This window comes from Zingiber officinale, chromosome 2A (assembly GCF_018446385.1).
Source record: "Zingiber officinale cultivar Zhangliang chromosome 2A, Zo_v1.1, whole genome shotgun sequence".
NCBI lineage: Eukaryota > Viridiplantae > Streptophyta > Magnoliopsida > Zingiberales > Zingiberaceae > Zingiber > Zingiber officinale.
This window is the reverse complement of record NC_055988.1, coordinates 59467258-59539346: the sequence shown is the minus strand read 5'-3', so window position 1 is coordinate 59539346 and position 72089 is coordinate 59467258. Positions and strand designations below refer to the sequence as shown.

General features: G+C 39.7%; 2 long non-coding RNA genes across 2 annotated transcripts; both read right to left on the bottom strand.

The window, feature by feature from the left end:
- Nucleotides 1-31926: 31926 nt before the first annotated feature.
- On the bottom strand, nt 31927-32326 carry LOC122039653. Its single transcript, XR_006128303.1, has 3 exons — nt 32313-32326; nt 32140-32238; nt 31927-31984 (listed from the first exon to the last, which is right to left on the bottom strand). It is a non-coding gene; the product is annotated as an uncharacterized LOC122039653 (long non-coding RNA).
- A 7029-nt stretch (nt 32327-39355) lies between these two features.
- LOC122039652 lies at nt 39356-39812 on the bottom strand. The gene is made up of 3 exons (XR_006128302.1): nt 39742-39812; nt 39569-39667; nt 39356-39413 (listed from the first exon to the last, which is right to left on the bottom strand). It is a non-coding gene; the product is annotated as an uncharacterized LOC122039652 (long non-coding RNA).
- Nucleotides 39813-72089: the final 32277 nt, after the last annotated feature.

Below are 72089 nucleotides of genomic sequence, written 5' to 3'. Positions count from 1 at the left end.
ATCCTTGCCGTCTTCAAGTAAGGAAGTATTTAATTTTTATTATGCTTTTCTTTATTCTTTACAGTAAAGAGAAATCCTTAGAAATATTAGATTATATGTACAGAATAGGGGGATGTTTAGAAGTGCTTATAAAGTTAAGAATTCTGCTTAAGTTTCTTTTACATAACAAGATGTGTTTTGGGATGGTGGTATGATCTGGGGACCTAAGCCCGGTGAGCGCGCCAGAATCAAACAAGATGTGTTCTGGGATGGTGGTATGATCCGGGGACCTAACCCCCGTGAGCGCGCCAGAATCAAACAAGATATGTTCTGGGATGGTGTTATGATCCGGGGACCTAAGCCCGATGAGCGCGCCAGAATAAAGGGGAACTCCGGTCCTAAGTTCGGACCCTTACCAACCTAGCCCTAGAGTAGTTGTCTGATCAACAACTTATGTTACGGTACTACTAACTGCAACTAGGCCACCACAGTAGTATGTATATAAGTATGTATGCAAGTATGTTCAAGTCATGTTATGTTTATATTTGCGTTTAGGTTTAGGCCTACGTTATGTTCATGTTATGTTTTTGCCTATGCATATGGACATGCTTGCGATCGAGTCTATTATTATGTTTAGTTCATCTACCATGATTACATTTATGCTGTCAAGCTTATGTCACTGCTTATGCTTATGTTCATTGTATGTAGGTTAGGAGGTTCTAAGATACCTTTGATAGGGTTTTCCTTAGTACATTAGATTATGGACGCTAACTAATGCATGTACAAGGTAGAGAACGTACTATAGAATTATTTTAAGTTCGAGGACGAACTTTTTATATGGTATGGGAGATTGTAACGACCCAATTTTCCTCATTAAGAGTTCTAAACGTTCTTAACAATATTTAAAAATACATTAGAAATATTGTAGAGATTTTTAGAAATTTTTAGAGTATTTTTATGCAATTTTTGGAGATCGTTTGGTATTTTTACTAAACGAAAGAAGTTTCGGCAAAAATAATGTCCAAGCCGAGATTCGAACCGGAGACCTCCGATTAAACAAAGCCTTAAGTAAATCCGGCTAACCAAGTGTGCTGAGGATATTTTGTGAACATAGAGGAACCAAATTAGTATTAAGCAATTTTTAGGAATAGAAATACTCAAGATAAAAGGGTTGCGGAAAAATGATTCGGCCGAGTTTCGAACCCGCGATCTCCGGCCGCCCCGAGACATAAGCGGAACTGATGACCAAGTGTTCAGGAGAATGTTTCATTATAAGAAGGGAAATAAAATTATTTTAAGCAATAACCGAACCTAAAAATAACCCTAGGTTATAAAAAGAGGTTAAGTTAGGAGAGGAATTTAATTTTCTCTCGATCCCTCTCCTCCACCCACGCGTACGCGGCACCTTTGCTCGGGTGGAAATGAAGCCGAGACCAAGAGGGCTAGGGCTGCACTCCGACGACCGACGAGAGGCTCCTTCCGACGGGTTTCCACAAATCCACGACAACCTTGTCAAGGAGGACGCGCGGACACGAGGAGAATGCCGAAATCGTGAGCTCTTTCGAAACCTAGAAGTTGTTTCCGGCTGTGGGTCAAGGAAACAAAGGTAAGTAGCTCCTCACCTGCGGTAAGAGTAGCTGTGGAGATTTTTTTTCTTCTTGTTAGTTTTCTTTTTTTTCTTTTCTATCCGAAGTGTGTTGTAAGGAACAAGCTTGAAATTTTCTGCCGTGGATTGAGGTTTCGGGTTTCTTGTTAGCTTCATGTTTCTTTCGGAGCTTTGTTGAAAACCCTAGAGTAGTTTCGGGATTTGATTGCTCCTGTTGTTTCCCGTTCGTGCCTATGGCTCGAGTAATTCGGTGTAGATTTTGTTTGTTATGGTTTGCTGCCGTAAACCCTAAGGAAGGAGGGAAGGATTAGTTCAGTCCAAGCATGTGGGATTGTTAGATTCGGAAGTTAACAGATTGTTTAGTTTGTGGTTGCTCATTTCGGAGTTTTGTGTTCTTGAATTTGAAGCATGCTGTAAAGTGCGAAGCTTTTGATTTTGTGTTGCTGCCGTGGGTTTGTTAAAGAAGAGGAGAAGGGATTTGAATGGATTTAGCATGTTGTTTAGACTTTTCCTTACTGTTTAGATTTTTCCTATGCTGTTTAGATTTTTCCCTTGCTGTTTAGTTTTCATTTGCTGTTAGTTAAGCATGATCAGTTTACCATTTTGCTAATATTCGAGCATGAGCAGTTTTCTTTTAAAGCACTCAGTCCTAGTTTCGGTTTGATGCTAGGCAATGAACATGGAACGGTTTAGATTTTTCTTTGAGCATGTAGTTTCATGTTGTGGTCATTGCGATGAATAGAAATGCTTATATACATGTAGTATCTCAGTTTTGGTTGTTCTCTTCTTTGCTGCCATGTGTAGGAATAGGCTTCTAAATAAGCATGCAGTAGAGCTGTTTTATGTTGTTAGCATTTTAGTTGTTTAGTTTTCGATATAGATCCTTCCTTATTAGTTTTTTATGACGGCAGATTTTAAATTTATGTAGCTTCAATGAGTAGGAACAGCTATATAAGTCCACATTGCAGTTTCGATTTTCTGTTGCATTTTAACCAGGCTGAACAGCTTTTGTTCTACCATGCTTATAGATTTCAGAATTGTTTTCCTTTGTTTTAAATCTGTTGTAGCATGTTTGAAGAAGTTAGATTTGCTTTCTTTTGATTTGTTTCTGATGTAGCATGCTTATAGAAGTCAGATTTTCTTTCCTTTGATTTAATTCTGTTGTAGCATGCCTATATTCTTTTTAAGAGTTTAAGAAAAATATAAGAAAGATAAAGAAAAGAAAGAAAAAGGCCAAGGCCTTAAGTAGATCCCAAAGTCAAGAATTTAGTGATTTTGGCACACAAGGTGCTTATTAAAATGCCGAGGCATTTTATATTAAAAGTATTAAAAGATAACAAGTATTTTACTTTTATCAGTGGCACTGTACTGGACTCATTGTCCTTGGGTTGGGCTCCCATAGTCGTCCCTAGGTTTAGATAACCTAGTATGCAGGACTCTCAGTTATCCTTGGGCTGGAATCCCATAGTCGTCCCTAGGTTTAGATAACCTAGTAAACCCTACTAGATTCGGGACCAGCTATCTCGGGTCTAGTTAGGGATGCGCGCATAGCAAGTACAGTTGCCGGGCCCAAGAAGAAAGTTGATTATTATTTTGAAGTATTATAAGTATAAGTTTTTGAACAAACAAAATAAGTTTCACATAAGTATAAAAGTATAAAAGAATAAATTTAGAACAAATGAATTAAGTTTCACTTTGTTTTAAAATCAGTAAATTTAGTTTCCTTTTATGCTAGCATGTTATTTAGATTAGCTTACTGTTCTTTGCTATCAGAAGAGCATGAGTAGCTCTACATGTTTAGCATTTCAGTATATTTGTTTCTTTTACTAGTAGATGAGGATGAGTAGTTTTTCCTTTTGAGCATTCAGTTTTAGTTTTCAGTATATTCCCATGCATATCAAGATTTTGTGAGTTTGATAGCGCTTACTAAACATTTTGCTTATAGTTTGCATTTCCTCTTACTGCAGATAAAGGAAGACGACAAGGAGGTGCGGAAGGTGTGTGATGCAGGACTATGGAAGCCCTGGGACTTAGTTAAGAATTTGTTTAGATTAATTCTTTATTTAGGATGATAAGAAAATTTAGAGGTAAGAAGTTGTAATTCATTATTAAGTTTCCGCATTTTAGTATTTGGGATGGTATATTTTATTTTGATGTTATTAGGACATAGTAGATGAATTGTAATCTGGTGTGGTGATTTCTGGTATAGTTTTCTTTTGCTTTTGACACTTATATAACTGTGTGAGACTTTGTTATCTGTTCCAGCCGCCTGTGGCTATGTATATAGTGTTTGTATATCAGTTTAAGGTCACCGGTACAGGGGAGACTCTGCCGAAATTTTTCGGTAGGGTTTCCATGTGCTTTGTAATCATACCGGTTAAGTAGAGTTAGTAGCTAAGTAACGGTCACTCTTAAAGAGTAGTAGTAGTAAGAAGAGTGGTCGTTACAGTTGGTATCAGAGCAGTTCTCATTCTACAGCATCACACATCAGCACCATCCTTGCCGTCTTCAAGTAAGAAAGTATTTAATTTTTAGTATGCTTATCTTTATTCTTTACAGTAAAGAGAAATCCTTAGAAATATTAGATTATATGTATATAATAGGGGGATGTTTAGAAGTGCTTATAAAGTTAAGAATTCTGCTTAAGTTTCTTTTACATAACAAGATGTGTTCTGGGATGGTGGTATGATCCGGGGACCTAAGCCCGGTGAACGCGCCAAAATCAAACAAGATGTGTTCTGGGATGGTGGTATGATTCGGGGACCTAAGCCCGGTGAGCGCGCCAGAATCAAACAAGATATGTTCTGGGATGGTGGTATGATCCGGAGACCTAAGCCCGATGAGTGTGCCAGAATAAAGGGGAACTCCGGTCCTAAGTTCGGACCCCTACCAACCTAGCGCTAGAGTAGTTGTCTGATCAACAACTTATGTTACGGTACTACTAAGTGCAACTAGGCCACCACAGTAGTATGTATATAAGTATGCTTGCAAGTATGTTCAAGTCATGTTATGTTTATATTTGCGTTTAGGTTTAGGCCTACGTTCTGTTCATGTTATGTTTTTGCCTATGCATATGGACATGCTTGCGATCGAGTCTATTATTATGTTTAGTTCATCTACCATGCTTACATTTATGCTGTCATGCGTATGTCACTGCTTATGCTTATGTTCATTGTATGTAGGTTAGGAGGTCCTAAGATACCTTTGATAGGGTTTTCCTTAGTACATTAGATTATGGACGCTAACTAATGCATGTACAAGGTAGAGAACGTACTATAGAATTATTTTAAGTTCGAGAACGAACTTTTTATAAGGTATCGGGGATTGTAACGACCCAATTTTCCTCATTAGGAGTTCTAAAAGTTCTTAAAAATATTTAGAAATACTTTAGAAATATTGTAGTGATTTTTAGAAATTTTTAGAGTATTTTTATGCAATTTTTGGAGATCGTTTGATATTTTTACTAAACGAAAGAAGTTTCGGCAAAAATAATGTCCAAGCCGAGATTCGAATCGGAGACCTCCGGTTAAGCAAAGCCTTAAGTAAATCCGGCTAACCAAGTGTGCTGTGGATATTTTGTGAACATATAGGAACCAAATTAGAATTAAGTAGTTTTTAGGAATAGAAATACTCAAGATAAAAGGGTTGCGGAAAAATGATTCGGCCGAGTTTCGAACCCGCGATCTCCGGTCGCCCCGAGACATAAGCAGAACGGATGACCAAGTGTTCAGGAGAATGTTTCATGATATGAAGGGAAATAAAATTATTTTAAGCAATAACCAAACCTAAAAATAACCCTAGGTTATATAAAGAGGTTAAGTTAGGAGAGGAATTTAATTTTCTCTCGATCCCTCTCCTCCACCCTCGCGTACGTGGTGCCTTTGCTCGGGTGGAAACGAAGCCGAGACGAAGAGGGCTAGGGCTGCACTCCGACGACCGACGAGAGGCTCCTTCCGACGGGCTTCCACAAATCCGCGACAACCTTGTCCAGGAGGACGCGCGGACACGAGGAGAACTCCGAAATCGTGAGCTCCTCCGAACCCTAGAAGTTGTTTCCGGCTGTGGGTCAAGGAAACAAAGGTAAGTAGCTCCTCACCTGCGGTAAGAGTAGCTGTGGAGATTTTTTTTCTTCTTGTTAGTTTTCTTTTTTTTTCTTTTCTATCCGAAGTGTGTTGTAAGGAACAAGCTTGAAATTTTCTGCCGTGGATTGAGGTCTCGGGTTTCTTGTTAGCTTCCTGTTTCTTTCGGAGCTTTGTTGAAAACCCTAGAGTAGTTTCGGGATTTGATTGCTCCTGTTGTTTCCCGTTCGTGCCTATGGCTCGAGTAATTTGGGGTAGATTTTGTTTGTTATGGTTTGCTGCCGTAAACCCTAAGGAAGGAGGGAAGGATTAGTTCAGTCCAAGCATGCGGGATTGTTAGATTCGGAAGTTAACAGATTGTTTAGTTTGTGGTTGCTCATTTCAGATTTTTGTGTTCATGAATTTGAAGCATGCTGTAAAGTGCGAAGCTTTTGATTTTGTGTTGCTGCCGTGGGTTTGTTAAAGAAGAGGAGAAGGGATTTGAATGGATTTAGCATGTTGTTTAGACTTTTCCTTACTTTTTAGATTTTTCCTATGTTGTTTAGATTTTTCCCTTGCTGTTTAGTTTTCATTTGCTGTTAGTTAAGCATGATCAGTTTACCATTTTGCTAATATTCGAGCATGAGCAGTTTTCTTTTAAAGCACTCAGTCCTAGTTTCGGTTTGATGCCAGGCAATGAACATGGAACGGTTTAGATTTTTCTTTGAGCATGTAGTTTCATGCTGTGGTCATTGCGATGAATAGAAATACTTATATACATGTAGTATCTCAGTTTTGGTTGTTCTCTTCTTTGCTGCCATGTGTAGGAATAGGCTTCTAAATAAGCATGCAGTAGAGCTGTTTTATGTTGTTAGCATTTCAGTTGTTTAGTTTTCGATATAGACCCTTCCTTATTAGTTTTTTATGAAGGCAGATTTCAAATTTATGTAGCATCAATGAGTAGGAACAGCTATATAAGTCCACATTGCAGTTTCGATTTTCCGTTGCATTTTAACCAGGCTGAACAGCTTTTGTTCTAGCATGCTTAAAGATTTCAGAATTGTTTTCCTTTGTTCTAAATCTGTTGTAGCATGTTTGAAGAAGTTAGATTTGCTTTCTTTTGATTTGTTTCTGATGTAGCATGCTTATAGAAGTCAGATTTTCTTTCCTTTGATTTAATTCTATTGTAGCATGTCTATATTCTTTTTAAGAGTTTAAGAAAAATATAAGAAAGATAAATGAAAGAAAGAAAAAGACCAAGGCTTTAAGTAGATCCCAAAGTCAAGACTTTAGGGATTTTGGCACACAAAGTGCTTATTAAAATGCCGAGGCATTATATATTAGAAGTATTAAAAGATAACAAGTATTTTACTTTTATCAGTGGCACTGTACTGGACTCAGTTGTCCTTGGGTTGGGCTCCCATAGTCGTCCCTAGGTTTAGATAACCTAGTATGCAGGACTCTCAGTTGTCCTTGGATTGGACTCCCATAGTCGTCCCTAGGTTTAGATAACCTAGTAAACCCTATTAGATTCGGGACCAGCTATCTCGGGTCTAGTTAGGGATGCGCGCATAGCAAGTACAATTGCCGGGTCCAAGAAGAAAGTTGATTATTATTTTGAAGTATTATAAGTATAAGTTTTTGAACAAACAAAATAAGTTTCACATAAGTATAAAAGTATAAAAGAATAAGTTTAGAACAAATGAATTAAGTTTCACTTTGTTTTAAAATCAGTAAATTTAGTTTCCTTTTATGCTAGCATGTTATTTAGATTAGCTTACTGTTCTTTGCTATCAGAAGAGCATGAGTAGCTTTACATGTTTAGCATTTCAGTATGTTTGTTTCTTTTACTAGTAGATGAGCATGAGTAGTTGTCCTTTTGAGCATTCAATTTTAGTTTTCAGTATATTCCCATGCATATCGAGATTTTGTGAGTTAGATAGCGCTTACTAAGCATTTTGCTTATAGTTTGTATTTCCTCTTACTGCAGATAAAGGAAGACGATAAGGAGGTGCGGAAGGTGTGTGATGCCAGGACTATGGAAGCCCTAGGACTTAGTTAAGAATTTGTTTAGATTAATTCTTTATTTAGGATGATAAGAAAATTTGGAGGTAAGAAGTTGTAATTCATTATTAAGTTTCCGCATTTTAGTATTTGGGATGGTATATTTTATTTTGATGTTATTAGGACATAGTAGATGAATTGTAATCTTGTGTAGTGATTTCTGGTATAGTTTTCTTTTGCTTTTGACACTTATATAACTGCGTGAGAGTTTGTTATCTGTTCTAGCCGCCTGTGGCTGTGTATATAGTGTTTGTATATCAGTTTAAGGTCACCGGTACAGGGGAGACTCTGTCGAAATTTTTCGGTAGGGTTTCCATGTGATTTTTAATCATACCGGTTAAGTAGAGTTAGTAGCTAAGTAACGGTCACTCTTAGAGAGTAGTAGTAGTAAGAAGAGTGGTCGTTACACATATAATACTTAAACATAATCTCAACATGAGGGGGGGCCCGGCTATGTACCACATAACATAAATGCTCGCAATCCCTAGGACGGGGTAGTTAATCCCGAACCTACTAGGGATACTAGGTCCGTACTACGTCCGTCGACCTTGGGGCGAACCAAGGAGCCCATCCCTTGGACACTAAGGTCCTGGTACAAGCCACATAAAAAGTAAAATAGCATGTCTTATTTACTTATCATATCATGAAGAGTGCTCTTAGTCCCAACAAAAAGGGAAGCAACTCTTAGGCCTTTACTTGTCATAATATAAAGAGTGCTCTTAGTCCCAACTACTAGGGAAGCAACTCTTAGGCCTTTGCTTGTCATATCATAAAGCATGCATACTTGAGCATATAGCTCATCATAAGAGTCATTATCATGCATAATTCATAAGCATACAAAAAGAAGCATATGACATATCATAGGGAAACATAATCATGCATGGAAATCATTAACTAGCATCTCCTAATTCATATCATAGCATGTGAGACACATAGTAAATCATATTTGGGTCTCTAACCCTAATTCCATGAAGTGGCTGAAACCTACAAGGTATTGAATCTAGGTTATAAGTAACATAAAAGCATATGAACCCTAAACCAAATTCATAACATTAATCATAAAGAACATCATGAGCATGTTTGGTTTAAGTTCCAAACTTCCTAGGTCCTTGGTCTTGTTATGGCCGAAAGTTACCAAGCCTAACCCTAGGTTACAAGCAACATAAAAGCATGTGAACCCTAAACCAATTTCTTATCATAAACCATAAAGAACATCATGAGTATGTTTAGTTTAAATTCCAAGCTTCTTAGGTCCTTGGTCTTGTTATGGCCGAAAGTTACCAAGCCTAACCCTAGGTTACAAGCAACATAAAAGCATGTGAACCCTAAACCAATTTCATATCATAAACCATAAAGAACATCATGAGCATGTTTAGTTTAAGTTCCAAGCTTCCTAAGTCCTTGGTCTTGTTATGGCCGAAAGTTACCAAGCCTAACCCTAGGTTACAAGCAACATAAAGCATGTGAACCCTAAACCAATCTCATATCCTAAACCATAAAGAACATCTTGAGCATGTTTAGTTTAGGTTCTAAGCTTCCTAGGTCTTTTAACTTGGTTGTGGCCGAAACTTGAGGAGCATGAAACTAAGTTCTAAACAACATACAAGCATAAGAATATCAAGCTAACTTCATATCATATCATAAGAAAAATCATGAGCATTTTAGATTAAGTTTTTAAGCTCTCCTAGGTCTTTAATCCCATCATGGCCGAAACCCTAAAGTGGAATACATCTAGGTTCCAAGCAACATACAAGCATGAAACACTAAGAAATCTTCATACCATTTCATAAGGAAAGTCATGAGCATGATAGCTTAAATTTTAAACACTTCTAGGCCTTCATTCCTATCATGGCCGAAACCCTAATTCCCTAAGGTGGCATGCATTTAGGTTCCAATCAGCATACAAGTGTGAAAACACTAAGTACTCTTCATACCATATCATAAAGCAAGTTATGAGCATGGTAGACTAAATTTTTAACCTCTCCTAGGCATTTATTTCCATCATGGCCGAAAGATTTATGAACATGAATTTAAGTTCTAAACAACATACAAGCATAAGAACACCAAACTAATCTCCTATCATAGGGTACATATCATAAGAACATAGTGAGCATGTTTAGTTTAGGTCTTAAGCTTTCCTAGGACTTTTATTCTTACCTTGGCCGAAAGTTTAATAACATGAATCTAAGTTTTAAGTGAGCATACAAGCATAAGAGCATTAACTAACCTCCTATCCTAGGGTACATATCATAAGAACATAGTGAGCATGCTTAGTTAGGTCTTAAACTTCTCTAAGTCTTTCCTTCATGTCTTGGCCGAAAGTTTCAAGAAGTAACCCTAGGTTTTTAAGCAATCTAACCTCATGGAAGAACACATGAACTACTTGTACCATAGGTGAGGGGATACTTACCATTTCTTGCTTAGTTTTTTCTTAAAAGAAAGTACTCTTGTGAAGAGGAAGAAGAAGCTTCTCTTCCTAGTTCTCCCTTTTTCTTCTCTTGCTTGTAAGGAGTAGATCTTGAGGACTCCTTCTTGTGAATTAGTTTTCTTAGGAAGAAAACCTTAGCTTGGATTTCGGAAATGAGAGAGGGGAGAGCTTTAGGTCTCGGTGAAGGAGGAAGAAGGAGAAAGAAGGAGGAGGAAGAAGAAGGAGGAAGAAGTAGCCAAAATTTTCTTTCCCTTCTCTTCTCTCATTCCTATTTATTCTCAATGAGGATGAAAATGTCCCAATTCATCCCATTGACTCCTCTATTCTCTCACCCTCTTCATTCCCACGAAAATAGCAAGAAGGAAGGAGAAAAAGACAACTTGTCTTTGTCTTTTGCTTGCTTCTTCTCTTAACCAAGAGGAAGAGGAGGAAAGCTACTTGATTTTCTCTTGTTCCCTTGCTTAATCATACTCTTACTTTTAACTACAATTTCCATTCTTTGCTATTCATATATCATTCATGACTCTAGTGGTTATCATGCACCAATTTAGCTTTATCTATTATGAGAGGTTCATGGTTCAAGTCTTAACTTCTCTTTCTTTTTATTTCTTTTTGGTTCTATTTCTATTTCCCTTTTATTCTAAAAGAGCATACCCCTATGTATAGCTTAAATATTTCGTGGGTGTTATAGTACCCCATACCTCATAGAAAGTTCGTCCTCGAACTTAGAATAGCGACATCAGGTGGCACAAGTCTTCTTGCTGAGTGCATCAACCACTTTGTTCGCTTTTCCTAGATGATAAAAGATCTCACAGTCATAGTCCTTGACTAGCTCGAGCCATCTGCATTGTCTCATATTCAGGTCTTTCTGTGTGAAGAAATATTTCAGACTCTGGTGGTCGGTATAAATCTTACATTGGGCTCCATATAAATAATGTCTCCATGTTTTGAGAGCAAAGACCACGGCTGCTAGTTCTAGGTCATGAGTGGGGTAATTCCTTTCATGCTCTTTGAGTTGTCTAGAGGCGTAGGCAATGACCTTGCTGTTTTGCATGAGTACAGCTCCAAGTCCTAATATGGAAGCATCGCTGTACATATCGAAGCCTCTGTCACTTTCCGGAAGAGTAAGGATCGGAGCACTGGTCAGTCTCCATTTCAATTCTGTGAAACTCTTCTCGCAGTCATCCGTCCATTCAAACTTTTTGTTCTTCTTGGTGAGAACGGTCATAGGGGCTGCAATTTTGGAGAAGTCCTCTACAAACTTCCTATAGTAGCCTGCTAGCCCGAGAAAACTTCTGATTTCACTGGCATTCTTTGGCCTGCTCCAGTTACTTACAACTTCGATCTTATTCGGATCTACCATTACTCCGTCCTTGGAGATATTATGACCCAAGTGTTAGTTAGAGCCCTAGAGCCAATCATTTGATGATTGTATGGACTCATGTATATCATATTCTTGTATATATATTAAGGCATTTGGTTTTTGGTTATTATGCTTATTTGTATTAGTGCTAGATAAAATAAGTATAGTAACGTCCTTGAGTAGAAGGTTCTTACCTATATCAATCGATTGGTTGAATCGATAGTGAGATGATATAGGGAACACTACTCTAAATCATTCCTAGTCGAGTATTAACATTCAGGGATGATGTTAATACAATAAGACTAGCATGTAGGTCAGCTCGATGACTTGATCTCACAAGTCATGGATATAGAGATATCAAGCTGACACATGGGTATGCATTAGAGAATGTATACTGAATGACCCGCCATGAGAAAGTATCATGGATCGTTATATGAGTGTCATATACTTTCTCATGTGGCTATTAGTATGACTATTAGTCCTTTGACCTGAAGTCACCATGGATCCCTACATAAGGAGTTATGTACTTTGGTTTCGTCAAACGTCACCCGTAACAGGGTGGACTATAAAGGCGATTACTGAGTATGTAACAAATTATGCAGAGGGATGTGAGTGATGTAGATGGGATCTATCCCTCCCATATGACGGGAGCGATATCAATATTCTTGATAGAGTTAGACCACGAAGTGCATGGCCATGCCCAAATGAGTCAACATTAGATGTTGAGCTCATTTGATTGAGTGAGTTTAATTGGAGTTCAAGATTTAGATTGATTAGAGGATGACACGGTCTATGCCTCACATTGATCAATCTAGATGTCTAGGATAGAAGGACATTGTCATATATTGTGAGGAGTCACAATTAGTAGTCACAAGGTGATGTTGGATCTCGACATTTCTTGTAACTTGGGTAGCAATGATGTATTGCTAGATGCCACTCATTGCTTATGTTTCTAAAGGAGTTCAGAAACATTGCCAACGTTACAAGAACATATTGGGTCACACACAAAGAACAAGTGGATGGAGATTAGGTTCATATGATGAACCAATTGGATTAGGTTCATATGATGCACCAATGATTGGATTCAAATTAGACTTATTGAGTTAGACTCGATTAGATTCAATTGTTGAATGAGTCTAATTTAAATTTGATTCATTGAGTCAATTTATATTAATGAATTGAGATTCATTAAATTGAAATTGACTTGAATCAAAGGTTGGATTTAACTCAACAAGGAAGACAATTGGTCAAGTTTGACTTGACCAAGTAGAAGTTGAAACATCAAGTTTGACTTGATGTATTGCCACATCAGAAGGATGACTCATCCTTGCCACATCACCTCCACCTCATGAGACATGCCACCTCATGGAGGTTACAACACCTCCCATTCCATTTAATGTGGCCGGCCACATTAAATGAGGGAGTTATGTGTGTGGTCGGCCACACTAATGGGGGAAATGGTTTCATTTAGTGGGTATTGATGTGTGGTAATTGTATCTTCTTCTTCCTTGCTTCTTCCCTCTCTTGGCTGGTGGTTGCCGTGACTTTTCATGGTGGAAGAAGGTGGGTGAGTGAGTTAATCCAAGAAGTCCAAGAAGAAAGGTAATATTTTAGAGGAGTGTATTGTATTCTCTTCTTTGCTTTCCTTTCTTCTTCCATTCCCATCCGAGAGCCCTAGAGAGAGTGCTAGCACACTTGGGGTCTTTCTTCTCCATCCTTGAGTGCTAGAGAGCACTCCTTGTTCATGTGGATATCACTAGAGAAGTATCTACCTTGATACTTTGGAGATCCGACACGTACCTTGGACGAGCGGGATTTTGCGAGGGCACGCTTCAAAGGTAAAACTCTCAACACATAGATCTAGGAGTAGATCTAAAGTTTTGAAACTCGTACTCGTATTTTCATTCATTTTTTTCTTTTTTTGCACGGATCTACGGCTTTGGGTGATTCGGAGTTTCCGCGACGCGAAAAGTGATTTTCGCGGCCCGAAAAACCCAACAGTGGTATCAGAGCCACGTGCAAGGCTTGTACGAGTTTAAATTTTTTGGTTTTATGAAAACTAAAGTTTCTGTAATTTTATGTAAAATTATGATTTTTGAGTTTTTATGAGTATTTTTCTCGAGTAATCGAAGCACAAGTGTTTAGTCGCTTGTAGGCTTCGGCTACCGGAAAGATTTTTCCAAAACGGCTTCGTTTCGCCCTAAAATTTTTTGGGACAGCGGGCTTGGGTGCCATTAGATCGCTTAGGAGCAACTCGCGATGGTTAGATCGCGGGTAGGGGTACTGCCCCTAACCCCGCAAGGGGATTTGCTCCGCGATTGCACCCGAAATCGCTAAAAACGAACCCGCCGGGAAGTTTTTTTTTCGAAACGGCAATGTCTCGGCCCAAATCATTTTGGGACAGCGGGTTTAGGCACTGTTGGATCGCAAAGGAACCCTCGCGATGGTTTGATCGCGGGTAGGGGCGCTGCCCCTGGCCCCGCAAGGGGATCCGTTCCGCGATTGCGCCCGAAACCGCTAAACGGGACCGCCGGGAAATTTTAATCGTAAAAATTGCTAAAAATTAATTTTAAAATTATAGAAAATTATGAAAATATATAATTTTGAATTATATATTAATTTTGTGATAGTCATGGCCCAAAAACCCAATATGATTGGATTGTGTTGTAATTCATAATACGGCCTGCGTGCCGTTATGTGTTTGCGCGTGTTGTATGTTTTTATTTTTCCGCGACCTGCGCGTCGTGCCTTTCTCATATATTCTGGTTGTAAATTAGATTTAGACTCGAATGTAACTCGAGTTTCAAATTGTAATGTACAAATTGGAGCGGTGGAGGGTCCACACGAGACGGAGTTTCGAGGCGGGCACGAGCAACACAAGGTGGTCAAAGGGAGGAGTTTGGAGAAGCTGTTGACCCTAGGTTGACCATTCGATCTACTCATTGGCTTGAGAAGATCGTAGTAGGGCCATGAATAAATCACAAATAGATTAATTAGTTAATTGCTTATGTATATGATGCATGTTTAATAAGTAATTAATTAATTAGTGCCTTACGATTAGATTAGATCTAAGTCGTGCACATGATGCACCCTTGCGATTAGATTAGATCTAAGTCGTGCACAAGATGCATTCTTTTTTATTAGATTAGATCTCGATCGAACCAACTCTAAATGCCTAACCGTGCCGTGATACCTATCACTACCTCGATCACATGTATTGTTGAATCTGCCAAAGCAGAGCAATACATATTATCTTGGTAGGGTACGGAGGGACAATCTTGGTCCCGCCTATCAACGCATGGGTGAATACAAACTCAATTAGATTGAGTATTCCTAGTTACTCAGTTGGATCGAGTCAACTATAGGCATTATTCCAACGGTTGGAAAAGATAGGTCAAAATCACATTTATATTAACTCTCGGGCGTATTAGCCAAAGCTAACTCGAGTTTTAATATAAATGCGGATAATGATTCTATAAACAAGAGTTGCATAGAGATGTAATTGGTAATCGTTACCTACCGATCATGCTAAGCCTTGGGCGTATTAGCCAAAGCTAACTCAAGGGTTAGTATGATATGGATCTTGTCCCACAAGAATTATAGAATTCAGTGGGAGCATCATTTAATTAAAGGCCTAATTAAATGATTTTAAAAAGAATATGATATTTATTTCTGCAAATTTTCTGTTGTAGATAACCATGACGTCGAATACGAACTCTTTCTCCTTGCTCGTCCTTAAGAAGGACAAGCTCAACGAGCAAATTTCTGGACTGCACAGAACCCGAGAATAGTTCTCATTCAGAACGAATCGACGCTCGAGCAGCCCCATTCCGGAGGCTCCTCCCGCCACGCCACGCAGACCGAGATGCTTACAAGAAGCATCAAGATGACGCATTAGATGTGGCCTGTCTTATGCTCGCAACCATGAACTCTGAGCTTCAGAAGCAACATGAGTTGATGAGCACTTACGATATGGTTGAACATCTTTGTCACCTATATCAAGGACAAGCAAGGCACTGGAAGAGGAACTCCAAAGAATACCTGGAAGATCTTAAGAAGAAGAGAAATAAGTTTTCTACTTCAGGTATACATGTTATAGAAGTCAACCTCTCTATTTCTTCATCGTGGGTATTAGATACCGGATGTGCTTTGCACATTTGTACTAATGTACAAGCGCTGAGAAATAGCAGGGCATTGACGAAGGGTGAGATAGACCTACGAGTAGGCAATGGAGCACGAGTTGCTGCTATTGCTGCAGGAACTTATCATCTATCTCTGCCCTCTGGGCTTATACTAGAGTTAGACGATTATTGTTATGTGCCTGCATTGACTAAGAACATTATATCAGTTTCTTGTTTGGACAAGAAAGGATTCTCGTTTATAATAAAGAACAAATGTTGTTCTGTCTATTTAAACGATATGTTCTATTGTAGTGCACCTCTGATGAACGGACTCTATATTCTAGACCTTGAGAGCCCTATCTATAACATAAATACCAAGAGGTTCAAGTCAAATGACATGAACCACACCTATCTCTGGCACTGTCGCTTAGGTCATATAAATGACAAGCGCTTATCCCAACTCCATAAGGATGGTTTGCTGGACTCATTTGATTTTGAATCATATGAGATATGCGAGTCATGCCTACGAGGCAAGATGACCAAGACTCCCTTTAGTGGGCACAGCGAGAGAGCGACTGATTTTTTAGGACTCATACATAGTGACGTATGTGGCCCTTTCAATGTCGCTGCTAGAGGCGGTTATAGGTACTTCATCACATTTACTGATGATTTCAGTAGATACGGTTATGTGTACTTGATGACACATAAGTCCGAATCCTTTGAAAAGTTCAAAGAATTCAAGAATGAAGTACAGAACCAGCTTGGCAAGAGTATTAAAATACTTCGATCAGATCGAGGTGGTGAATACTTAAGCCATGAGTTTCGTGACTATTTAGCTGAGTGTGGGATTCTATCCCAACTCACTCCTCCTGGAACACCACAGTGGAATGGTGTATCCGAAAGGAGGAATCGTACCTTATTAGATATGGTACGATCTATGATAAGTCACACTGATCTTCCGACATACCTTTAGGGCTATGCTCTAGACACGACAGTTTTCATTCTCAACCGAGTTCCATCCAAGGCCGTTATAAAGACACCATATAGGATATGGACTGGGAGAGATGCCAGGTGTCTTTCATGAGGATTTGGGGCTGTGAGGCTTATGTACGACGTCAAGTCTCAGACAAATTAGGACCCAAATCCGACAAGTGCTATTTCATCGGATATCCCAAGGAAACTAAGGGATATTACTTCTACATTCCCAATCAGCACAAGGTAGTTGTGGCAAAGACTGGGGTCTTTCTAGAAAGGGACTTTATTTCTAGAAAGATTAGTGGGAGCATGTTCGATCTTGAAGAAGTTCAAGATGCGAATAATAGCACTGAAGCCTCGATGGAAGTTGAACTGGAACCACAAAGTGTTGTGGATGATGTTGTTCCACAAAGAGTTGAGGAACAACAACCAGTTCAAGTAGACATACCTCTTCCCAGGTTTGATAGGGTACGTCGTCAGCCTGAGAGATACTCATTTCTCTTGTCTGACCATGATGATGTTGTGCTCATAGAGGATGAGCCTACCACCTATCAGGAAGCTGTGATGAGACCAGATTCCGAGAAATGGCTAGAGGCCATGAGATCCGAGATGGAATCCATGTACACCAACCAAGTATGGACTTTGGTTGATCCACCTGAAGGGGTAAAACCCATTGGGTGTAAGTGGGTCTTTAAGAGAAAGACTGACATGGATGGACTTATCTATAAGGGTCGCTTGGTAGCTAAAGGTTTCAAGCAGATTCATGGTATTGACTATGATGAAACCTTTTCTCTAGTAGCGATGTTTAAGTCCATTCGGACCATGCTTGCTATTGCAGCCTACCATGACTATGAGATATGGCAGATGGATGTCAAAACCACGTTTCTGAATGGAAACCTACTCGAAGATGTGTACATGACACAACCTGAGGGTTTTGTAGATCCACAGCATACTAGCAGAGTATGCAAGCTGCATAGGTCCATTTATGGACTAAAGCAAGCTTCTCGGAGCTGGAATCTTCGATTCGATGATGCGATCAAACAGTTTGGTTTCATCAAGAACGAAGATGAACCTTGTGTCTACAAGAAGGTTGTAGGGGATATAGTTGTCTTCCTCATATTGTATGTGGATGACATACTACTCATTGGGAAGGAAATCCCTATGCTTCAGTCTGTCAAGACCTTGCTAGGGAGTTGCTTCTCAATGAAGGACTTAGGTGAGGCATCTCGTATTCTCGGAATACAGATCTATAGAGATAGATCTGAGAGATTGCTTGGCCTAAGTCAGAGTACATACATTAACAAGGTACTCCTACGGTTTGCCATGCAGAACTCCAAGAAGGGATTTCTGCCGATGTCACATGGCGTGAGTCTTTCAAAGACTCAAGGTCCTTCTTCTAGAGAGGAGAGAGACCGCATGGATCAGATCCCTTATGCCTCTGCCATAGGATCGATCATGTACGCCATGCTATGTACTTGACCTGATGTCTCGTATGCTTTGAGCATAACGAGCAGATACCAGTCAGATCCAGGTGAAAGTCACTGGATAGCGGTCAAGAATATTCTTAAGTACTTAAGAAGGACTAAAGAATATTTCTTGATATATGGAGGCAATGATGAGCTAGCTGTAAAGGGTTACAGTAACGCTAACATCCAGACCGACCAGGACGATTATCGATCGCAGTCAGGGTTCGTATTTTGCATTAATGGTGGTGCTATCAGCTGGAAGAATTCGAAGCAGGATACAGTAAGTATATTGCTGCATCAGAGGTAGCAAAGGAGGCAGTTTGGATCCGCAAGTCCATCACTGAACTTGGGGTGGTTCCTATCATTGCTGACCCAGTTGAGCTTTATTGTGACAACAATGGAGCTATAGCACAGGCGAAGGAACCTCGCTCACACCAGCGGACCAAGCACATACTACGGCGCTTCCATCTCATTCGAGAGATTATCGATAGAGGAGATGTGAAGATTTATAGAGTACCTACAGAGGCTAACATCGCAGATCCCTTGACCAAGGCTTTGGCACAGAGGAAGCATGATGGTCACACTAGGTCATTAGGCCTTAGAGCCTATACTTATTGGCACTAGTGCTAGTGGGAGATTGTTAGTTAGAGCCCTAGAGCCAATCATTTGATGATTGTATGGACTCATGTATATCATATTCTTGTATATATATTAAGGCATTTGGTTTTTGGTTATTATGCTTATTTGTATTAGTGCCAGATAAAATAAGTATAGTAACGTCCTTGAGTAGAAGGTTCTTACCTATATCAATCGATTGGTTGAATCGATAGTGAGATGATATAGGGAACACTACTCTAAATCATTCCTAGTCGAGTATTAACATTCAGGGATGATGTTAATACAATAAGACTAGCATGTAGGTCAGCTGATGACTTGATCTCACAAGTCATGGATATAGAGATATCAAGCTGACACATGGGTATGCATTAGAGAATGTATACTGAATGACCCGCCATGAGAAAGTATCATGGATCGTTATATGAGTGTCATATACTTTCTCATGTGGCTATTAGTATGACTATTAGTCCATTGACCTGAAGTCACCATGGATCCCTACATAAGGAGTTATGTACTTTGGTTTGGTCAAACGTCACCCGTAACAGGGTGGATTATAAAGGAGATTACTGGGTATGTAACAAATTATGCAGAGGGATGTGAGTGATGTAGATGGGATCTATCCCTGCCATATGACGGGAGCGACATCAATATTCTTGATAGAGTTAGACCACGAAGTGCATGGCCATGCCCAAATGAGTCAACATTAGATGTTGAGCTCATTTGATCGAGTGAGTCTAATTGAAGTTCAAGATTTAGATTGATTAGAGGATGACATGGTCTATGTCTCACATTGATCAATCTAGATGTCTAGGATAGAAGGACATTGTCATATATTGTGAGGAGTCACAATTAGTAGTCACAAGGTGATGTTGGATCTCGACATTTCTTGTAACTTGGGTAGCAATGATGTATTGCTAGATGCCGCTCATTGCTTATGTTTCTAAAGGAGTTAAGAAACATTGCCAACGTTACAAGAACCTATTGGGTCACACACAAAGAACAAGTGGATGGAGATTAGGTTCATATGATGAACCAATTGGATTAGGTTCATATGATTCACCAACGATTGGATTCAAATTAGACTTATTGAGTTAGACTCGATTAGATTCAATTGTTGAATGAGTCTAATTTAAATTTGATTCATTGAGTCAATTTATATTAATGAATTGAGATTCATTAAATTGAAATTGACTTGAATCAAAGGTTGGATTTAACTCAACAAGGAAGACAATTGGTCAAGTTTGACTTGACCAAGTAGAAGTTGAAACATCAAGTTTGACTTGATGTATTGCCACATCATAAGGATGACTCATCCTTGCCACATCATCTCCACCTCATGAGACATGCCACCTCATGGAGGTTACAACACCTCCCATTCCATTTAATGTGGCCGGCCACATTAAATGAGGGAGTTATGTGTGTGGCCGGCCACACTAAAGGGGGAAATGGTTTCATTTAGTGGGTATTGATGTGTGGTAATTGTATCTTCTTCTTCCTTGCTTCTTCCCTCTCTTGGCTGGTGGTTGCCGTGACTTTTCATGGTGGAAGAAGGTGGGTGAGTGAGTTAATCCAAGAAGTCCAAGAAGAAAGGTAATATTTTAGAGGAGTGTATTGTATTCTCTTCTTTGCTTTCCTTTCTTCTTCCATTCCCATCCGAGAGCCTTAGAGAGAGTGCTAGCACACTTGGGGTCTTTCTTCTCCATCCTTGAGTGCTAGAGAGTACTCCTTGTTCGTGTGGATATCACTAGAGAAGTATCTACCTTGATACTTTGGAGATCCGACACGTACCTTGGACGAGCGGGATTTTGCGAGGGCACGCTTCAAAGGTAAAACTCTCAACACATAGATCTAGGAGTAGATCTAAAGTTTTGAAACTCGTACTCGTATTTTCATTCGTTTTTTTTTTTTTGCACGGATCTACGGCTTTGGGTGATTCGGGGTTTCCGCGACGCGAAAAGCGATTTTCGCGGCCCGAAAAACCCAACACCAAGAATGATACTCGATCGAGCTAGAACTCGCATTTGGAGAACTTTGCATATAGTTGTTTCTCTCGAAGAATCTATAGTACGGTATTCAAGTGTTCGGCATGCTCTTCTTGGGTTCTTGAATAGATGAGGATATCGTCAATGAAGACGATCACAAATTTATCGAGATATGCCGTAAACACCCGATTCATCAGATCCATAAATACAGTAAGAGCATTTGTCACTCCGAAGGGCATAACTATGAACTCATAGTGTCCGTATCTCGTTCAAAATGTCATCTTCGGTATATCATCCTGTTTCACTTTCACTTGATGATAGCCGGACCTTAGGTCAATCTTAGAGAAGACGGTTGCACCCCTTAATTGGTCGAACAGGTCGTCGATCCGTGGAAGAGGGTATCTGTTCTTGATTGTCACATTATTCAGCGCTCGGTAGTCTATACACATTCGCATAGACCCATCCTTCTTTTTCACAAACAGTACTGGAGCTCCCCATGGAGAGTGACTCGGGCAAATAAGTCCCTCGTCGAGTAACTCTAGTAGCTGTCCCTGAAGTTCCTTCAACTCAGCCGCCGCCATACGATAAGGTGCTTTAGAGATCGGTTTAGTACCAGGAATCAATTTGATTTCAAATTCTATTTCTCTATCGGGGGCTAACCCTGGTAGCTCATCGAGAAACACCTCCGGATAGTTGCATATCACCCTGACATCTTCTAACTCTTGGTCCTTGGTTTAACTTGTTTCGACCACATGTGCTAGAAATCCAGTACATCCCTTATCTAACATCTTTTGTGCCTTTATGGCTGATAGGAATCTCTCAGTTTCTTTCCTTGGTTCCCCAACAAATTCGAATATCGGTTCAGCTTCAGGTCGAAAAACTACTTTTCTTTTACGGTAATCGATCTAAGTACCGTACTTGCTCAGGAAATCCATGCCCAATATACTATCATAATCCTGCATGTCAAGCACTATCATATCACAGTTCTCTGCCTGCGATTCTGATGGGCACGGCCCGCAACATATGAGTAGATGGCATTACTTCTCCCGAAGGCAGGGTTGTTAAGAATTTGCCATTTAAGGCTTGTGGTGGCATCTCTAACTTCTCCATGAAGGGTGTAGAGACAAACGAGTGTGTCACCCCAGTATCAAATAACACATTAGCATACTAACTGAAAATAGATAGCTGACCTGTGACAACTGTAGAAACACTCGCCACATCCTCTTTGGTGAGAGAGAAAACCCTGGCATTCGTCGTAATTGTTAGGGCTTCCAATCTCCCTTGGCTAATCAGAGTCCCTTCTATGGCAGCTTGCATCTAGTGTAGCTGTGAGGGGGCACTCCTGTTCTGGTTATACTGTTGGGATGGTGTCTGGGACTGGATAGGGCAGTCTCTGGCCATATGTCCTTCCCGTCCGCAACTGTAACACTTTCTCGTACCCTTGTGGCATACTCCGGAATGCTGCTTCCCACAAGTGGTACACTGAGGGTACTTAGGTTGTTTATTCGCTAGACCTCCTTTAGTGTTGTTCCATTGCTTTCTTTTTCCATTAGGGTTTCCTTTCCAGCTTGCTTTGGTACCATGAGGTTTCTGTCCTTCTGTCTGTGCTTGATTCTTACTCTCGTTCATCACCTTCTGATAGTGTTCGGTGATCAGGGCACTGTTGACCAGTTCTTCAATAGTCTGCGGTCTATTAATTTCGCCGGCCACATTCAGAGCTATCTCGGATCGGAGCATCTTCAGCATTAGTCTGACCCTTTCTCTTTCCGTGCTGACCAACTCTAGGAAGAGACGTGCGAGACGGTTGAAGCGCTTCACTGCTTCGTTAACTGATAAGTCACCTTGCCGGAACTCGGTGAACTCGTCGTAATGCCGATTTGTTACCCGCATATGGAAAAACTCCTCGAAGAACTCTGCTTCGAAGTCCACCCAGTTCATTTGATTAACTTGTCTCTTGACCTTAACCCTCTCCCACCACATTCTTGCGTCTCCAGAAAAGCAGAATGACACGCACTTGATCTTTTCTGGTACGGGACAGTCCAGCAGTTCCACTGTACTTTCCACCATCTTGAACCAAGCTTGGGCATCCCATGGCTCACAAGTACCCGTGAAGTTCTCCGGCTTCAACCTTAACCACTATATTAAGTAAGTCTCTTATCGGACCACTGGGGCAGGGGCTACCGGTGGTACTGGTGCAGCTGTAGGTATGACGGGCAATGTATTCTGATTTGCTGGTGGGGTGACAGGGTTTCCTTGCCATTGAGGTTCTGTTTTTGTATGATTCTGTAAGGTCCTCCCCATTGAGGTTCTAGCTTGTTAACATCTCCTACAGGCTTGATGCACTTCCATACCAGATCACCTACCTGAAAGAACCTTGGGATAACTTTTTTGTTGTAATTCTATCTCATCCATTATCGATAAGAAATAAGTCGGGTTGCTGCTTTGTCCCGCGCTTCCTCTATTAAATCGAGTTTCATAAGGTGTCGATCTGCATTGTTGTTATCATAAAGTCTCCTTCGATCAGACTCCACTCTAATCTTAATCGGAATCACTGCTTCACCACTATAAACTAGGTGAAAAGGAGTAATTCCTGTATATTCTCGAGAAGTAGTATGATATGCCCACAATACACTAGGTAATTCATCTACACAACTGCCACCAACATGATCTAATTTGATTTTTAAGTCCTCTGATAATTTATCTGATGGTTACTTCAGCTTGTCCATTACTCTGTGGATATGTCACAGAGGTAAAAGCTTGTATGATACCATAATTAGAATACCATTTCTTACTCTTCCTCTCGTGAAATTGTCTTCCATTATCAGAGATTATTTTGTGTGGAATACCAAATCTGCAAACAATATGCTGTCATAGAAATTTGATAACTGCATGTTCAGTAATTCATTACTGGCCAATGGTTCTGCTTCTACTCATTTAGAGAAATAATCCACTGCTACTAACAAAAACTTCCTCTGAGCAGGTGTAAGAGGGAAGGGCCCTACTATATCCATGCTCCATTGATCAAAAGGACAAGATACTATAGAAGTCTTCAATAATTCAGTAGGATGATGAGGAATATTTTGGTGTTTCAAATAAGACAAACAAGTTCTCACCAATTGAGCAACATCTGCTTGTAAAGTAGGACAAAAATATCCAGCTCATTATATCTTCCTAGCAAGAGACCTACCTCCCATATGACTAGCACAAGAACCTTGATGCACCTCTTGTAGAATATCTTGTATGTCATCTAATCCAACACATTTTAGCAGAGGACTAGAGAAGGCTCTTTTATAGTGATCTCCAACCATAGTATATTAGCTTGCCCTCTTCTTGAATACTCTAGCTTATTTTGCATCAGTGGGTAGAATTCCTTGTCGTAAAAATAGGATGATTGGTGTTCTCCAATCACCTTGAATTTCTAGATTAGCTTGTTGTTCAACACAAGATACTAATAAGGTTTGCTCCATAGGTTTATCCAAATTCCAAGGCACAATGGCAGAGGCTAATTTAGCTAACTCATCTGCTACTTGATTATCTGTTCGAGAGATTTTCTTTATACTTACTTCATGAAATTCAACCTTCAATTTATCAAAGGTCTCTGCATATAGCTTGACTCTTTCATTACTAATTCCAAAGTTACTCGTCAATTGTTGTGCCACCAATTGGGAATCAGAATGAACTACCACACAAGCAGCTCCCACATGCTTAGCTGCCAGTAAGTCTGCTATCAATGCTTCATATTCGGCCTTATTGCTGGTAGCTCTATAATTCAATCTAACAGATACCTGTATTCGATCTTCTCTAGGAGATATAAGAAGAATCCCTATTCCACTACCTTGTTGAGTAGAAGATCCATCCACATAGATAATCCAGGTTTCCTCTATTTCTGGACTTCGTATTTCTATTATGAAATTCGTCAAAGCTTGAGCTTTAATGGCCGCCCAATGTTGGTACTGTATATCATACTCATTGAGCTTGATTGTCCACTTAATCAATCTCCTGGATGCTTCTGGGTTAACAAGCACCCGACCGAGAGTACTGTTAGTTAATATTATAATTGGGTGTGATAGAAAATAAGGGCGTAACCTCTGAGCTGCTAGAACTAATTAGTAGGCTAACTTCTCGAGTGTCGTATATCGACACTCTGCTCCCTTTAATAAATGGCTCAAGAAATATACAGTTAATTGTTCTTTTTCTTCCTGCCTCACTAATACAGAACCAACAGCATGATCGTTGGCAGATAAGTACACCCATAAAGTTTCTCCTACTATTGGTTTAGCTAATACAGAAAGACTAGACAAATATTCTTTTAGTTCTTCGAACACCTTGCAAAAATCCTCATCCCATTAGAACTTAGTTGCTCGTCGGAGTACCTTGAAGAAAGGGAGACTCCGATCGATCGACCGAGAGATGAAGTGAGATAGGATGGTAATCCTTTCTGTCAATCTCTGAGCCTTCTTCAAGTTCTTTGGGGGAGTCATGTCCTGTAATGTTTTCACCTTGTTGGGATTGACTTCTATTCCACGTTTGGTCACCATGTATCCCAGGAGCTTCCCACTTTTTGCCCCAAATAAACACTTGTTGGGATTGATGTAACGCCCGCCCTCCCTGCTAACCCTAAGGGACGGGGCTACGATACTCTACGTACATATTACAGCGGAAGACTTAAAATCATTTTTCTTGGTTTAATAAAATCCGAACTACACTAATATGGTTTCCATAACATGATAACAAGATAAATAAAAGCATAACATCAAGTCAACCATATGGTACTACAATTTACTAAACCAAAGTGAAATTCTTAAAAGTTCTTAAAGCAGGTTCTTATTTGGTTGTCTAGCCACCGCCACACACATCTCCTTGCCTCTCCTGCTGCTCCTTTAGCTCATCCAGCTTTTTCCTTTATCTGTGGTACAAGGAAAGTAAGCTATGAGCACTCATGGCTCAGTAAGTTCCTTTCCTACTCACTAAAACTGAAAAATCATCACATAATCAAAGAATGTCTCAACATAACATAATCTCAACTAGTCATGGCATAACATATCATACTCTTTAAGCATATCATGCAACATAGCAACATCATAACTAGTCATGGCATATTATCTCTTACAGCATAGCATGAAACATAACATAATCATATCTAATCATGGCATATCATAGTATCATCTTAAGGTAGCGTAGCATATCAAGTTCTTAACGCATAGCATGAAACATAACCTAAGCATATCTAATCATGGCATATCATAGTATCATCATAAGGTGACATGGCATATCAAGCTCTTAAGGCATAGCATGAAACATAACATAATCATATCTAATCATGGCATATCATAGTATCATCTTAAGGTAGCGTAGCATATCAAGTTCTTAACGCATAGCATGAAACATAACCTAAGCATATCTAATCATGGCATATCATAGTATCATCATAAGGTGACATGGCATATCAAGCTCTTAAGGCATAGCATGAAACATAACATAATCATATCTAATCATGGCATATCATAAATCATAGCATCATCACAACATGATCATAAATTATATGCAATATGATTTTGAAAACATGTATCCGAAAAAAAATATGTGTATGTCTCATGATCTTTAAAATCATTTCTTCTTACATATATATACTTGAACATAATATCAACATATTCAGGGCCCCGGCTTGTACCATACATACATAACATAGATGCGCGCGTCCTAAGTATATCCAAGGTAGCAAGTCTTGAATCATACTAGGAACTAGGTCAAGATCACAAAGCATGGCCTAGGGGCGTACTTAAGAGTCCATCCCTTATTAGCCTAGATCACAAAGCAAGGCCTAGGGGCGTACTAAGGAGCCCATCCCTTATTAGCCTAGATCACAAAGCAAGGCCTAGGGCCGTACTAAGGAGCCCATCCCTTATTAGCCTAGATCACAAAGCAAGGCCTAGGGACTGATTAGGAGTCCACCCTTGGTACAAGCCTTACAAAGTAAAGTAGCATGTATAAAAATCCATCTTTTAGTCACATAGCATAGCATAAAAGTATGCATCACTTAGGCATACATCATGTCATAAAAGTATGCATCACTTAGGCATACATCATATCATAAAAAGTATGCATCACTTAGGCATACATCATGTCATAAGAAAGTATGCATCACTTAGGCATACATCATATCATAAAAAGTATGCATCACTTAGGCATACATCATGTCATAAAAGCATGCATATTTTAGGCATATAGCATATCATCAAAGCATGCACATTTCTATCCACATATCATAACATAAAAGCATGCATATTCTAAGCATATAGCATATCATCAAGCATGCATATTCTAAGCACATAACATATCATCAAAGCATGCATATTTCTAAACACATATCATATCATAAAAACATGCATATTCTAAGCATATAGCATATCATCAAGCATGCATATTCTAAGCACATAACATATCATCAAAGCATGCATATTTCTAAACACATATCATATCATAGAAAAATATAAATCACAAGCATACATATTAAGCATAAGGGTGTATCATGTGATTATACTATCATAAGAAACATGGTAACATAGTTAACTTGGGTTCTAAGCTTCCTAATCTCTTGGGTTCTTATCATGTCCGAACCCCCTTAGATCTCAATTTAGGTAAAAACAACCTCCAAGCATGTGGAACCCAAATTATCATTACATAAATTTCATAGGAAGCATTATAAGTATGATTTACTTGGTTTCTAAGTTCTCCAAGTCCCTAAACTTCATGTGGCCGAACCCTATCAGGTGTGAAACAAGGTCCCAAATGTCATGAAAGCATGGAAACCTTAAACCACATTTATAGCATTTTTTCCAAGTAACATAGTAAGCATATTGAGCTAGTTCCTAAGTCCTTCAAGCCCTTAACATATGTCATGGTCAAACTTTTAACAAGTATTCATTAGGGCTAAAAAAAACAAACATACAAGCATGTGAACTTGAACTAACATCATGTATAAATTCATAATAAGACATTATACAATATGTATGGCCGAAACTTACCCTAGCCTCAATTAGGTCATTAAACAACACATTGCATGGGAACTTTGTCTTTCTACTTATCATATTTCATGTAGAGTGACATAAGCATATTTAATTTTTATTCTAGGGTCTCTAGGGCATCTATCCCTTCATGGCCGAAACATACAATGGTCCATTTAGGTCATGGAAAAATTATACAAGCATGTGACACAATCAACACATTATCATATTTTCATAAGAAGCACTTTTAACACATTTGGTTTCATTTCTAAGCCCTCTAGGTCTTTTAAACCCTACTTGGCCGAAACTCAACAGTATATAAACTTGCTTCAAATAGCCTAAAAGCATAAGAAATCATACAAGTTTCATAGCATGTATAAAGACAAGCATAATAAACATACATGTGAATTGTGTCTTAGGCTTCCTAGGTTTCTTTCCCTTTTTCTTTTATTTTTCCTCATGGCCGAAACCTACCAATCTTTAAACTAGGTTTTAAGTGGCCTAAAGCATGGAAAACCTAAGTAAGTTTCATGGCAAAAATTACTAAGAACATCATATACAAAGTTGGTTCATAAACAAGCTAGGACCCTTGTGATCTTACATGTTATATATCATATAACTAATTTTCTATACTCCAATTAAACATGAGAGCCTTAAACAACTTTCATATCATAATATCACAGAGGTCTTGAGCATATTAGAATTTTGTTCAAGCTTTTCTAAACTATCCATCTTATCATGGCCGAAAATCTAAAATAAGAGTTCATGAATTTCTTGCAATGTTCAACATGCAATTCTTTAAGAGAACTCTATATTCTATCATACAAACATGGTTACTTAAATTTAAAGGTCTTCCTAACCCTAAGCCCTTTTCTTGGCCGAAACATATAAATGGATTTCTTTTGGTTCCAAGTAACTTTCAAGCAAGAAAACCAATAAAAGACCCTTAGTAGTTTATGGAGGGAATCTTGTACTAGTTTCGTTACACAATGTTTTCCCTAACCTCCTTAAAATATTTTTGGCCGAAATTCTAGGGTTAGGCACTCCTCTGATCAAGCATCAATTAGGTATAAAAACATGAAGAAAATCCTTCCTACATAGCATAGAAAACATATCATGAAATAAAGACTTGTTTAAACCTTCCTAGATTTGAAAACCCTTTCTATAGCCGAATTTTCTTAAATTCTTTCCTAGGTTTTCTAATCCTCATAAAATCCGAAAATCACATAAAAAAGCCTTGTACCACAGGTGAGGGGAAGCTTACATCCTTTTCGCTTGTGGATCTAAAGTATGGTGATGGAAGAAGTAGCCTCTTCTTCTAGTTCCTTTCCCTTGATTCCCTTGCTTAGTCCTCCTTGTATCTTAGGCTTTCTAGGAGAAAACCTTGGCTTTGGGGCCGAAGGTGGAGGAGAGGGTGTGTGTTCTCGGTGAGGGAGAGGGAGGATGAGAAAATGAGAGAAAAATAAACTTCTCTTTTCTTGCTCCCTTTTATGTTAAGGGGGAAGAGGTAGCAAAATTGATTTTTGCTTTCCTTCTCCCTTAACCCATTTTCTATTTTTCTTTCATTTATTTTATTTTCTAATTTATTCTCACCATTCATGATGAAATAAGGGGGAATGAATCCCCTTAATTCCTCTTTAAATTTTCGGCAAAAACAAAGTGGAAGAGGGAGAGAAAGAGAGGAAGGCAAGTTGCCTTTCTCTTGCTCTTTTCTTGTTTTCTCTTCTTAGATCTTTACTCCTATCTTTATCATGCATTCCCTTTCCTTGCTATCAATATCTTCTCTCCATCCCAATTGGTTTCTACTAATTAATTCTATAAATTATAATATAAGAGGTTCAAGGTTCAATCCTTGACCATCACTTCTTTTTATTTCATTTTATTTCTTTTTGCTTCAACTCACTTCTTATTATTTTTCTAAGGCAAAATTCCACATTCATATGTGTATCTTAAAAGCTTAGTGGGTGTTACAGTACCCCGTACCTCATAAAAAGTTCGTCCTCGAACTTTAAAATAGCTCCGGGTACTTTTGTTTCATATCGTCCTCGCGTTCCCAGGTGGCTTCCTCAAATCGTTGATTCCGCCACAAGACTTTTACTAAGGGTATTTCTTTGTTCCTTAACCACTTGATTTCTCGGTCCAGAATCTGGATGGGTTTACTTTCGTAACTCAGGTCTTCCTGCACCTATACCGACTGAGGCTCAATCACTTGATCTGTGCTGGGAGTACATTTCTTGAGCATCGATACATGGAACACATTGTGAATGACCGCCATGTCTGAAGGTAGTTCTAGTCTGTATGCGACTTGGCCCACTCTTTCTAAAATCCGGTACGGTTCTACGTATCGTGGGCTTAACTTGCTCCTCTTTCCGAACCTCATTATCCCTTTCATGGGGGATACTTTAAGGAATACCAAATCTCCGATGTTGAATTCTAGCGGTCTGCGCCGTTTATCGGCATAATTCTTCTGCCGGCTCTGAGCAGTTTCTATTCGTTGACGGATCTTTTGTATAGCTCGGGTGGTGTCATCAATAAGTTCCGTTCGGAACCCCATTTCCTTCTTTTCACCGCTCTCATACCAGCATATAGGGGATCTACACTTCCTCCCAAACAGAGCTTCGTAAGGTGCCATTTTAATAGTAGCTTGGTAACTATTATTGTAGGCGAATTCTGCCAGGTATAAATATCGGCACCAGCTTCCCTTGAAGTCCAGGGCACAAGCTCTTAACATATCTTCTAATATTTGGTTCACTCTTTCTGTCACGCCCCCAGAGGAGTCCCTGTCCGAGAAAATTTCGGCAGCATCTCCCCTGTATGGTGGACAATCTGAAACTTTTCTACATCTCATATACCTCAGCCACAGGCGGCTGGAATAATAACAGTAAATAAAATCAATCACCACGCAGTTTATATATATATTCAGCCTCTGGCTGTCACAACCACGCAGTTAATAAAATAAACAACATAGTAATACTCTGACTCGAAATCAACCCTACTCAACTACACTCGTAAAGCCCAAATCCGATTTTTTTCTTACCTCTTCTGGCGTCCAGGCAGGCATGTAGTAGTATAAAATCGAAAACAAATCCATCAACGAGACAAATTATATAATATCTAAGTATTCAACATCCAAATCCAAATATAGTCAAGTGAGAATCAAAAACAATACAAACGATAGCAAATAGCTGGAGGTCTGCAGGGGACTAGCAACTGGAACTCCCTCCTGACATCATCAACCTGAAAATAACAACAATGGAGGCAGGGTGAGTCCAACACTCAGCAGGTACAATTGATATGCAAAGTAAAGAAACAACACCTAGCACTAATCATGCGTACAGTCTCCTGACAATAATAAAGATAGATGCAAATCGAAGAGAACAGGAGAGAATCTGTACTAACCAGGACCCGGTAAAAAGGACAAACAGTCCGAAAGGTATAGAAGATCTGTATGCATGTCAATCAAGGTATCCAAACAATATGCAGCATATAAGTGCAACAAACACAAACACAAACAGTAAATGCATCATGCATATGATGCCAATGTCATGGTCACCCCTGACGCCAGTCACCAACTCACAACAACAGTGGGACCGAGTGGGTAGAGCTGTGACGACCGTGCACTCGCATCACTACTCCGATGAGTGACCAAGTGGACGGGATGCTGTCGGAGTACATACATACTCCTACCCCAAATCATAAATGGGGAGCGCAATGCTCTCAACTCCCGGTACACTGTGACGGGGAGGGATCTCTAACGTGCTACACGCTGCGTCACACTACCCATGAGCGGACCAACGGAGCACCGGAAGAGCCAAACTGACGTGCTACCACGCTGTGTCCCGCTACCCATGAGCGTCACAACGGAGCACCGAACAGTGATGAAACTGGCAAAGTGCTCAACAATAAAGGAGCAATCAATCACTCAGCATGCAATCATGCGAATGGTGCATGTCACTAAACATGGTAATATACTAAACCAATCTCTGGACATATCATAATGTGCACCAAAGCGAATGAATCATATCAAGGTATCTGATCATATAAGGTATCAAACCTAGGTCCTGACATGGTAAAATATGGTTATATCACTACCCATGAGCATGTGGAATCAGGTACATATCCATACAAGATGTAAACAAACAATCAATCAACAGGTAGCATGTATTGGGCAGTGATTAACCGAAACAAGTAAGAAACACAATTAATACAACATGTTAATTTAATTACTAAGCATATCAAATGACATAAGTCAAAAGTACCCGCCTCCGATAAAAGAAAGGTCCAATACCGACTCCGAGATACTCGTCTCGTGTCAAAGTCCTGTGTCACGAATAGAAATATATTTTATTTAGTTACAATCATATATATAGCTAAATAAAACCTCTAACCCTAAAATTTGGTAAAACGCTAATCAACGCATAAACATAAACCCAATTCACACTTAACCAATAGTATCAAATTCCCTTACACCTTACCTCAATATAACAGTTCTTGTTAACACTGCTCACGATTCCAGCTTCATAGAAAACATCCATACCTGCTGAGCACCCAACGAATGCCCCCAAATCAAGTACCTATCATGGATCGAATGCCTAATTAGTAATCAATACAATATAGAGACCAGGAATAAGATGGAGCTGCTGTCTACCCAATCAAATACCCTAGAAAAACCTTCTTGATCTTCTTCTCCAATCCCGTGACCTCAAACAGTGGCAAAGACAAAGGGGCAAATCTGATCAGGGGAAAAAAAAGTTAACACCAGAAGAGTGCCAAGGGAAAAGACCTAGGGCACGGTGTAACATAGAGGAAGAATAGTGAACATAGAAGAAGATCTAAGCCCAAATAATAACCTAGGTAAACACTTACCTCCAAGTTCCGGCTAGGCACAGGTTGACATCCAAGGGTAGTGGCAGAGGTCATTGGCGGCTAGCGGATGGTAATCGACCCCACGGCTTGGCGTCTGTCTCGATGGTCACCGGGAACAGCGAGTGGGAAATGGAGGAAGGCCGTGAGAGGGAGAATGCACTGTCGGGAATGGCTAGGGCACGAAAGTGGGTAGCTATCTGCCGACTGCGTCAATGCTAGGGCTGGAAACAACCGGCTGTGAACAACCCCCCCCCCTTCGACACCGGCTGCTTGCTAGGATGAACGGTGACGGGCAAGAAAAGAAGGGCAGTGGCATCGCGTCGGCAAGAGGAGAGGAAGAGGGCGTCGGCGGGGCGCTAGGGCATGGCGACGGCGCTGGATTCCTGTGGCCAGTGATCGGCGCGCGGCTTGGCATGGATGAGGAGGAGAGGAAGGAACTGCCTCGGAGCAGTTTTGGCACAGCACAGAATCACGGGGGAAAGAAGAAAGGCTCGCGAGTTGATTAGGGAATTCGGGGGAAAAAGAAACGGGGAAAAAGAATAAAAGAAAAGAAAATAAAAAGGAAAAGAAATATAACTTTTCCTCGCTTAAATAGGTATCCTAAACAGGCTTTCTCGGACCCTGTTTTCATCCTCGTAAACTCGTCCCTACGAGCTCCGAAAAATTCCTGAAAAATTTCTAAAAATTCCGAAAAATTCCCTTATCATTATTCGCCATTTTTTTGGTATTTTACATTCTCCCCCACTAATAAAAATTTGGTCCCCAAATTTCATTATCTACCATCAGCAAGTACTAACCACAGATATAAAGTATAAATGCTGAACGGTAAATAAATCACATACCTCAAGTGAAAAGATGGGGGTATCGAGCTCGGATAGTATCCTCGAGCTCCCAAGTAGCCTCCTCATCCGAATGATGCTGTCATCCAACTTTAACCAGCCGGATAGTCTTATTCCACAACTGACGCTCCTTCCGGTCGAGAATCCGTACCGGAACCTCCTCATATGTAATGTCAAGCTGAAGGGAACTGAGATTATCTATCAACACATGTATCGGATCGGGTACGTATCTCCTCTGCATAGATACGTGGAATACGGCGTGAACGCCTGCCAAGGACGGCGATAGTGCCAACCAGTAAGCTACAGCTCCAATCCTTTCCGAGATCTGGAAAAGTCCAATGTATCACGGAGCTGGCTTACCTCTGAGGTCAAATCTCGTCACCCATTTCGTGGGTAAAACTCGCAGAAATACATGGTCGCAAATGGAGAACTCTAAGAGTCTCCGACTCGGGTCAGCATAACTCTTCTGGCAGTCTTATGCCTTTGACATCCTTTGTCTAATAGTACGGACCAACTTTGCCTCATGCTAGGTTCTATGAGGTCTCAACAACTGGGCCTTCCCAACCTCATCCAGAGGGTGGGTGTCCGACAAGGCCTACCATACAACGCCTCAAACGGTGTCATCGGGACAGGCGAATGTAAACTGTTGTTGTAGGCAAACTCTACCAATAGCAGATGGTCCTTCCAACTGCCTCAAAAATCCAATACACACGATCTCAGCAAGTCCTCTAGAGTCAAAATGGTCCGCTTTGACTATCCATCTGTCTGAGGATGGACAGCTGTACCGAAACAGAGCTGCGTGCCCAAGGCCTGCTGCAGACTCTGCCAGAACAAGACGTGAACCGTGGATCTCTATCCGAGATGATACTCAACGGAACACCATGTAGTCTGATAATCTCCCGGCAAAACAGATCTACCAATCGATCCAGGAAATCAGTCTTCCGGATCGCTAACGAGTACGCGGATTTGGTTAATCAATCAACAATTACCCAAATCGCGTCATGGCCTCGTCGTGTCCTCGGCAAACCTACCACAAAGTCCATAGTAATGTGATCCCACTTACATTCAGGAATAGGAATCCGCTAAGTAATCCAGCAGGTCTCTGGTGCTCGGCCTTTACCTGCTGACAGACAAGACATCTAGTTACAAATTCCGCGATGTCCTTCTTCATACCGTTCCACCAGTAGGAACGTCTCAAGTCTCGATACATACGGGTCCCGCCTGGATGGATCGCAAATCGAGAGCGATGAGCCTCCTGAAGTAGCTCCCGTAAGACCGGATGAGACTGAAGCACGCAAAATCTGCCTCGGTAGTGTATAACACCCTCCTCGTCTGGGGTGAACTCGGTCTGCTGCCCGGAAGCTATCTGGCTGTAAATAAATTACAAATATTAATCAGCAGTCTAGGGCTATCGTATCCTCGTCCTGATCAACGACTGAGCAACCATGATAACCAGAGTACCCTGCTGTCTGTCCTTACGCCTCAAGACCCAAATCAGAGAAATCTTAAATCAAGTCTGTGTCCACAACTCGGTGGCAAGCTAAAGTTCCTCCGAACTTTCTGCTAAGCGCATCGACAACCACATTAGCTCTCCCCGGGTGATAGCTAATGGTACAATCAAAATCCTTCAGGAACTCCATCCATCTCCTCTGTCGGAGATTAAGTTCCTTCCAAGTAAACAGATATTTGAGACTCTTATGGTCAGTGAGAATCTCAAATGTAACGCCATATAAATAATATCGCCAAATCTTCATGGCAAAAATAATGACGACTTGCTCCAGATCATGTACAGGGTAGTTCTTCTCATGTTCCTTAAATTGACGAGAAGCATAGGAGACTACCATATCGTGCTGCATCAGAACAGCGCTCAACCCTGAATAGATGTGTCGGTGTAGAGGACATATCCGTCCTCTCCATAAGGTAACACCAAAATCGGAGCCGACACTAGTCTCCGCTTCAACTCCTAGAAGCTGGTCTTGTCATCCTTAATCCAAGTGAACTTCACGCCTTTCCAGGTCAAACGTGTCAGTGACATAGCTATCCGAGAGAAACCCTCAACGTATCTCCGGAAATATCGAGCCAAACAAAGGAAGTTGCGAGCCTCTTCTATAGACTCCGTCTACTCCCAACGGTAACAACCTCGTCCTCCTGTGGAACCACGGTATACTCTTATTGGTGACCGTGTGTCTCAAACATCTCACAGAAGACAAACAAAATACGCACTACTGATCTTCACATCTAGACGTTTCCATCGAAACATCTCTAGAACTATGCAAAGATGATGTGCGTGATACACCTCAAATCAGGAATAAAACACCACGTCATCAATAACGATAACGAATACTGATCCAATATCCTAAGGATACCCAAATCATCTAGCCCATGAAAACATCTAAGGCTCCGCAAGCCCTAATGGTAAAACCAATACACATAATGTCCGTATCACAGACATTCCCAATCCATAAGATCCTCGACAATAAGTCTGAAATATGATCACCAACGATATAAATCATCTAAGCATAAATCCTCCAGTGTGAGAGCAACGCTCCATCACAGAAAATACCACATATGTGGGAGCAACGCTCTACCACAAGAAATCCTCAATATGTAGGAGTAACACTCTACTACAATAATCCATAACATGTATCTGCAATTAATATGGGAGCAATGCTCCGCTACAAGCAATCTGAAATATGTATATGTGGGAACTCCGCTCTACCACAAACGATCCATAAGTGTCCAAGGCACCTAACTATCTAACTAGAGGCTGCACGAGATCACTCAACCACATATCACTGTAGGCAGCCAAAGGTATAATCAACCTAGTAAACAAATCAAATCCATAGTCAACTCTATCATCATCCTAGTGGGTTGGTCACCCACTAATAGGAGAATTAGTTGACAGGGTTATACAATCAATAACATAATGTAGACTCTCAGCATTCTACATTCAACATAGGTAGAATCATCATGATGCTACCCACTATACATCTGTCACAGATGCATACACAACATATGTATGATCTACATAATCCTCCAATTAGTAACACCAAACATACTCACAACATAGGTATAAATCATCGTGATACCTCCAACAAATCATAATCGACACAAGTATACTCTCAAAACAATCATATAATGAACAAGATACCTCAAATATTACACCCAACACATCTGCACATATCACAACTCAGATTAGATCAATAAGATACATCCAATAAAACACTCAAACATATGTGCACATTCCACAACATAGTTTTTAATTGACAAATACCTCCAATAAACAATCAGACATGTATGTCTAACCACTCGGGTATAATCTACTAGAAACTCACAATAATCATATGTATATAGGTATACGACCCAAAAGATAAAGTCAGAATTCAAGAACATCAAGACACTTTCATTTTTTATCCTCAAAAATATCAGCCCACATAATATCAGATGAATAAGTCTCTACTCCCCATGAGAACAAATTAATATTCCAAACATCAAATCATTATTTATCCACATAGTCCAATATCAGAGGAAGCAAATATCAATTTTATCATCCTGTTAACTAATCACAACTAACCAGATTTATTAAAATTCATCGGCACACTCAACCGTAAACTCTCTAGCACCCGATCTATATCTGATCACCAACTATAATCATCAAATCTGTGAATATCATATATGACACTCACTTGTCACCATCAACGTCCACCAAATAATAGAACATCAAAATATTTGACACTAATAGATCATCAAAACAAATATCCTGTAATAGATCATCAGACAACCACATAACATTTACTCTCATAAATCATTAAAAATCAACATATCACAATATCTGATCTCATAATATCCATCAACCTCAAACCTTTCTCAACAATGATCAAACATGATAACTCCCCAATAATCAATTTTCATCGTATCGGATACCCTAATATCCAAAATATACGAGTATAAAAACTCTACTGGCTAAGTCCACAGGAATATGTAGGTATCATCCATTACCCAGCTAACAATAGCAGAGGCTGATATGTGCCTCCATCTCATAATAGTTGTAACAGAAGCTGAAACTACTGATGGTATGATATATAAAATCACCAGAGACTATAATCCTTGATCTCTATTAGAGTCGAGCAAGATCAGTGGCTAACCCATCACATGTAATATGGGCTACAGCAATCAGACAGGTACTAAAGATAAAGTGCTAATACATGTCATAACTATCATAAAATAAACATCATACCTATTTGCTGTCTGGAGATGTTCCGTCGCTGTCCCAAACTCCGCACGAGAAACATCGAAATCCAAATAAATCCAAACATAACCATATCGAAAATTCGAAAATGCCAGTTTGACTCGCAAACCCCCAAATATCCGAATACTAACAATGTATCCGATAAATCACCAAAACACCAAAATCGGTATCCATAACCTGCTCCGATACCAATAAATTGGTATCGATAAATCCCAAAATCCAAAATACAAAAATCCAACAAGTATTGCCAAACTTGGCGCCGATACCAAGTAAATAAATTGGTATCAGGTTATCCAAACATCAAAAATACGAAAACAAAAGATCGTATAACTGTGCTCGATACCACTAAATTGTCACGCCCCAGAGGAGTCCCCGTCCGAAGAAATTTCGACAGATCTCCCGTATGGTGGACAATCTGAAACTTTTCTACATCTCATATACCTCAGCCACAATAACAATAAATAAAATCAATCACCACGTAGTTTATATATGTATTCACCTCGGCTGTCACAACCACGCAGTTAATAAAATAAACAACATAGTAATACTCGACTCAAATCAACCCTACTCAACTACACTCGTAAAGCCCAACCTCTTCTGCCGTCCAGGCAGGCATGTAGTAGTATAAAATCGAAAACAAATCCATCAACGAGACAAATTATATAATATCTAAGTATTCAACATCCAAATCCAAATATAGTCAAGTGAGAATCAAAAACAATACAAACGATAGCAAATAGCTGGAGGTCTGCAGGGGACTAGCAACTGGAACTCCCTCCTGACATCATCAACCTGAAAATAACAACAATGGAGGCAGGGTGAGTCCAACACTCAGCAGGTACAATTGATATGCAAAGTAAAGAAACAACACCTAGCACTAATCATGCGTACAATAATAAAGATAGATGCAAATCGAAGAGAACAGGAGAGAATCTGTACTAACCAGGACCCGGTAAAAAGGACAAACAGTCCGAAAGGTATAGAAGATCTGTATGCATGTCAATCAAGGTATCCAAACAATATGCAGCATATAAGTGCAACAAACACAAACACAAACAGTAAATGCATCATGCATATGATGCCAATGTCATGGTCACCCCTGACGCCAGTCAGCCGACTCACAACAACAGTGGGACCGAGTGGGTAGGGCTGTGAGATGCATCACTACTCGATGAGTGACCGAGTGCGGCTGTCGGAGTACATACATACTCCTACCCCAAATCATAAATGGGGAGCGCAATGCTCTCAACTCGATGACGGTGAGGAATCTCTAACGGCTACACGCTGCGTCACACTACCCATGAGCGGACCAACGGAGCACCGAAAGAGCCAACAATGGAGCACTGAACAGTGATGAAACTGGCAAAGTGCTCAACAATAAAGGAGCAATCAATCACTCAGCATGCAATCATGCGAATGGTGCATGTCACTAAACATGGTAATATACTAAACCAATCTCTGGACATATCATAATGTGCACCAAAGCGAATGAATCATATCAAGGTATCTGATCATATAAGGTATCAAACCTAGGTCCTGACATGGTAAAATATGGTTATATCACTACCCATGAGCATGTGGAATCAGGTACATATCCATACAAGATGTAAACAAACAATCAATCAATAGGTAGCATGTATTGGGCAGTGATTAACCGAAACAAGTAAGAAACACAATTAATACAACATGTTAATTTAATTACTAAGCATATCAAATGACATAAGTCAAAAGTACCCGCCTCCGATAAAAGAAAGGTCCAATACCGACTCCGAGATACTCGTCTCGTGTCAAAGTCCTGTGTCACGAATAGAAATATATTTTATTTAGTTACAATCATATATATAGCTAAATAAAACCTCTAACCCTAAAATTAGGTAAAACGCTAATCAACGCATAAACATAAACCCAATTCACACTTAACCAATAGTATCAAATTCCCTTACACCTTACCTCAATATAACAGTTCTTGTTAACACTGCTCACGATTCCAGCTTCATAGAAAACATCCATACCTGCTGAGCACCCAACGAATGCCCCCAAATCAAGTACCTATCATGGATCGAATGCCTAATTAGTAATCAATACAATATAGAGACCAGGAATAAGATGGAGTTGCTGTCTACCCAATCAAATACCCTAGCAAAACCTTCTTGATCTTCTTCTCCAATCCCGTGACCTCAAACAGTGGCAAAGACAAAAGGGCAAATCTGATCAGGGGAAAAAAAAGTTAACACCAGAAGAGTGCCAAGGGAAAAGACCTAGGGCACGGTGTAACATAGAGGAAGAATAGTGAACATAGAAGAAGATCTAAGCCCAAATAATAACCTAGGTAAACACTTACCTCCAAGTTCCGGCTAGGCACAGGTTGACATCCAAGGGTAGTGGCAGAGGTCACTGGCGGCAAGCGGATGGTAATCGACCCCGCGGCTTGGCGTCTGTCTCGATGGTCACCGGGAACAGCGAGTGGGAAATGGAGGAAGGCCGTGAGAGGGAGAATGCACTGTCGGGAATGGCTAGGGCACGAAAGTGGGTAGCTATCTGCCGACTGCGTCAATGCTAGGGCTGGAAACAACCAGCTGTGAACAACCCCCACCCCTTCGACACCGGCTGCTTGCTAGGATGAACGGTGACGGGCAAGAAAAGAAGGGCAGTGGCATCGCGTCGGCCAGAGGAGAGGAAGAGGGCGTCGGCGGGGCGCTAGGGCATGCCGACGGCGCTGGATTCCTGTGGCCAGTGATCGGCGCGCGGCTTGGCATGGATGAGGAGGAGAGGAAGGAACTGCCTCGGAGCAGTTTTGGCACAGCACAGTATCACGGGGGAAAGAAGAAAGGCTCGCGAGTTGATTAGGGAATTCGGGGGAAAAAGAAACGGGGAAAAAGAATAAAAGAAAAGAAAATAAAAAGGAAAAGAAATATAACTTTTCCTCGCTTAAATAGGTATCCTAAACAGGCTTTCTCGGACCCTGTTTTCATCCTCGTAAACTCGTCCCTACGAACTCCGAAAAATTCCCGAAAAATTTCTAAAAATTCCGAAAAATTCCCTTATCATTATTCGCCATTTTTTTGGTATTTTACATTCTCCCCCACTAATAAAAATTTGGTCCCCAAATTTCATTATCTACCATCAGCAAGTACTAACCACAGATATAAAGTATAAATGCTGAACGGTAAATAAATCACATACCTCAAGTGAAAAGATGGGGTATCGAGCTCGGATAGTATCCTCGAGCTCCCAAGTAGCCTCCTCATCCGAATGATGCTGTCATCCAACTTTAACCAGCCGGATAGTCTTATTCCACAACTGACGCTCCTTCCGGTCGAGAATCCGTACCGGAACCTCCTCATATGTAATGTCAAGCTGAAGGGAACTGAGATTATCTATCAACACATGTATCGGATCGGGTACGTATCTCCTCTGCATAGATACGTGGAATACGGCGTGAACGCCTGCCAAGGACGGCGATAGTGCCAACCAGTAAGCTACAGCTCCAATCCTTTCCGAGATCTGGAAAAGTCCAATGTATCACGGAGCTGGCTTACCTCTGAGGTCAAATCTCGTCACCCATTTCGTGGGTAAAACTCGCAGAAATACATGGTCGCAAATGGAGAACTCTAAGAGTCTCCGACTCGGGTCAGCATAACTCTTCTGGCAGTCTTATGCCTTTGACATCCTTTGTCTAAAAGTACGGACCAACTTTGCCTCATGCTAGGCTCTATGAGGTCCCAACAACTGGGCCTTCCCAACCTCATCCAGAGGGTGGGTGTCCGACAAGGCCTACCATACAACGCCTCAAACGGTGTCATCGGGACAGGCGAATGTAAACTGTTGTTGTAGGCAAACTCTACCAATAGCAGATGGTCCTTCCAACTGCCTCAAAAATCCAATACACACGATCTCAGCAAGTCCTCTAGAGTCAAAATGGTCCGCTTTGACTATCCATCTGTCTGAGGATGGACAGCTGTACCGAAACAGAGCTGCGTGCCCAAGGCCTGCTGCAGACTCTGCCAGAACAAGACGTGAACCGTGGATCTCTATCCGAGATGATACTCAACGGAACACCATGTAGTCTGATAATCTCCCGGCAAAACAGATCTACCAATCGATCCAGGAAATCAGTCTTCCGGATCGCTAACGAGTACGCGGATTTGGTTAATCAATCAACAATTACCCAAATCGCGTCATGGCCTCGTCGTGTCCTCGGCAAACCTACCACAAAGTCCATAGTAATGTGATCCCACTTACATTCAGGAATAGGAATCCGCTAAGTAATCCAGCAGGTCTCTGGTGCTCGGCCTTTACCTGCTGACAGACAAGACATCTAGTTACAAATTCCGCGATGTCCTTCTTCATACCGTTCCACCAGTAGGAACGTCTCAAGTCTCGATACATACGGGTCCCGCCTGGATGGATCGCAAATCGAGAGCGATGAGCCTCCTGAAGTAGCTCCCGTAAGACCGGATGAGACTGAAGCACGCAAAATCTGCCTCGGTAGTGTATAACACCCTCCTCGTCTCGGGTGAACTCGGTCTGCTGCCCGGAAGCTATCTGGCTATAAATAAACTGCAAATACTGATCAGCAGCCTATGGCTCTAGTATCCTTGTCCTGATCAACGACTGAGCAACCATGGTAACCAGAGTACCCTGCTCTGTCTGTCCTTACGCCTCAAGACCCAAATCAGAGAAATCTTAAATCAAGTCTGTGTCCACAACTCGGTGGCAAGCTAAAGTCCCTCCGGACATCCTGCTAAGCGCATCGGCAACCACATTAGCTTTCCCCGGGTGATAGCTAATGGTACTATCAAAAATCCTTCAGGAACTCCATCCATCTCCTCTGTCGGAGATTAAGTTCCTTCCAAGTAAACATATATTTGAGACTCTTATGGTCAGTGAGAATCTCAAATGTAACGCCATATAAATAATATCGCCAAATCTTCATGGCAAAAATAATGACGACTTGCTCCAGATCATGTACAGGGTAGTTCTTCTCATGTTCCTTAAATTGACGAGAAGCATAGGAGACTACCATATCGTGCTGCATCAGAACAGCGCTCAACCCTGAATAGATGTGTCGGTGTAGAGGACATATCCGTCCTCTCCATAAGGTAACACCAAAATCGGAGCCGACACTAGTCTCCGCTTCAACTCCTAGAAGCTGGTCTTGTCATCCTTAATCCAAGTGAAATTCACGCCTTTCCAGGTCAAACGTGTCAGTGACATAGCTATCCGAGAGAAACCCTCAACGTATCTCCGGAAATATCGAGCCAAACAAAGGAAGTTGCGAGCCTCTTCTATAGACTCCGTCTACTCCCAACGGTAACAACCTCGTCCTCCTGTGGAACCACGGTATACTCTTATTGGTGACCGTGTGTCTCAAACATCTCACAGAAGACAAACAAAATACGCACTACTGATCTTCACATCTAGACGTTTCCATCGAAACATCTCTAGAACTATGCAAAGATGATGTGCGTGATACACCTCAAATCAGGAATAAAACACCACGTCATCAATAACGATAACGAATACTGATCCAATATCCTAAGGATACCCAAATCATCTAGCCCATGAAAACATCTAAGGCTCCGCAAGCCCTAATGGTAAAACCAATACACATAATGTCCGTATCACAGACATTCCCAATCCATAAGATCCTCGACAATAAGTCTGAAATATGATCACCAACGATATAAATCATCTAAGCATAAATCCTCCAGTGTGAGAGCAACGCTCCATCACAGAAAATACCACATATGTGGGAGCAACGCTCTACCACAAGAAATCCTCAATATGTAGGAGTAACACTCTACTACAATAATCCATAACATGTATCTGCAATTAATATGGGAGCAATGCTCCGCTACAAGCAATCTGAAATATGTATATGTGGGAACTCCGCTCTACCACAAACGATCCATAAGTGTCCAAGGCACCTAACTATCTAACTAGAGGCTGCACGAGATCACTCAACCACATATCACTGTAGGCAACCAAAGGTATAATCAACCTAGTAAACAAATCAAATCCATAGTCAACTCTATCATCATCCTAGTGGGTTGGTCACCCACTAATAGGAGAATTAGTTGACAGGGTTATACAATCAATAACATAATGTAGACTCTCAGCATTCTACATTCAACATAGGTAGAATCATCATGATGCTACCCACTATACATCTGTCACAGATGCATACACAACATATGTATGATCTACATAATCCTCCAATTAGTAACACCAAACATACTCACAACATAGGTATAAATCATCGTGATACCTCCAACAAATCATAATCGACACAAGTATACTTTCAAAACAATCATATAATGAACAAGATACCTCAAATATTACACCCAACACATCTGCACATATCACAACTCAGATTAGATCAATAAGATACATCCAATAAAACACTCAAACATATGTGCACATTCCACAACATAGTTTTTAATTGACAAATACCTCCAATAAACAATCAGACATGTATGTCTAACCACTCGGGTATAATCTACTAGAAACTCACAATAATCATATGTATATAGGTATACGACCCAAAAGATAAAGTCAGAATTCAAGAACATCAAGACACTTTCATTTTTTTATCCTCAAAAATATCAGCCCACATAATATCAGATGAATAAGTCTCTACTCCCCATGAGAACAAATTAATATTCCAAACATCAAATCATTATTTATCCACATAGTCCAATATCAGAGGAAGCAAATATCAATTTTATCATCCTGTTAACTAATCACAACTAACCAGATTTATTAAAATTCATCGGCACACTCAACCGTAAACTCTCTAGCACCCGATCTATATCTGATCACCAACTATAATCATCAAATCTGTGAATATCATATATGACACTCACTATGTCACCATCAACGTCCACCAAATAATAGAACATCAAAATATTTGACACTAATAGATCATCAAAACAAATATCCTGTAATAGATCATCAGACAACCACATAACATTTACTCTCATAAATCATTAAAAATCAACATATCACAATATCTGATCTCATAATATCCATCAACCTCAAACCTTTCTCAACAATGATCAAACATGATAACTCCCCAATAATCAATTTTCATCGTATCGGATACCCTAATATCCAAAATATACGAGTATAAAAACTCTACTGGCTAAGTCCACAGGAATATGTAGGTATCATCCATTACCCAGCTAACAATAGCAGAGGCTGATATGTGCCTCCATCTCATAATAGTTGTAACAGAAGCTGAAACTACTGATGATATGATATATAAAATCACCAGAGACTATAATCCTTGATCTCTATTAGAGTCGAGCAAGATCAGTGGCTAACCCATCACATGTAATATGGGCTACAGCAATCAGACAGGTACTAAAGATAAAGTGCTAATACATGTCATAACTATCATAAAATAAACATCATACCTATTTGCTGTCTGGAGATGTTCCGTCGCTGTCATGTCCCCAACCTTTGACCTCAAACTCCGCACGAGAAACATCGCCGGAAATCCAAATAAATCCGAAACATAACCATATCGAAAATTCGAAAATGCCCAGTTTGACTCGCAAACCTGGCTAACCCAAATATCCAGAATACTAACAACAGGTATCCGATAAATCACCAAAACACCAAAATCAGGTATCCATAACCTGCTCTGATACCAATAAATTGGTATCAGATAAATCCCGAAAATCCAAAATACAAAAATCCAACAAGTATTGCCAAACTTGGCGCTCTGATACCAAGTAAATAAATTGGTATCAGGTTATCCCAAACATCAAAAATACGAAAACAAAAGATCGTATACCTGTGCTCTGATACCACTAAATTGTCACGCCCCCAGAGGAGTCCCTGTCCGAGAAAATTTCGGCAGCATCTCCCCTGTATGGTGGACAATCTGAAACTTTTCTACATCTCATATACCTCAGCCACAGGCGGCTGGAATAATAACAGTAAATAAAATCAATCACCACGTAGTTTATATATGTATTCAGCCTCTGGCTGTCACAACCACGCAGTTAATAAAATAAACAACATAGTAATACTCTGACTCGAAATCAACCCTACTCAACTACACTCGTAAAGCCCAAATCCGATTTTTTCTTACCTCTTCTGCCGTCCAGGCAGGCATGTAGTAGTATAAAATCGAAAACAAATCCATCAACGAGACAAATTATATAATATCTAAGTATTCAACATCCAAATCCAAATATAGTCAAGTGAGAATCAAAAACAATACAAACGATAGCAAATAGCTGGAGGTCTGCAGGGGACTAGCAACTGGAACTCCCTCCTGACATCATCAAGCTGAAAATAACAACAATGGAGACGGGGTGAGTCCAACACTCAGCAGGTACAATTGATATGCAAAGTAAAGAAACAACACCTAGCACTAATCATGCGTACAGTCTCCTGACAATAATAAAGATAGATGCAAATCGAAGAGAACAGGAGAGAATCTGTACTAACCAGGACCCGGTAAAAAGGACAAACAGTCCGAAAGGTATAGAAGATCTGTATGCATGTCAATCAAGGTATCCAAACAATATGCAGCATATAAGTGCAACAAACACAAACACAAACAGTAAATGCATCATGCATATGATGCCAATGTCATGGTCACCCCTGACGCCAGTCAGCCGACTCACAACAACAGTGGGACCGAGTGGGTAGGGCTGTGACGACCGTGCACTCTGCATCACTACTCCTGATGAGTGACCGAAGTGGACGGGATGCTGTCGGAGTACATACATACTCCTACCCCAAATCATAAATGGGGGAGCGCAATGCTCTCAACTCCCGGTACGCGGTGACGGGGAGGGATCTCTAACGTGCTACACGCTGCGTCACACTACCCATGAGCGGACCAACGGAGCACCGGAAGAGCCAAACTGACGTGCTACCACGCTGTGTCCCGCTACCCATGAGCGTCACAACGGAGCACCGAACAGTGATGAAACTGGCAAAGTGCTCAACAATAAAGGAGCAATCAATCACTCAGCATGCAATCATGCGAATGGTGCATGTCACTAAACATGGTAATATACTAAACCAATCTCTGGACATATCACAATGTGCACCGAAGCGAATGAATCATATCAAGGTATCTGATCATATAAGGTATCAAACCTAGGTCCTGACATGGTAAAATATGGTTATATCACTACCCATGAGCATGTGGAATCAGGTACATATCCATACAAGATGTAAACAAACAATCAATCAATAGGTAGCATGTATTGGGCAGTGATTAACCGAAACAAGTAAGAAACACAATTAATACAACATGTTAATTTAATTACTAAGCATATCAAATGACATAAGTCAAAAGTACCCGCCTCCGATAAAAGAAAGGTCCAATACCGACTCCGAGATACTCGTCTCGTGTCAAAGTCCTGTGTCACGAATAGAAATATATTTTATTTAGTTACAATCATATATATAGCTAAATAAAACCTCTAACCCTAAAATTAGGTAAAACGCTAATCAACGCATAAACATAAACCCAATTCACACTTAACCAATAGTATCAAATTCCCTTACACCTTACCTCAATATAACAGTTCTTGTTAACACTGCTCACGATTCCAGCTTCATAGAAAACATCCATACCTGCTGAGCACCCAACGAATGCCCCCAAATCAAGTACCTAGCATGGATCGAATGCCTAATTAGTAATCAATACAATATAGAGACCAGGAATAAGATGGAGCTGCTGTCTACCCAATCAAATACCCTAGCAAAACCTTCTTGATCTTCTTCTCCAATCCCGTGACCTCAAACAGTGGCAAAGACAAAGGGGCAAATCTGATCAGGGGAAAAAAAAGTTAACACCAGAAGAGTGCCAAGGGAAAAGACCTAGGGCACGGTGTAACATAGAGGAAGAATAGTGAACATAGAAGAAGATCTAAGCCCAAATAATAACCTAGGTAAACACTTACCTCCAAGTTCCGGCTAGGCACAGGTTGACATCCAAGGGTAGTGGCAGAGGTCACTGGCGGCTAGCGGATGGTAATCGACCCCACGGCTTGGCGTCTGTCTCGATGGTCACCGGGAACAGCGAGTGGGAAATGGAGGAAGGCCGTGAGAGGGAGAATGCACTGTCGGGAATGGCTAGGGCACGAAAGTGGGTAGCTATCTGCCGACTGCGTCAATGCTAGGGCTGGAAACAACCGGCTGTGAACAACCCCCCCCCCCTTCGACACCGGCTGCTTGCTAGGATGAACGGTGACGGGCAAGAAAAGAAGGGCAGTGGCATCGCGTCGGCCAGAGGAGAGGAAGAGGGCGTCGGCGGGGCGCTAGGGCATGCCGACGGCGCTGGATTCCTGTGGCCAGTGATCGGCGCGCGGCTTGGCATGGATGAGGAGGAGAGGAAGGAACTGCCTCGGAGCAGTTTTGGCACAGCACAGTATCACGGGGGAAAGAAGAAAGGCTCGCGAGTTGATTAGGGAATTCGGGGGAAAAAGAAACGGGGAAAAAGAATAAAAGAAAAGAAAATAAAAAGGAAAAGAAATATAACTTTTCCTCGCTTAAATAGGTATCCTAAACAGGCTTTCTCGGACCCTGTTTTCATCCTCGTAAACTCGTCCCTACGAGCTCCGAAAAAATCCCTTATCATTATTCGCCATTTTTTTGGTATTTTACACTTTCGGTTTGCCCATCGGTCTGAGGGTGGAAAGCTGTACTAAATAACAACTTCGTGGCGAGGGCCTTCTGAACGCACTCCCAAAAGTGCGAGACAAAACGTCCGTCTCTATCAGAAATAATGGTCTTAGGGATACCATGTAATCTGACGATTTCCTTAACATATATCTGAGCTAGTTGTTCAGTTGAATAAGTCATCTTGATCGCCAAAAAGTGTGCAGACTTCGTCAATCTATCTACGATCACCCATATAGCATCATATCCGTTTGTCGTCCTGGGTAGACCTGAAATGAAATCCATGGAGATTTCTTCCCATTTCCATTCTGGAATTTGGACAGGTTGCAGTAATCCGCCGGGTCTCTGGTGTTCAGCTTTTACCCTTTGGCAGGTCAGACAAGTACTGACGTACTGAGCCACTTCTCTTTTCATACCGGACCACCAAAATTTCTTTTTCAGGTCCTGGTACATCTTAGTGGAACCCGGGTGCATTGCATAAGGCGTTGTATGGGCTTCTTCCAGTATCTTCTTTCGCAACTCTGGATCCTCTGGAATGCATAACCGATCCCTGAGGTATAATATTCCATTGTCTGCGATACGGAACCCGTCATTCTTTCCTCCTGCGGTCTCTTGTTTAATTCTTTGAAGGCTCGGGTCCCTGGTTTGCTTCTCTAACATGTTCTCAAATAACGTTGGTGTTATGGTGAGGGTAGAGAGTCGTCCGGACATGGTTTCAACTAACGGATACGAAACATGTTTCAGTTTCTCGATGGATTCCCTCATCAGTTCGCTTTCAGCATTGAATAAAAATTCTAGCATACTGACTAAAATTAGATAGCTGACCTGTGATGACAGTAGAGGCGTTCGCCACATCATCCTGAGCGAGAGAGTAGACTCTGGCGTTCGTCATAGCGGGAGGGGCTTCCAATCTTCCTTGGCTGATTGAAGTCCCTTCTATGGCAGCTTGCATCTGGTGAAGCTGTGCGGGGGCACTCCTGTTCTAAAAGTTCTGCGTAGGTGGTGCCTGAGGTTGAGTTGGGCAATTTCTCGCTAGATGGCCTTCCTTTCCGCAGTTATAGCACTTTCTGGTACTTAGGAGACATACTCCAGAATGCATCTTCCCACATGTGGCACACTGAGGGTACTTGGTCCGCTATTGGCGGACCACCTTTGGTTTATTCCACTGTTTCCTCTTTCCCGAGTTTCCTTTCCATCCGGTTCTGGTATTGCGATTTTGTCCTCCTGCTTGGTTCTTGCCCTTGTTCATTGCTTCCCGATAGTGCTCTAATCGTGGCACCGCCGACTAGCTCCTCTGCAATCTCGGTCTATTAACTCCGGCCACGTTCGGAGCTGTCTCGGGTCGGAGCATCTTTACCATTAACCGGGCCCTTTCGTTTTCAGTTCAGACCAGTTCTGGGCACAGTCGGGCTAGGCGGTTGAACCTCTTGACGGCTTCATTAACTGACAGATCACCTTGCCGGAACTCAGTGAACTCGTCATAGTGCTTGTTGGTCACTTGCATATGGAAAAATTCCTCTAAGAACTCTGTCTCAAAATCTGTCCACTGCATTTGGTTTATTTGTCTTTTCGCCTTTACTCTGTCCCACCACATCCGGGCATCTCTGATAAGACAGAACGACGCGCATTTGACCTTCTCGTGTTCAGGCCAATCCAATAATTCCATTATGTTCTCCACGGTTTTGAGCCAGGCTTGCGCATCCCATGGTTCACAGTTTCCCGAGAATGCTTCCGTCTTAAGCCTTTGCCACTGAATCAGATAGGCCTCTTGTCGGACCATCGGAGTAGGGGCTGCCGGGGGTACTGGTGCGGCTGTAGGTATAACCAGTAGTGTATTCTGATTTGCCGGTGGGGTAACCGGGTTGCCTTGCTGACCCATTAAGGTAGTGATCAGCTGTTGTTGTTCTGTGATCTGATGCTGGAGGTTGGCGACTACCTGTGTCAGGTCTGGTGGAGTCACTGTCCCTCCGGTTCGGGCATTGCGTGTCCTAACCATGTTTATCTAAATAAGGACAAACAGACTAGTGTAAGTGGTTGTCATTTTTAGCCAATCTAACGTACTGTTTTGTTTCTATCTATTTGTTCTGGTATCATTCCTAACCTACCAATATGTAATCCTAATCTAAATTATAACTAAAAGCATAGAATAAAGCATCAAACATAATCAAGTAAAACATGAAACTAAAACATAAGCAACATAAGGAAAAAAAAATAAAGAATAGAGTGACAAACAATATAACATAAGGAAATAAAGCATAAGCAACATAGCAAGAAGATAAAGCATAAATCATATAACATGAAACTAAGCATAAGCAAATAAAAAGAAATTTAAGCATAAACATATAACAAGAAATTAAACATAAGCATTCTTACTTGGAGCGGCAGGTCGGAGGCATGATGTGTGTGTAGTGAGCTGGCAATAACTTTGGCTCTGATACCAAACTGTAACACCCACCCTCCCTGCTAACCCTAAGGGACGGGGCTACGATACTCTACGTACATATTACAGCGGAAGACTTAAAATCATTTTTCTTGGTTTAATAAAATCCGAACTACACTAATATGGTTTCCATAACATGATAACAAGATAAATAAAAGCATAACATCAAGTCAACCATATGGTACTACAATTTACTAAACCAAAGTGAAATTCTTAAAAGTTCTTAAAGCAGGTTCTTATTTGGTTGCCTAGCCACCGCCACACACATCTCCTTGCCTCTCCTGCTGCTCCTTTAGCTCATCCAGCTTTTTCCTTTATCTGTGGTACAAGGAAAGTAAGCTATGAGCACTCATGGCTCAGTAAGTTCCTTTCCTACTCACTAAAACCGAAAAATCATCACATAATCAAAGAATGTCTCAACATAACATAATCTCAACTAGTCATGGCATAACATATCATACTCTTTAAGCATATCATGCAACATAGCAACATCATAACTAGTCATGGCATATTATCTCTTACAGCATAGCATAAAACATAACATAATCATATCTAATCATGGCATATCATAGTATCATCTTAAGGTAGCGTAGCATATCAAGTTCTTAACGCATAGCATGAAACATAACCTAAGCATATCTAATCATGGCATATCATAGTATTATCATAAGGTGACATGGCATATCAAGCTCTTAAGGCATAGCATGAAACATAACATAATCATATCTAATCATGACATATCATAGTATCATCTTAAGGTAGCGTAGCATATCAAGTTCTTAACGCATAGCATGAAACATAACCTAAGCATATCTAATCATGGCATATCATAGTATCATCATAAGGTGACATGGCATATCAAGCTCTTAAGGCATATCATGAAACATAACATAATCATATCTAATCATGGCATATCATAAATCATAGCATCATCACAACATGATCATAAATTATATGCAATATGATTTTGAAAACATGTATCCGAAAAAAAATATATGTATGTCTCATGATCTTTAAAACCATTTCTTCTTACATACATATACTTGAACATAATATCAACATATTCAGGGCCCCGGCTTGTACCATACATACATAACATAGATGCGCGCGTCCTAAGTATATCCAAGGTAGCAAGTCTTGAATCATACTAGGAACTAGGTCAAGATCACAAAGCATGGCCTAGGGGCGTACTTAAGAGTCCATCCCTTATTAGCCTAGATCACAAAGCAAGGCCTAGGGGCGTACTAAGGAGGCCATCCCTTATTAGCCTAGATCACAAAGCAAGGCCTAGGGGCGTACTAAGGAGCCCATCCCTTATTAGCCTAGATCACAAAGCAAGGCCTAGGGACTGATTAGGAGTCCACCCTTGGTACAAGCCTTACAAAGTAAAGTAGCATGTATAAAAATGCATCTTTTAGTCGTATAGCATAGCATAAAAGTATGCATCACTTAGGCATACATCATGTCATAAAAGTATGCATCACTTAGGCATACATCATATCATAAAAAGTATGCACCACTTAGGCATACATCATGTCATAAGAAAGTATGCATCACTTAGGCATACATCATATCATAAAAAGTATGCATCACTTAGGCATACATCATGTCATAAAAGCATGCATATTTTAGGCACATAGCATATCATCAAAGCATGCACATTTCTATCCACATATCATAACATAAAAGCATGCATATTCTAAGCATATAGCATATCATCAAGCATGCATATTCTAAGCACATAACATATCATCAAAGCATGCATATTTCTAAACACATATCATATCATAAAAACATGCATATTCTAAGCATATAGCATATCATCAAGCATGCATATTCTAAGCACATAACATATCATCAAAGCATGCATATTTCTAAACAAATATCATATCATAGAAAAATATAAATCACAAGCATACATATTAAGCATAAGGGTGTATCATGTGATTATACTATCATAAGAAACATGGTAACATAGTTAACTTGGGTTCTAAGCTTCCTAATCTCTTGGGTTCTTATCATGGTCGAACCCCCTGAGATCTCAATTTAGGTAAAAACAACCTCCAAGCATGTGGAACCCAAATTATCATTACATAAATTTCATAGGAAGCATTATAAGTATGATTTACTTGGTTTCTAAGTTCTCCAAGTCCCTAAACTTCATGTGGCTGAACCCTATCAGGTGTGAAACAAGGTCCCAAATGTCATGAAAGCATGGAAACCATAAACCACATTTATAGCATTTTTTCCAAGTAACATAGTAAACATATTGAGCTAGTTCCTAAGTCCTTCAAGCCCTTAACATATGTCATGGTCAAACTTTTAACAAGTATTCATTAGGGCTAAAAAAAACAAACATACAAGCATGTGAACTTGAACTAACATCATGTATAAATTCATAATAAGACATTATACAATATGTATGGCCGAAACTTACCCTAGCCTCAATTAGGTCATTAAACAACACATTGCATGGGAACTTTGTCTTTCTACTTATCATATTTCATGTAGAGTGACATAAGCATATTTAATTTTTGTTCTAGGACATCTATCCCTTCATGGCTGAAACATACAATGGTCCATTTAGGTCATGGAAAAATTATACAAGCATGTGACACAATCAACACATTATCATATTTTCATAAGAAGCACTTTTAACACATTTGGTTTCATTTCTAAGGCCTCTAGGTCTTTTAAACCCTACTTGGCCGAAACTCAACAGTATATAAACTTGCTTCAAATAGCCTAAAAGCATAAGAAATCATACAAGTTTCATAGCATGTATAAAGACAAGCATAATAAACATACATGTGAATTATGTCTTAGGCTTCCTAGGTTTCTTTCCCTTTTTCTTTTATTTTTCCTCATGGCCGAAACCTACCAATCTTTAAACTAGGTTTTAAGTGGCCTAAAGCATGGAAAACCTAAGTAAGTTTCATGGCAAAAATTACTAAGAACATCATATACAAAGTTGGTTCATAAACAAGCTAGGACCCTTATGATCTTACATGTCATATATCATATAACTAATTTTCTATACTCCAATTAAACATGAGAGCCTTAAACAACTTTCATATCATAATATCACAGAGGTCTTGAGCATATTAGAATTTTGTTCAAGCTTTTCTAAACTATCCATCTTATCATGGCCGAAAATCTAAAATAAGAGTTCATGAATTTCTAGCAATGTTCAACATTCAATTCTTTAAGAGAACTCTATATTCTATCATACAAACATGGTTACTTAAATTTAAAGGTCTTCCTAACCCTAAGCCCTTTTCTTGGCCGAAACATATAAATGGATTTCTTTTGGTTCCAAGTAACTTTCAAGCAAGAAAACCAATAAAAGACCCTAAGTAGTTCATGGAGGGAATCATGTACTAGTTTAGTTACACAATGTTTTCCCTAACCTCCTTAAAATATTTTTGGCCAAAATTCTAGGGTTAGGCACTCCTCTGATCAAGCATCAATTAGGTATAAAAACATGAAGAAAATCCTTCCTACATAGCATAGAAAACATATCATGAAATAAAGACTTGTTTAAACCTTCCTAGATTTGAAAACCCTTTCTATAGCCGAATTTTCTTAAATTCTTTCCTAGGTTTTCTAATCCTCATAAAATCCGAAAATCACATAAAAAAGCCTTGTACCACAGGTGAGGGGAAGCTTACATCCTTTTCGCTTGTGGATCTAAAGTATGGTGATGGAAGAAGTAGCCTCTTCTTCTAGTTCCTTTCCCTTGATTCCCTTGCTTAGTCCTCCTTGTATCTTAGGCTTTCTAGGAGAAAACCTTGGCTTTGGGGCCGAAGGTGGAGGAGAGGGTGTTGGTGTTCTCGGTGAGGGAGAGGGAGGATGAGAAAATGAGAGAAAAATAAACTTCTCTTTTCTTGCTCCCTTTTATGTTAAGGGGGAAGAGGTAGCAAGATTGATTTTTGCTTTCCTTCTCCCTTAACCCATTTTCTATTTTTCTTTCATTTATTTTATTTTCTAATTTATTCTCACCATTCATGATGAAATAAGGGGGAATGAATCCCCTTAATTCCTCTTTAAATTTTCGGCAAAAACAAAGAGGAAGAGGGAGAGAAAAGGAGGAATGCAAGTTGCCTTTCTCTTGCTCTTTTCTTGTTTTCTCTTCTTAGATCTTTACTCCTATCTTTATCATGCATTCCCTTTCCTTGCTATCAATATCTTCTCTCCATCCCAATTGGTTTCTACTAATTAATTCTATAAATTATAATATAAGAGGTTCAAGGTTCAATCATTGACCATCACTTCTTTTTATTTCATTTTATTTCATTTTATTTCATTTTATTTCTTTTTGCTTCAACTCACTTCTTATTATTTTTCTAAGGCAAAATTCCACATTCATATGTTTATCTTAAAAGCTTAGTGGGTTTTACAATTGAGCTTGAGCCCATACCTCCTTAAGGTCCTACAAGTTTCTTTAATGTCAGCACATAAACTAGAAGCCCGTATAGTTTTAATAAGAATGTCATCCACATAAACTTCCATATTTCTTCCGATCTGCTTCTGGAAAACCTTGTTCATAAGTAGCTCCTACATTCTTTAGACCAAAAGGTACAATATTATAGCAATAAGTATCTTCAACAGTTATAAAGCTAATATTTTCCTGATCTGCCTTAGCGAGTGGAATCTGATGATACCCTTGATAGACATCTAGCATACTAATAAACTCGCAACCGGCTGTGGAATTCACCACTTGATCTATGCGAGGTAGAGGATAATAGTCCTTTGGGCAAGCCTTGTTAAGATCTTTGAAATCAATACATACTCGCCACTTGTTACCTGGCTTAGAAACTAGAACCACATTAGCCAGCCAACTTGGGAATTGTACTTCCCAAATATATCCAGCTTCCAGTAGCTTGTCTACCTCTTATTTGATAATTTTATTCTGGTCAGCTCTAAAATCTCTCTTTTTTTGTTTGACCGACCGACTATCCGGATACATGTGGAGAGCATGCTCCATAACTGTTGGAGCAACACCTTTCACTTCCTTAGGTGTCCAAGCGAATACATCACTATTTTTTGTCAAGCATGTTATTAAATCCTCTCAGAGATCAGGATCCAGGTCAGAAGCAATATGAGTGGTAGCTTCCAGTCGGCCAAGTTGTATTTGCACTTCTTCCTTCTATTCATTTATAAGAGTGGGCGACTTTTTATGAATGGTGTTGATATCCATCCTTTGACCTTTTCGAATGACATTAGCTTCCGCCCTTACGATCTCCACATAACATTTACGTGCTGTTATTTGGTTTCCCTTGACCTCCCTCACTTGATCGTCCACAGGGAAATTTATTTTCTGACAGAAAGTAGAAACGACTCCCCTAAATTCATTCAAGGTCGGTCGACCCAGGATAACATTATAGGCCAATGGAGCGTCCACAACTATAAAGATCGACCGACGCGTTCGCATGAGAAGCTCCTCACCTAAGGATATGACCAATTTTATTTGACCCAATGGTTGTACTTCATTGCCTATGAACCCGTATAATGGAGTAATCATAGGCTAAAGCTCGTTCGGGTCGATGTGCAACTGGTCAAAAGTTTGTTTAAAGATGATATTAACATAGCTGCCAATATCAATAAAAGTACATGAAATATTATAATTGGCTATAACAGCCTTGATTATCAACTCATCATCATGGAGTACTCTACCCCCACTAAATCTTTGGGTTCAAACTGATCTCTGGCCTGGCCGCCTTTTCAGCACTACATCCGACGACATGAATTGTTAGTTGTCGAGCATGCAAATTCCTCGCCTAATTAGAATCGCCATCAGTAGGCCCTCCTGCTATCATGTTACTGTTACCCCGAGCGACGTTACTACGATTTTCTTCCTGTTGAGCCGATGGTGGCTATAATTATGCCTAATCAGGTGCTTGAGTTTGTACTGCAAGGAGAGGTAATATTCCCGCTTGTAACCCACTCGACTGGTATTCAATTTTGAGTAGGCTATTCTGTTGAGTATATCACCGGTGATTTGGGATTGGGTAATGTCGATGATATCTAGTGTTGCCTGCTTATTGATTCTTCAAGGTGAAACAGTTTTTAGTATCATGGGTATTAGTTAAATGGTATGTGCACCATCTTTGAGGAAAATGTTGAGCCCCCCACGTGTTGCACTGCTTGAGGTCGTGGCTCGGGATGACGATGGGGCAAGTCCGCCTGATGTCCTTTAGGAGGCTGGACAAGTCCCCCTGGGTGGGCCACTACTGGGACCAGTGCAAGGGCGTTAACCTCCTTCCTGCGAACAGCTTGAGCCTCTTCCACATTAATAAACTCCGAAGCTCGTTCAATCAATATATCAAAATTGGTAGAATGATTCCTAACCAAATTCTTGAAAAAAATATTATCATCAAGCCCCTACAAGAAGGTGCTTACCAAGATCTCTGTAGTGGTCGATGGAACATCAATGACCACTTGATTAAATCTCTTAATATAAGCCCTAATAGACTCTTTAGGACTTTGCTTGATAGAAAAGAGACTCCACAGAGTTTTGTGGTACCTTCGATTGTTGGAAAAATGATGCAAGAATAGCTTACGGAAGTCCTTGAAGCGATGAATAGAATTCTTCGGCAGTAGCTTAAATCATCTTTGAGCTACTCCTCCAAAAGTGGTAACAAACATATGACATTTAACTCCATCAGTGAATTGTTGGAGAAGCATTGCATGCTCAAACTTGAGAAGATGATCTTCAGGATCAGTTGTTCTTGAACATTCTCTAACATTTAAATTTTGATAATGTTTCGACAGTGGATCATCCAATACCCGTTGAGTAAATGGGGTGATAATCCTTTCAGGAGAACTATCGCTAGCCATCACCTTCCCCTTTCTCTTTTCCCTTACAGGAGATTCTCCCGAGGATTACTGAAGGGCTGCTTTCCACCCTCCTTGTTCCAGAGGTGTTTGAAAGTAAGCTTTAGGACGTCAAGTGGGAGAGAGAGGAGCAGAGAACAGATGAACTGGATCTCCTCCCCTGATCTCCTTCTCTTGGTGATGACAGGTTATAGACATTGCAGGAGGTGGAACTATAGGCAATGTACCACCAGTATTCACTTATTGTTGTTGTTGCAATATCTTCTGTACTCTGGCGTTGATGAGCAACTCCATATCATCCTACGATATAGTGATGGTGTTGGGTTTACCAGCCTCCTCCATCTCTGTAGCCTTAGATCCAGGTGAATAGTTTCCACAGACGGGGCCAAATTTGATCCTATCTGAGATCTTTGAAGATAAGCACTGGTTCCGATGAATGATGATGACCTCCGATGAAGATGAACTCCGAAGATCTGAAGAGACTCCTCAACACTCCTATGCACAGTGAGACGAGCCAACAAAACGTTAATGACCTATGACCGGGATAGGGATCCCTAGCTAGGCCCTCCGATGCTCAAATCAGTCCCTCTCAAAGATGGAAGAAGAAGAAGAAGAATAGTAATTGAAGTGAAGCAGAGAGTTAGATGCTACAACTTGCGTACCTTGCTAACGGAGAAGATCCCCCTTTTTATACCACCTCAAGTGACCTCCGTAGTCGTGAGGTGGTCCCCAGTTCATTAGGGTTTGTTAGGAGATGAAGTCATCTTCTATACTTCGTGCAATAATCTTTTAAGGAATCTTTTTTGTACCCCAGATGTACTCATTTTATCGTTTATGACTTGTATTTATAATGGGGACACGTTATCATAATTGAAGAAGCTTATAGAAGATATTTCCCGCTAAATATTCTCCCAAGCACATCTTGGCCAGTTGTTTAAACCGGTCGTATATACTGCTAAGAATACCTCCTACTAAATATGTATCGGCCAGTCATTCAAGTCGGTCGTATATACTGTTAAAAATACCTCCTGCTGAATATGTATCAGTCAGTCGTTTAAGCCAGTCATATATACTATTAAGAATACCACCTGCTAAATATATCTCGGTCGATCGTTCAAGTCGGCCGTATATTGTTAAGACTACCTCCTATTAAATATGTTTTGGTCGATCGTTCAGACCGGTCATATATACTGTTAAGAATACCTCCTGCTGAATATGTCTCGGCCGATAGTTCAAGTTGGTCATATACTGTTAAAACTACCTCCTGTTAAATATGTTTCGGCCAATCGTTTAGGTCGGTCGTATATACTGTTAAGAATACCTCCTGCTGAATATGTCTCGGTCGGTCGTTCAAGCCAACCGTATACTATTAAGACTACCTCTTGTTAAATCTATCTTTATGATTAAGCGGGCTTTGTCTGGCTGAGCATATATGTGCACGTGGATACTCGCTCGGCCCACAATCAGTCAGTTATATATTGGTTGCTACTCGGAAAACCTAATGGTTCCACTGTACAAAAATTTTGTACAAAGGTCTGAACCTTTTCCTAGCTACCATGTGTTCTTTTAAATTAAACTAGGATCGCCTGCGGAATTTAACACGTTTGATCCAAAGTTTAATCTATTTGTTCTTTTAGGTTTTGACTTGGATCTCCTGCGGAACTTAACACGTTCGATCCAAATCACCTAGGTTATTAATTCCATTAAATATTAATTTCCAAAATTGACTTCCAGTACTGACGTGGCGAGGCACATGACCTTCTTGGATATGGGAACAACCACCACCGACTAGACAAAGCCTTTTAAGGAAAGTTAATATTTAATTTCCTTAAATAACTTTAGATCAACCGAAGAGAACAATTAAATCACAAGGAAAAGAAAAACTAAAAAACACAACATCGAAAACAAATTCGAAATACTAGAATCACATGCCTCTTGTATTTGGTATTATTTCCAAAAATAACTAGTATGATGCGGAAAGGAAAAATACTAGTTATACCTTTTAGAAAGACCTCTTGATCTTCTACCGTATTCCTCTTCTAACCTCGGACATTGTGTGGGCAACGATCTTCCAAGATGAGGACCACCTAGCACCTTCTTCTTCTTCCTTCAAGTTTCGGCCAAGCACCAAAATCCAAGGACGAAGAACTTTTTCCACCAACTAAGCTCCAAGGGATACAAGCTTTCTCTCCTTCTTCTTCTTCTCCAAGTAGTATCCAGCCACCACAAAAGCTCCAAGCAAGAAAGAGTTTCGGCCACCACAAAGAGGAAAAGAGGGAGAGAAGATGGTCGGCCACAACACCAAGGAAAAGAGCGAGAGAATAATAGAAGTTGTGTCTCATGAAGGCACCACAACCCCCTCTTTTATATTCCTTAGCTTTGGTAAATAAGGAAATTTAATTACAATAAAATTTCCTTAACTTTCCTTGACAACAATTAATTAAGAAAAATTAAATAAAATTTCCTAATCAATTCATCATGGTCGGCCACCTCATGGAGAGCAAACAAGACAATTTTTAATCAACAATTAAAAATTCCTTATTTGTCTTCAGAAATTTTAAAAAATAAAATTTCCCTTTAAAATCCCTTCATGGTTGATAAAAAGAAATTTCTATAATTTTAATTTTTCAACATGTGAATAATTTACAAAGAGAAAAAATAAAATATCTTTCCTATCTACAAATAAGGAAAGAGATATAATCTCTTTTCTTAATCTTTTGTAGAAGAGATATTTTAATTTTAATTCTCTCCAATAAATTATATCTTCCACATAAGAAAAATTTAAAATTAAAATTCTTTTAAATTTAATGGGGGCCGGCCACCTAAGCTTTGGTTCAAGCTAGCATGGCTTGGCCGGCCCTAGCTTGATCCACAAGCTAGCTTGGCCGGCCCCCTTATCATGGGTATGAAGGTGGGTATAGGTGGGTATAGTACTCTATAAATAAAAGGCTACGATAGGGACCGAGAGGAGGAATTGGTTTTGGTCTCACGATAAAATTAAGCATCCCGTGTTCGCCCCGAACACACAACTTAATTTTATCAATAATAATTCATTCCACTAGAGAACTATTATTGAACTACCGCACCAATCCCAAATTACATTTTTGGGCTCCTTCTTATTATGAGTGTGTTAGTCTCCCTGTGTTTAAGATATCAAATGTCCACTAATTAAGTGAGTTACTGACAACTCATTTAATTAATATCTTCATCCAAGAATAATACCACTCAACCTTATCGTCATGTCGGACTAAGTCCACCTGCAGGGTTTAACATGACAATCTTTATGAGCTCATCTTGGGGACATTATCAACCTAAATTACTAGGACACAGTTTCCTTCTATAATCAACAACACACACTATAAGTGATATCATATCCCAACTTATCGGGCTTATTGATTCATCGAACTAAATCTCACCCATTGATAAATTAAAAAAATAAATATCAAATATATGTATTTGTTATTATATTAGGATTAAGAGCACACACTTCCATAATAACTGAGGTATTTGTTTCTTTATAAAGTCAGTATAAAAGAAACGACCTCTAATGGTCCTACTCAATACACTCTAAGTGTACTAGTGTAATTATATAGTCAAAATAAACTAATTCCTAATTACACTACGACCTTCCAATAGTTTGTTTCTTTCCATTTTGGTCGTGAGTTACTGTTTATAATTTATAAGGTATTGATAACATCATCTTCTGTATGTGGCACCACATACTATGTTATCTACAATATAAATTAATTGAACAACTACAACTAAATGTAGACAATTTGATCAAATATGATTCTTTATTCAAAATAAATATTTACAAAAGCTTAAGCTTTCAGTATACACTCTAACAATATATAAGGATAAATGTCTTTATGCTCGGGCGAGCTCTTACCCGGTCAAGCATATATGAGCATGTGGATGCTCGCTTGACCTGCGATCGGTCGGTAAGATACATAGAATATTATATAAGTCTAAATGTCTTTATGCTCAAGCAGACTCTTGCCCAGTCGAGCATATATGAGCATATGGGTGCTCGCTTGGCCTGCGATCGGCCGGTAAGATACTCAAAATATTATATGAGGCTAAATGTCTTTATGCTCGGGCGGGCTCTTGCCCGGTCGAGCATATATGAGCGCGGGGGTGCTCACTCAGCCTGTGGTCGGCCGGTAGGATACTGAGAATATTATCTGAGGCTAAATGCCTTTATGCTCAAGCAGACTCTTGCTCGGTCGAGCATATATGAGTGCGGAGGCACTCACTCGGCCTGTGGTAGGCCAATAGGATGATGAAAATCTTATACAAGGCTAAATGCTTTTATACTCGAGCGGGCTTTGCTCGGCCGACATATATAAGCACGGAGGCACTCGCTCAGCCTTTATTCGAACGACGATATACCTTTCCTATCTTTCTGGACTTAAACCCCTCCTTCACTAGCTTGGCCGACTATCATAACCTGTATCAATATCTATGTTGTCTGTGCACACGTATCTGGTATGTACTATATAAGGTATCATATTGATCATATCTATGTTGTGTGTGCACACGTATTTGGTATATACTATTTGAGGTATAATGTTGATTATATCTATATTATGTGTGTATATATATTTGGTATGTACTATTAGAGATATCATGTTAATTATGTCTATATTATATGTGTAAACATGTCTGGTGTGTACTATTGGAGATAACATATTGACTATACCTATGTTATGTGTACACACATGTCCGGTGTGTACTATTGGATGTATCATGATGATTATACTATTGTTGTGTGTACTAATGAAGGTATTATATTGATTATACCTATGTTGTAGTATGCACATGTGTCTGGTATGTACTATCGGTATTGTTACTTACGGTATATGTTATCTGATAGATACATGTTGGATCTTTTCATACATATAGTTATATATATGATTGATAGATCATATTTCTAGATAAATCTAGGTCTATCATGCTAGATATGATAGTGTTGTTGGTTGCTACACCTGGATTCTGTTCTGTTTCCCATATACAAAAATTTGTACAAGCACAGAACTTAACCTAGCTACCCATGTGCTCTACTGAAGTTAAACTTGGATTGCAAACGATGCTTAACATTATTAATCCAAGTTGCTCTTCAGAAGTTAAACTTGGATTGGAAACGATACTTAACATTTTTACTCCAAGTTTAACCGATGTGATCTTCCTAAGTTAAACCATATTACAGAAGTTGCTTAAATATCTATTTCAAAGATTGGCTTGCATGTTAAATGTGACGAGGCACTAGACCTTCTTGGTTATAAGATCATCCACCACTTCCTACACAAAGTCTTTCAAAGAAATTGAATATTTAACTTCTTACAATAACCCTAGGTTTAACTACAGAGACCATAATAGAAACACAAGATTGAAATGCAAAATCAATATACAAAATCGATAGCACAAAATCGAAACATAAAATAGCTAGCCTCTTGTGTTGGTGTTTCAGAATCCATGCAAAGAAGACTAACTAATTAAATCGAAGCAGAAATCATTAATTAGTTATACCTTTCTTTGTAACTAAAGACCTCTTGATCTTCTATTGTATTCCTCTCCTCCTCTTGGACGTTGTGTGAGCAACGATCTACCAAGATAACTCCACCTGAACCACTTCTTTGCCTCCAAGAAACCCGAGCCACCAAGGGATGCTAAAATAGAAAATTTCCTTCTTCTTCTTCTTCCCCTCTAAACAACCGGTCATCAAGGATCTCTTCTTTTCTTTTCAAGTTTCGACCACCAAGATGAGATAGGTGCTGACCTTAGAAAGAAGAAAGGGATAAGAAGAAGATAGTGTCGCCGGCCTAAAAGAAGAAACAAAGTGAGAAGAGGAAGAGAGAAGGTCGGCCACAAGGAAGAGAAGAGAGGAGGCAAGGCTTAGGTTGTGTGTCTCATGAGACACCCTCTCCTTCTCTTTTATAATCATTGGTTATGGCAAAAAAGGAAAGTTTTAAACATAATTAAAACTTCCTTATTTATGGCATCCCTTTAAAAAAAAAATTTAACAACAATTAAAATCTCTCTTTTAAATTTCCTATTGTACATGGCAACAAAAGGAAAATTTTATAATTAATCTCTCTCTTTTAAAACATGTAGACAACTATAAAAAGAAAATATTAATTAAAACTTCTCTTTTTAAATCATGGTTACAAAAAAGGAAAGTTTTATCAAAAATTAAAATTTATCTTTTAAACATTATATATAACTACAAATAAGAAAGGATTTTAACAAAACTAAAATTTCTCATTAATCTTTTGTAGATAGCTATAAAATGAAAGATTTTAAAATTTTAAAGCTCTCTTTTAAAATCATGAAGATGACTATAAAAGAAAATTTTTAAAATTAAAATTTCTCTTTTAAATCCCTTCATGAATGGCTACAAAAGGAAAGATTTTAACAAAAAAATAAAATCTTCCTTTAGTTCTAATGGTGTGGCCGGCCCCATGCTCGGATACTAAGCATGGCTTGGCCGGCTAACTTTTGGGCTCCAAGCTAATGTTTGGCCGGCCCCCTTGCTCCAAGCGAGGATGCTTCCGGCCCATTACTTGGGTAAGAAGTGGACTTTATGGATACAAGGATTTATAGAGGCTATAATAGGGACTGAGAGGAGAATTTGATTTTGGTCTCCCGATGAGCTTGAGTTTCCTGTGTTCGCCCCGAACAACCAACTCAAGTTCATCAATAATAACTCATACTACTAAAGAGTTATTATTGAACTACCGTACCAATCCCAAATTACATTATGGGCTCCTTCTTATCATGTGTGCATTAATCTCCCTATGTTTAAGATATCGAATGTCCACTAATTAAATAAGTTATTGACAACTCACTTAATTAATATCTATCTCCAAGAGTACCACTCAACTTCATTGTCATGCCGGACTAAGTCCACCCGCAGGATTTACATGACAATCCTTATGAGCTCCTCAAGGGGACATCATCAACCTAGATTACTAGGACATAATTTCCTTCTGTAATCAACAACACACCATATAAATAATATTATTTCCCAACTTATCGGGCCTATTGATTTATCGAACTAAATCTCACCCATTGATAAATTAAAGAAATACATACTAAGTATATGTACTTGTTATTATATTGGGATTAAGAGTACGCACATCCATAATAACAAAGATTTTGTTCTTTTATGTAGTTAGTATAAAAAGAAACTACCTTAAATGGTCCTGCTCAATACACACATAGTGTACTAGTGTAATTTTATAGTCAAGATAAACTAATACCAAATTACACTACAACAACTCCAATGGTTTGTCTCATTCTATCTTGATTGTGAGCTACTATTTATAATTTATAAGAACTGATAGCCTGATCTTCTGTGTGGCACCACACACCATGTTATCTACAATATAAATTAAATGGACAACTGCATTTAACATAAATGCAGACATTTGACCAATGTGATTCTTATATTCATACAAAAAGCTAAGCTTTTAGTATACATCCTAACAAGTGTACCATTGCATAGAGTTCATTTACTATTGTTGTTGTAGTTGGTTACTAGATAAGTAATACTACTCTGTGATGTTGTATTTATATCATGTCAATTAAGTCTCCTACAAGTAGTTGACGATATGCCCCAAATATGTTGAGAGAGTTGATAGTGATTATAATATGTTTTCTATATTGTTATTCTGGAGTTGTTATACCCTAAGCTGCCCATGGGGTATCTGTAGGATCGGAAAGAAGCAAGAGGAGGAGGAGGAGGAGGAGGAGGAGGCGGGGGGAGTGGGTGAATAGCGATCATCAAAAATTGCAAGAGAATTAAATCAAAGTACACAGCGGAAGAATAAAAGACAATGCAAACAAAGCCAAGTTTTACTTGGTTCGGAGGCTCGCATTCATTTAGTATTTTGGTTGGGCAATCCACTAATAGCTCGAACAATTACACAGGCTAAGTACAAGAACTAAAAGTAATATTACCGACAACAAAGAAAATAAGAATGTCTTGATCGCCAATTGTCGGAGGAGCTTCACAGCGTCGTAGGAGCTTTTTCGGAGCACCGCGTAAGAGTGAGAGTCATAATAATTGTTGTATTGAAGCTCCTGGTTAAAGGCCTTTATATAGGCTCATTTCAGGCGCCTAGAACCCCTCCGGGCGCCTGGACGACATGACTCGGCCAGTCGACACGCTCCACCTCAGCTTCTAGATGAGTTTTTAGGTCTGGGTGTCTGGACCGACTCCCAGCGCCCGGACTACCTGGGTGCTTGCGGCACCCACTTGGGTGAGCTGGTTCGAGCGCCCGGACTCCCCTTTTCTTAAGTAGTTTATTCCCTGCAAAAAAGGATTAGTCCAGGCAATAGAAAATATATTTATCCTACAAAATAGAGTTAGCACAACACAATAAAATAAGAGTAGTAATTAGATCCTGTATCCACGATACCAGGATCTAGTTAAGATCTCACTTTAGGTTTTCCAAATGGACCTAAGCTGGACCAACTCTTATAGTTCCCTCAATGGGGAATGCGTCCTCACTAGATCTCTCCCCCTGTTTCACTTACCATTTGTAGTCGCTTGACTTGCTTTAAACTCACCAGGTCTTCCTACCAGTTGTCAGGTCCACAGACCCAATTAGACTTCGGCCGATTGTCAAGTCTCGCAGACCCAACTGGACTTTCCGCCAGATATCAAGCCTCATAGACCAATCTAGGCTTCTCACCAGCTATCGGGTCTCGTGGGCCTAGCTAGATTTCAGCCTGGTGTCAGATCCTTCAGACCAGTCAACTCCTTCACACTTGGTAGAAGGGATAGAGAAATAACACATCTAACTTTAACATATTTGTCATACATCAAAACTAGATTATTAGTGCAACCTACATCAATAATTTCTCTTTTTTTATGTAATGACAATCTGGGCTAAAGTTAGAAAAAATACAATTAAGAAGGCATTAATTAAAAATTGAGTAAAATGAGTTAACATGATTTAATCTTCTAACTTAACCCACAATCCTCGCCCTTTGACATACATCAAAAAAATTATGGTAAAGGAAGTACAAGCATACAAATAAAATAAAAAATAATTGAAAGCAAATGCGATGTATATCTCAAATTTAGGGAGAGATTTGATCAAAAACTTCCAAGTCAAATTCTAAGAAAACTAAATACAGTTGAGTAGACTTTTTTTTTGTAAGGAAAGTTTGAGAAAACTTTAAAAATTTCTAAGTAGACTTAAAAAATTCCTAAATAGACTTTTTCAAAAGTTTCTAAAAAATATCTGAGTTAATTTAGAAGTAGATATTTGCAAAATAATTTTAAGGAAAAAGGTTTCTAAGTAAATATTTACAAAGGAATGGTATTCTTAGTAAAATATTTTCCAACAACTTTTAGTAAATATTTTCACAACAGTTTTAAGAAGAAATTTTCTAAGCAAGATTTTTTAAAAAACTTGTAAAAAAATTTTAATTAATATTAAAAAAATAAAAAAAAATCTCTAAGGAAGATTTTCAAAAAAAAAAAATCTTCTAAAGAAAAAACTTTTTAAAAAAAATCAGAAACATTTTTAATCCTCCCCCTGAAACAAATATTTTGTTGAATAATTTAAAGGAAAAGTAGGCAAAATCGTAAGTATAATAGGATAAAAGAACTGAAATATCTAGTAACCATATTGATCAAAACTATTGAAATAGTCAACCTAATATGATAAAAGAAATATCTAAAGTGAACACTAAATAACATCAGTCAGATAAACTAGAAGCTGATCTGTTGAGAAGATGAGGAAGAGGGGTCAGAGGCCAAGGATCATATTAGGTCCATCAACTCAGTATAACGAGTCCGCTCCTCTCGAAGACAGGAGACATCCTGTCGAAGGCTGGAGACCTCCCATCGAAAACTCGTCATAGATCCCTCAAGTCCGGTAACTTTGTCTTCTAACGTATGAGGGGCTGCAGGTGCGGGTAGCCCAAAAAGATTAGCGATATACTCATCTAGCTCTACCTCCTCTCCTGGAGCTGGATCAGGCTGATCCTGGGTTGCAGGATCAAGCTGGGGTTGGGTTGCCGGATCAGGTGGAGGCTGGGCAGCTAGGTCAGGCTGATGTTGGGCCTCTCTCCTCCAAGATAGGACATCCTCATCATCTATATATACACCAGCTAAGGAGAAGTTTCTAGCATCTACTATGTCAAACTTATTTAGGACTCTGACATCATCTCTAGTGACATCAATACCCAATGAGGCTATGTAGGCGGCCAAAATGTGTCAATAGGGCATATGAACCCGTCGACTAGTGGTAATACCTGATGAGTAGATGATGGTATGCAATATGTGCAAACTAATATCTATGTCTAATCTATGACATAATGCATAAAGGAGAAATGAATGAAAAAGATGCATCATCGCTACATCGCGAGTGATTAGAGGCAACATGCATGTGACTAAAATCCTATAAAAGGCATAGTCATGGACTCTAAGGGTGACTGATCGAAACAGGGTCACATTCAGTACATGCTGACCTAAAAAAAATGAATAGATCGTATCGAGCGTGATATGCAAGTAGGGATCACCAAATGGTGGATCTTGAGAGGGTAGCACTGGAAGGGACATGCAGATGGTCGTAATCCTAAAAAGTCCCAGATGATAGTCGAAGATAACGCAACATCCGTATCGATGACCCTAGTGATGTAGGTAAGATCAACAACTCTAACAAAATTGTTATACAGTTTAACACACAGACCTATGTTGAATGAACTAAAACAATAAATTAAACATTGAAAGCTATAATAATCAATAATCTCGACAGCAGGAATGTAGGAACGTATAAAAAAAATATCTATCTAGATAACTAAACAGTAAAGGCACATAGATAGTAGAGGAAAATTGAATCCTAAATTCATCGATGGGAAACCTAGGATCCTTACTAACAGTCGAGGGACCAGCACGAGGATCAGATCATTTCCTAATTAAAAAAACATCCTAAAAATAAAATGCTAAAGGAAACAAAACAAACCGCATAAAATTCAGAATTAAAATATTATTGGCGCATCGTGAATATTTATAATAGAACTGACGACCTCGGTTGATCCGCAATGATAGCTTAAGAACCAAAAAATTTTCTTTTTCCCTTTTTTACTTTTGCAGTAAAGCCCCGTGAGGAGCTTTTGTAAAAGAGAAAAGGGAGAGGGACAAAGAAAGGGGATGCCCGCAAGCCCCCTTATATAGGGCAATACAGGCGCCCGGACTATGCGTCCGGGTGTGTTGACGTAAAGGGTGGGCAGGGCCTTGTCCGGGCACTCACCCCTGATTTTGGGCCCCTATTTTTTTTTATTTAATTTAATTAGTGAAAATTAATTTAATTAGAAACTTAGGTTATTTACAACTTAACTAAGTTGTAAAAAAAATTAATTTAAGTTAATTAAATAACAATTTAGTTTAGGTTAAAAGTGAAAAATTAATTAAGTTGTTAAAAAAATTAATTTAAGTTTAAGTCAACAATTTTAATTTCAAATTAAGAATTTAATTTTAATTAAGAGATTAACCAAAAAAATATTAAACTTAAGGTAAGAATTAATTTTATGGTAATGTCACATCCCAGAAGCGTCATTGCCCGACAAACAGACAATATCTCCCCTATAACTGTGATAATATGAAATATGAATACAATGCCACAAGGCTACTCACAAACTATAATCAACAACTCACACGGCTGGAATATACACAACCATGTAGTTATATACACAGCCCACTCGGCTAGCATAAAATGATCACAACCATGCAGTTATATAATAAACAACCCACATAACTATACTAAAAACACAACGAAAAACGAAAAAAAGCCCATAAACCAAAATGACACACTGCTAGTCGGCTAGACTTTACACAACCATAACAAAACAAATACAAGACATCACATAGCAAAACTCAAACAAATTCGAGTTATACAATGTCAAGTCCATAAATCGTAATGCAAGAAAACTAGGAAGCAAAACCAGAAACCATCCTCGGATGTGACGGGGGACCAGCTGAAAGACCAAGCGACTCCATAATCATCTACCAGTTACTTGAGAAAAAAATAATACACAAATACGGTGGTGAATGTGGATCACTCGGCAGGTAGTGCACAGTTTACACAAATACACATATTTTATAAGATAGTGCATGGTCTATATAAAATATGGAGATCAAAGTATACAGTTTCATTAGGAAAATAAGACCATGATCACATAGACATAATCAATGCATCAAAACATAACTGGCATAATGAATTCACATACCCAATCTGGATCTAACGTATAAAATCATGATCGTAAATGACATAATGAATACATATACCCAAACTAGAATCGGCATATATAGTATAATGATCAGTAAACTCACCAAGGATCAGCAATAGATCTGCTTGTAACACCTAAGCAATATAACTGACGACATATACATATATAATAAATTACATGTATAAAGCATGCAACCATATGCAACAATCATAGTTCAAACAAGTGCAACATATCACAATTACATGTAGCTAGTAACTGTTGGATCGTGAAAGTCGATAGGGGGGGAGGGGGTGAATATCGATTTTAAAAAAAAACTTTTGAAAGAAGTTAAGCACAGCGGAAAAAGTATAAGCGAAAAGAACAATGCTGACATAGTTCGATTTACTTGGTTCGGAGTCTGTGTCGACTCCTACTCCAAGGCCCGCACACAAGGGCGCTTTCGTTAGGCAATCACTAATTAATTGGAAAGATTATTACAAAACTAAGTACAGAATTAATTAGGAGAGAAAGAACTAACAATAAAATGAAAGTTAAAAACAAACTGGCATTTGTCGGAGAACTTTTCGCAGCGTCGCAAGAGCACAAGAGAGCAGATTCTGAGTTGTGTTGGAGCTTTATCCTTGACCCTCCTTATATAGGAGGTTCAGGGCGCCTAGAACCTTCAGGGCGCTTCGACCATGACGTAGCCGAACCAACCAGCGAACTCCACGTGGCACAGCAACGTTGGGGATAAAATTTCGCCTCCAGGCGCCCGGGTACCTCCCGGGCGCCCGGACCCTGTTTTCCAGCAGATTCCTTCCTGCAAGAAAAACATTAGTCCGAGGCACTCATATCTGCTGCAAAACATATTATTAGCACAGTTATAGTTTAACAAAAAAAGAGTATTAATTAGATTCCGTCTCTCCGAGACCGAAATCTAGTCAAGATCTCGACTTAGAGTTCCGAAATGGTTCTAAATCAGATTGGCACCTAAGTTCCCTTCTCGGGAACGCGCCCTCACAGTCACTCCCCTCTAGTGACTTACCTTCACTTACCTGTCAGACGTCCGGTCAGCCCTTCGACCCGTCTGGACTTCGCGCCAGCTATCCGATCAGCTTGTTGACCTAGTTGGACTTCGTGTCAAACGTCTGGTCGGCCCGTCAACCCGTTTGGACTTCGTGCTAGCTATCCGGTCGGCTCGTTGACCTAGCTGGGCTTCGTGCCAAACATACGATCAGCCCGTCAACCTGTCTGAACTTCTCCTGCACACTCGGTCAGAGTGTTAGATCAACAACAAGACTAACTTAATCTATTTTGTCATTCATCAAAACTAGTGTTAGACTGTTAGTGCTAACCGCACTAACAGTAACTACAAGATATATATGCAAATATATCTCCACAAATGCACCGCGCATCATATGTAAATGCGCATGCATGCTCTATGGTCACCCCCACCACCTCTCAAGACACCACGACCCCTATATGGTCGAGAGGCTTAGGTCTATAACAACTGTACTTGTTAGTTAGAGCCCCAAAGCCAATCATTTGATGATTGTTGTATGGACTCATTGTATCATATTTTTATATATATAAAGGCATTTGTTTATGGTTATTATGCTTACTTGTATTAGTGTCAAATAACTAAGTATAATAGCGTCCTTGAGTAGAAGGTTCTTACCTATATCAATCGGTTAGTTGAATCGATAGTGAGATGATATAGGGAATATTACTCTTAATCATTCCTAGTAAAGTATTAGCATTCAAGGACAATGTTAATGCGACGAGACTAGCTTGTAGGTCAACTCGATGACTTGATCTCACAAGTCATGGATATAGAGATATCAAGTTGACATATGGGTATGCATTGGAGAATGTATACTGAATGACCCGCCATGAGAAAGTATCATGGATCGTTATATAAGTGTAATACACTTTCTCATGTGGCTATTAGTATGACTATTAGTCCTTGGACCTGAAGTCACCATGAATTCCTACATAAGGAGTTACGTACTTTGACTTCGTCAAACGTCACTCGTAACTGGGTGGACTATAAAGGCGATTACTGGATATGTAACGAATTATGCAGAGGGATGTGAGTGATGTAGATGGGATCTATCCCTCGTATATGACGGGAGTGACATCGATATTCTTGATAGAGTGAGACCACTAAGTGCATGGTCATGCCCAAATGAGTCAATATGAGATATTGAGCTCATTTGATTGAGTGAGCCTACTTGGAGTTCAAGATTTAGATTGATTAGAGGGTGACACGGTCTATGTCTCACATTGATCAATCTAGATGTTTAGGATAGA